The following is a 72,089-nucleotide window of genomic DNA, read 5'->3' as shown; positions in this document are numbered from 1 at the left end:
TTTATAACCGTCAAAAAGTTTTGTCTTATTACTTGATCTCTGAATGTTTGTTTTTTGCAATTTTTGGCGTATGCAATCTTGAAGCATATATAAACAAGTTTGACGGTTGGATCGTTGAAATTAATTTCTAAGATGTGTATCCCATCAAAACAATAGATTCACTAACACTTAAGAGTTTATTTATACTTTCATCAAGTATAACATAAAGATTTTGTGGTATCCACTAGTGTAAATATTTTAAATTGAAGATCGAATTCATTCATTGTATTTATATAAGGTCAAGGAGTGTACCTGTCAAATATCATCAAAATCGGAGTTATAATAACCGTTAAATCGTGATTTTTCGTTTATAACCGTCGAAAAGTTTTGTTCCGTTACTTGATCTCTGAATGTTTTTTTTTTGCAATTTTTGGTGTATGTCATCTCGAATCATGTATAAACAAATTTGACAGTTGGATCATTGAAATTAGTTTCATAGGATGCGTATCCCATCAAAACGATACATTAACTAACACTTAAGAGTTTATTTATACTTTCATTAAGTATAACATAAGATTTGTGGTATACACTAGTGTAAATATTTTAAATTGAAGATCGAATTCATTCATTATATTCATATAAGGTCAAGGAGTGTAGCTGTAAAAAGTCATCAAAATCGGAGTTAAAATAACCGTTAAATCTTGATTTTTCGTTTACAACCATTGAAAAGTTTTGTCTCATTACTTCATCTCTGAATGTTTGTTTTTTGCAATTTTTGGAGTATGCGATCTCGAAGCATGTATAAACAAGTTTGACGGTTGGATTGTTGAAATTAGTTTTGTAGGATACTTATCCTGTCAAAACGATAAATTCACTAACACTTAAGAGTTTATTCATACTTTCATCATTTTGATGGGATACGCATTGATGTTATACTTAATGAAAGTATAAATAAACTTTAAGCGTTAGTGAATCTTATCGTTTTGATGACTTGGAATAAATATATTAATTATTTATATATTTTAAGTGTTAATTAGACTATGTTTCAATTAGTATGTGATGATATTTAATAATAAAATTACATTTATGTTTTTTTATTACGTATTTTATTTTTATTCAAGTTAAAATGTTATAAGAGATTAAAAAAAAAAAAAAGCTGGTTACTTTTTTTCTTTGGGTTAAACATTAGGCGGGAAATGGATGGATATAGGTTGCAAAATTTCTCAAACATTAGGTGGGAAATGGATGAAACTCTTGAAATATTAGGCGGGAAATTAATTATTATAATTTTTTTTTATGTTTTTGGTATTTTTAAATTACTTGATATTTTTATTTTTAATGTGTTTTATGATTTTTAATCTCACTCTTTGCCTATAATATATTATAAAAATAAATAAATAAATAAAACTTAAATTTTAAAATTTATATAAAATAATAATAGAATAATAATTAATAAACAATATATACATATTCATTATATCTATTGCATTTTATAGTAAGTTTTTTTTAGTAGTTTAAAAAATTAAAATCATCAAAATAACATTATTCTTATCATGTCGAAACAGGTTACTCGCGTGTCACTTTCGTGTAAACCTGTTAAGGACCCATTATTAACGGGTTATTATCGTGTGACCCGATAATGACCCGATTAGTTATCGTGTTGACCCGAAACCCGTTATTTTCGTGTCGTTTACGTGTCGTGTTAACGGGTCGTGTAATAAATTGTCAGGTCTAGTGCTACTATTGAGGACTGTGGTGTTGTTTAACATGTACTGGATGTATATTCTCAAGCCTCTGGCCAAATGATTAATTTTCATAAAAGTAGTGTTGCATTATGCCATGCAAAGTTTCTTGCTCCCTAAATCCTTTTGCGAAGAACTTCAACAATTAATGGCAAGGTTTTGGTGGAATAGTGTCGTCAAGTACTAAAAAATCATTGTATGTCTTGCTAGAAAATGTGTCCTCCTAACCACGAGGGCAGGTTGGGCTTTTGAGATCTCTACGCCTTTAACTTAACCCTCCTTGCAAAGCAAGGATAAAGGTTTGTCCATCACACACTGTCTCTAGTGGCTCGAGTGTTGAGGGCAAAATACTTTCATAATGACGTTTTTTGGAATGTCGTTGCACATCCTACTGCTTCCCTATGTATGGAAGAGTATTTTGAAGGCACAATGTGTGTTGGAGTAGGGCTTAAGATGGGCTATTGGCAATGGCGAAGACGTTCAGGCATAGAAGGATAGATGGTTACCGAGACCATTATTTTCAAGATTATTACACAGGCTCCTTTTTCACTTGGAGAGCTAAGGTGAAAGACTTGATCGTATTAGAGGACATGCTTTGGAGATTTGAGCTGTTGCAACAGCTATTTGCAAAGGAAGAAGTTCGTTACATTTGTTTGATTCCACATAGCATTCGAAGGTCACCTGATAAGTTGATGTGGCATTATGAAAAAAAAATGGTTTTTTTTTTTTTTTTGGGATCTTCTGGCAAGAGTGCTTATAAGGTGGCAAGAACAATTTGTGCTTCTTCGACTTTAAAGTCTTCTTCTTCTTCTGACGATGGGGGTGCATATTTTGGTCTATAGCAAGAATTTTTTAAGGCGCGTGTCGCCAAAAGTTGAAGTGTGTGGGTGGAGCATTTGCACTGATGCTTTTTCGACAAGAGCCAACCTTATAACCAAGGGAGTGAGGCTCGAGGTTTCGTGTCCAAGATGTGATGTTGCTCGAGAAACAACGCAACATGTACTGCAGGTTTGTAGTTTATCTCGTGCGGTATGGTTTGTTGCACAATTAGGCTTGGTGATGATGGTGAATTCTAATGAGTCATTAAGGGAATGTGTCCAAGATGTGATGTTGCTCGAGAAACAACGCAACATGTACTGCGGGATTGTAGTTTATCCCGTGCGGTATGGTTCGTTGCACAATTAGGCTTGGTGACGATGGTGAATTCTAATGAGTCATTAAGGGAATGACTGTTCTGAATTTGGGAGGACAAAAGGGTGAATTTTGATGCAGTACTGATGGTGATTTGGGCCATTTAGACGGAACAAAATGGTGTGGTATGGGAGGCGCAATTTTCCGAACCTTTGGAGGTGGTTCAAAGGATGTTTGATGGTGCTGTACAAGTGAATGAGGGAGTTGGAGGTACTGAATGGTAATAGCGGGGAAGGAATAAGTTTCAAGGTGGCGGGGGTGTGGAGGTTTCAAGGTATTGCTTCGGTCAAGCAAGGGGAACTTCTTGCTATTAGGGCAGACTTGCACCTTGCGAAGTCTCTTGGATGAGATCAAATTGTAGTGAAGACTGATTCTATGGAAACTATGGCTGCCTGTAATGGTAGTAGTATGGATCTATCTAGTCTCGACTTTATTGCCACTGATATCTAGGAGTTGATGTTTATGGGTACAATATCGTATATCCTCGAGAAGTTGTAATGGTGTGGCTCGTTGCCTCGCCAAGTCAAGAGGTCACGTTTATATAATCGTGATTCAACAGTTTGGTTTGAGGAACATCTAGACGTCAATAGGGATGTACTCAACCAAGATTTGTACTCTCGATCAGATTTATCAATAAAGCTATCATTTTCCATTCAATAAAAAAAAAAGTATGCCTTTGACAAAATCTCCCACTAAGATTATGAGGGATTTCACTAAAGATTTACATAAAACCTTTGTAAATCAATGACATCAAAATTACGAAAATGACGACAATACATATGGATTTAATGTAATCACCATCAAGATGGTTAGATAATGATTGTATTAAATACATATATTACATAAATTATATATGACCGTTAGACAACGGTTATATTAATCATCTAAACTACATACCCTCTTTGTCAACCAAAAGAGAGTGAAAAGACTATTTAGTATTCTGTCACAAAAAAAAAAAAAAAGTTAAGAGCAGTAATGTAATTTCACAAAACAAATTTTTTTCTATTTTTTGTTTAAGCATTGCATATAAGTGATTTTAACATCTTTAATTGTAAAAAATAAAAAAATAAAAACCTCTTATTCTCTCTTCCTACTCATAGGTTCTCTCGCACTCTCTTCCTCTCTTCCTTTCTTCTTCAATTTTTTTCATTCCTTTTATACAAAAAAATAAAAATAAAACACTTCACATGCACTTTACGTGTGGACATACATTAGTATAATTTTGCTCAAATTTAAAATTGAATACATTCCTTACCATTCTCGTAGCTTGTAAAAGATCCATAAAGATATACCCTCTCTCCTGCTCCCTTCCCTTGTCCCTTCTCTTGTACGATGAGCACAAAATGAAGCACCTTTCTCCAAATCCAAACCTAATTAAGATGAATCTTAATTACAATAAAATAAAACCTAGAGAGAGAGAGAGGGTTGATTCACTTTCTCACATTCTACGTCTCCATCTCTGTCTTTAATGGCGACGAGGACGGCGTTGTTCAATTCCGCAAACGCCATCGAATTCGGGGCGTTGTTCTTCTCTCAAACTCCTCCTCCTCCTTTTATTACGTGCGCAAATCCCGAGGCCTTCTCTAAATCCTCTTCTTCTTCGTCTTCGTTTCTCAGGTTCCCACTTTCAGCTTCCCACTCGCTTTTCGTTTTCCATTGTTTTCCCGGGAAACTGAAGCATTGGAGTTTTTGTTTAATTGGGGTGCTGGCTGCTGCTTTGGATTTGACTTACATTTTCTGTTATCTGTTATGCAGTTTGAAATCCAAATTTTATTTTATCATATTTTGTTTCCCTCTCATTTTTTCGTGGATCTGTTTGGGATTGTAGCAATGGCGGTTCAGATTTGGAAATTGTTTTCTCATTTGTGTTCTGGGTTATATTATTGTATTGAATTCATGGTTCTTTTGTGTAGAAATTCAAATCTGGGATCAATTTGGAAATTTAATTGCTTTTTCTGTGGTTAATTTGAAAATTGCTGATTTTAGTATTCATGGTGTGTAATATGATGCCCTAATACTGCACAGATAACGATTCGGGCGGGCGGATTGATTTATGAAGGCTAAGTAAGCAGTGAAGAATCTGGTGATCAAGTAGGAGCTGTAGGTTAAAAATGGCTTCAGCAGGCAAAGCTGATCGGAAGGCTTCTCTTGATGCCGCGTCATGGTTGTTCAATGTCGTCACATCTGTTGGTATAATCATTGTCAATAAATCGTTGATGGCTACACACGGTTTCAGTTTCGGTAAGTTTCTGTTGTCCTGTTTTGTTCGCTGACTTTCTTCGGTTGCATTCCCCTATAAAATCAGTAATCAGTTTGATGCCTATTTTTTATTAACATCTATCAAATTTCTGAGTGTTTTAGTTCTTAGAATCACATTGAAATGTCGTAAAGGACGCTTCTTTTTTCTTTTATATATTGCTATGTTTTTTGAAGTCGTTATGAAAATGTTTATTCTTGGCTTTCGGGTTTCGGTTTGCCTCTCGTGAGTTGGTAAATTTTCTCACTTTGCTTTTTGGAAAATTACCTTTTTTAGTTTTCAAATTGTTATTGCTCCTCCTTTTCCGCCAATTAAATTTAAAGACGGAGGGAGTGTAACTAACCTCGAAGCCATACTCTACTCGATGAATATAGATCACAGGATTGGGGGAGTTTATTGACATAGCTTATGATTGGTGTGTGGAGAAGGATCTATTTGATCTTGGATATAAACAAAACCTCTATGACTTAAAGATGGTCCTGAAAATCATTGCATAAAGTTGACTAAAGAGGACACATATTTTTCTTTGAAATGTTAATTCTACTTAATGATTTAGGTTCTAATAGTTATAAACTTAATGATTTAGGTTCTAATAGTTATAACTGAAAGGTGGTGCAGAAAAGGAAAACGAAAATGCATAGATTTTCCAATTCACTGTAGAATTGTAGGCTTTAACCCTGTAATGATCTTCCTCAGATTTGTTCTAGTCTCTAGGCCCCTTGTTCTTGTTGGTAGCAAGAGTCGAAACGTGGGGATGATGGTGAAACATTTTGGCATGCTAAACAAGATGGATTGATGGTGGTGATGATAAGATTGGAATTGCTTCTTTTGAATGTACGTTTCTTATTAGATTTAACCATTCTCTAAGAAGTGGGGAGTTATGAGAAGGGAAGAATTATGCAAATAAGTCGGTAGGACCCTAATTGCCATCAAACCAGTTTTATTAAGTTTCGTTCTAGTCTAGTTGCAAGGTAGCCCAAAATTTCTCAAAGAAGAATCACACAACCACGCGGTGGGTGCAGAAAGAACTATTCTCTTCTGCTAAATAATTCTCGATGAGGAGCTTGACTTTTGTGCACCTAAGGTCCAGTCCGCAATTAGAATAAAGTCCTCTAAATTGTATTTTGGCCATATTTCTCTTCCTTAAGGAGAAATTACAAGTCTACAAGCGTGTCCGGATATAAATATATCATAAATATAATATTATTTGAGTGATACTACCTGAGTAGTGTGCATGACATATTCTTAACATGTCATCGACATGGCAACCGTCTAGTAGTGTGGATGGTTCATAATCTTACAATGGTGGAGCCAAGATTGTTCCTAAGGAAACCAACTTTAAATAGTAAACAGTGATACTGAAATTTAAGGTGCCAAAACAATAAACTCATCTATATATGCAATGCAATCATTATAATTACTGCAATTTTGATATCTCATCTGTTACCATTCCAAAATCAGAATCCGAATGAGAATGTGAAATAAAAAGTAATGGCAATTTGACACAATAATGAGATAGGGATAACGAACAGGGAAAGATTTTAAGAAGCTGGCTTAGATAGGAGGATAAATTAAGTAAAAATTGAGGCATTAAGTGGCACACATGGATCAAGTGTAAGAAAAGAGAGTCCAAGGGTGAGGGCTCAGAAGGGTCAGCTCTAATATAAAATCAAATAAATTAAGATACAGTACGAATGAACAAAAAATTGGCAAAATGTGAGAAGGGTCAGGTGACACATTAGGGCCTTGAATGGCTCTGCATATGTAATCTAACACACTGCTGCTTTAAAAGAAATAGAAGATTTTATTTTGGGAAACTGTAGCAGAAGATTTTCATCGATCTTGACATTTTTCTCTACATAATGCAGCAACAACATTAACGGGTCTGCATTTTGCCACAACAACCTTACTGACCGTTGTTCTTAAATGGCTGGGATATATCCAGCCCTCTCAACTACCGTTACCTGATCTATTGAAATTTGTTTTATTTGCGAATTTCTCCATAGTCGGAATGAATGTGAGTTTAATGTGGAACTCTGTGGGATTCTATCAGGTTAGTGTTGGTAAACTAGTGAATACTACATATTTTTCTTTTTCGTGATATAGATTTGAAAAATTAACATGGTTTTGTTTTCAAACATTATTGTCAGATCGCAAAGCTGACTATGATCCCAGTATCATGTTTTCTTGAAGTTGTCTTGGACAATGTGCGTTACTCAAGGGGCACAAAGCTGAGCATAACATTGGTTCTCCTGGGTGTTGCAGTTTGTACTGTTACTGATGTCAGTGTCAATGCCAAGGGCTTTATAGCTGCTTTAGTAGCAGTTTGGAGCACTGCCCTTCAACAGCATGTAAGTACCTCTTAACTGAAACTCGTGATCTTATATAGATACAGTAGGACCACAATGGAATGGGTTATGGTCGTTAAGCGAGTCCTGGTCTCTTGAGGCTCGACATATGAAGTTTCAACTCAATTGATGTTTCCATCTATTATTTTTAAAATGCATCCACTTAAGAAATCTTCAAGTTGTTTAACCGGCTAACCTTAATCAATAGCCATATTATTTCTAAATGGGTTGGGGCTGTGCGATGTTGAGTGTCCAGATCAGTTTGTGTATAGGATGTGTTCTTAGATGTGGATTGACTAATTTTGGTCAACTCCAAGCCCCACTTTAGCCATTTTTATTCTGTTTGTCCCTTGCCTTGCAACATTGTTCACTATCTGAGTTTGTGCAGTATGTACACTCTCTTCAACGGAAGTATTCTCTTGGGTCTTTCAACTTATTGGGACATACTGCACCGGTACAGGCTGCATCTTTGCTGATATTAGGCCCCTTCTTGGACTACTGGTTGACAAATAAAACAGTTTACGCATACGACTATCATTTGATATCCACAGGTAAGTTATATATGATAATCTTATTATTGATAGATACAAATTTATCATAGTGGGGCCCAATTACTTAATGTTTCAGTACCCTTTGTATGAATAATATTCTTCATTATTCATGCTCAGTTGCATGTGCTCTGAATGTTAGGCCCACATCTTCTCTTGTGACTGCATCTCGCAGCATGTTCATTATATTCAATATCATAGTTAACCATTCAAAGTAGTTATTAGATTTATTTCTTTGTATTCCATGACAAGTTTGCACAATATTTATTAGATCCTTGGTTTCTCCAATGTATTATGTTGATTGTTGTTTCAATTGTGGTGTCAGGCTCTAATCGTGTGGTTGTGTTAGTAACGTCATGATATTTTTAAATGTGGGCAGCTCCTAATCTGGTGAGCCTTAAAATTTTTCTTGGCAAATTCCGTAAGAGATTTATGGTGCCAAATCAATTAGTTTTGGAAAATTTATTTATCAGGAAAAGAAACCATATTTCCTCTCTCTGTATTGTATCAACCTGAAAAGGTGCCAATATGAGTGCACAAAACTCTATACTACTTCAAGCCAACAATAGTACACACATAGGACTCCTTTGGATGTGCTTTTATAATGGTAGAAAGTGCTTTTAAAGAAATTGTTTTTGAGTTCCAAAAGTACTGAAGTGCTTTTCCAGGATTCCCTTAAGAGTTTTGCTAAGAATTGGTTGTAAAAACATTTTCACAAAAACGCTTGCAAAGTCATTTTGAAAGAACTTCCAAACAAGTTTCAAAATACGTTTTTCGTGTGCAATAACTGTGCAAGATTTGCGGCATCTCTCATTTCTCTGTTGATCTTATTGATGATTTGTTCTTTTTCTCCCAATGAAATTGAATAAAAAGTTATCACTTCTCAAGTATAGTCAATTAATTTTCATGTTTCATGTACTCCACAGTTTCTTCTTTATGATAATCTTTATAATATACAGGTGACTCTTTTTTCTGGTATTTGTTTTTTTCCCTCAATAGGGCCTGATTGACACAAATAGTCTTGGATTTTAAGCAAACTTTAGTTAGACCATTATATGATAGGTCTTTTCAGACAAATAAAAATGGGTGGAGTTTGAAGCGGTTATTATGACATATGACTACCTGCATTTTGCTTACAGCTGAAATGACTTTGTCACTGCGGTTAATGATTTCAGCAGCTATTTGTTTTGTGCAGTCATTGATTGTCCTGTCTTGCACCATTGCGGTTGGAACCAACCTCAGCCAGTTCATCTGCATTGGTAGATTTACTGCTGTGTCGTTTCAAGTCCTTGGCCATATGAAGACAATCCTGGTCTTGATCTTAGGATTCATATTATTCGGGAAAGAGGGTCTCAATCATCAAGTAGTCATAGGTATGTTCATCGCAATATTGGGAATGATATGGTACGGCAATGCCTCGTCCAAGCCAGGAGGCAAGGAGCGTCTTCCAGGCAGCAAATCCCAAAAGAACGGTGGCTTATTATCAGAATCTTCTGATGTGGATGAGAAGGTCTAGAATTCAGTGACAGGTATGACAACAGTTGGAGGTAAATCGAAAGAAATAGAGAGCGCATTGTGGTCAGATGATTCGAGGAGTTTCTTGACAAGGTTAAGCCAGATCTTTCGTCCCTCCGATTATACAACATTTTTTGTTTTCACCATAGCTCATCATATTCATGTTGTTGAATTTACTCACACTGAAAGTTCCATTGCATTGGATGGGTGTAAAAGTTCCCTCTTGGAAGTTTACCTTGTACCACAGTTATTTTTTTATAGTAATTTATTTGTTAAGTGAGATTCTGACCATGTCATGTTGTGGGTGTAAAAGTACCCTCTTGGAAGTTTACCTTGTACCACACTTATTTTTTTATAGTAATTTATTTGTTAAGTGAAATTCTGACCATCTCATGTTGTGAGGTAAATAATATGGGGAAAAGGATCCTCGTGGGATCTTTTTCCTGGGAATTATAGGAATTCTGTGATTGTGACCGTTCATCGTACATTATACGGTCAGAAATCATTTCAAAATTTAAAATTAAATATAAATAGTACTTAACGATTTTTTACCACACGATATACGATGAATGGTCACGATCATGAAATGCTTAGGATCCCCAAGAAAAGGATTCGGGGAGGATCCTTTACCATAACGTGCATAAGACATTTTTTGAATTATGGCGTGTTACGTGTGACATGCACGTTTTAAATGTATTTATATGCATAAATTGACAAAAGAAGAGTCAAATATTTGACATAAATGAATAATCTTAGATCATGCTAGAAGAAAACCCTTGTAAATTAGTTAAAGCAGCAGAATTCACATAATCAAATCGGTATTTATAGAATTTACATTAAGAATAGAGAAAATAGTATTTAATAAACAATTGATTGAATTACATTATTCCATTGTGAGGCTAAACCTACCCCCTCCCTTTTAGTGTAGATAATATTGTTTGTTAAAAAAAAAATAAATCATTTGACAACTAATTTAATCACATTATTATCCGTGTGCGAATGACATTTTTTTATAACCAGCATTACACGCCTCCTAAGATGTTTTGAACGTGTTTAAAAATAGAGAAAATAATATTTAATAAACAATTAAATGAATAACATTATTGTTAGCTCATTGTGAGGTTAAGCTCACCCCCTCCCCCTTAGTGTAGAAAATATCGTTTGTTAAACAAAAACAATTATTTGACAACTAATTTAATCACATTATTATCTGCGTGCGAAAGACATTTTTTATAAAAGACATTACGCGACTCTTAAGATGTTCTGAACGTGTTTAAAAATAGAGAAAATAATATTTAATAAATAATTGATTAAATCACATTATTGCTAGCCTATTGTGAGGCTAAATCCATCCTCTTTCCCTTAATGTAGATAATATCGTTTGTTAAAAAAAAAAAAAAAACAATCATTTGACAACCAATTTAATGTATTTTAATCACATTATTACCCAGCGAAAAACCTTTTTTATAACAGACTTTACACGCTTTTTAAGATGTTTTGAACGTGTTTAAAAATAGAGAAAATAATATTTAATAAACAACTGATTGAATCACATTATTATTAGCCCATTGTGAGGCTAAGCCCATCCTTCCCCTTAGTGTAGATAATATCGTTTGGTAAAAAAAAGAAATAAAAAAATAAAAAAAATCATTTGACAGCGAATTTAATCACATTAGTATCCGCGTGTGAAAGATTTTTTTTATAGCCGGCATTGCACGACTCTTAAGATGTTTTGAACGTGTTTAAAATGGAGAAAATAATATTTAATAAACAACTGATTGAATCACATTATTGTCGGCCATTGTGAGGCTAAGCCTACCCCTCTTCCTTAGTGTAGATAATATCGTTTGTTAAAAAAAATAATCATTTGACAACTAATTTAATCATATTATTATCTGTGTGTGTATGATCTTTTTTATAATCGGCATTACATGCCTCTTAAGATGTTTTGAACATGTTTAAAATAGATAAATTGAATTACATTATTGCTAGCCTATTGTGAGGTAATAATGACACACCCGGACCCGGGATGTCCACTAGGACTCCAAATCGAGCTATGTTGGCTGACACCCGGAAGGTGACGAAGCCATAAATTGTATGGATGTGGAAGATGTGAATAAATTTAAATCTAAAAGTGCCTAAATACAAGAAGGCGTGATGAGCAAGTATGAACCCATTTCACATGTGATGACAGAACATAAGTACAGTACAATAAAATAAGGTGAGAATTATACCATCAATGATAATCACCTACACAAGATTTGCCAATAATCCTTGTTGGTACAAAAACTCTGCTACTAACACCTGGAGGGGCAAAAAACAAGGGTGAGTGGGCCTAAAAAATAAAGTTTTAATAAAAACCTTTTGAAAGCGTTATAACTCTTTGCCGTAAAACTAGTATGGTTTCCAGAAAATAATACAACGTAGGTATAAAAACCAATGCACAAGAGCAGCGAAAACTAAAGTATGCCATGTCATAATATCTCAGCAATAATAAATGTAAGCAAGGTGTGAAACCAATATAAAATAGTATGCCAGTCAGAGTCACCGAACGTGACCTATACGACTGGACATGTAGCTCATCAATCTAGGCTAGCACATGAGTCGGAGTCACCTAGTGTGACTTGTACGATAGACTGGGTATAAATATGTACGCTCAAGTGCTACGATCACGTGAAAGCTGTGAGATAAATCGTAGGTCAACTACGAGTTGGAACCACCTATTATGGTTTGTACGACAGATTGGCACCAGGCTTGGATCCAAGGTTAGCGTGTGGTGCGGGAGGTGAACAATCACGTGAAGGCTGGCCCTAGCCCTAGACGGGAGCACTAATACCAGGGTGCAGCCATGATAAGCTCTAAATAAACGTGTGCATACCAATGCAATACAACTTATTCAATCACATAATAATCACCTGAAGCATACGTGAGTCTCCGCAACATCACATAATACAATTCACAAGTGTAACAATGCAATATTTAAAATGTAACTTATTTACGACATGGCAAGCAAAGCTGATGTGATAGAAACTAACACACAAATTAAACCCTTTTTAGACAATTGTAGTATACGTAAGTAGGGATTGTTCTAGGCCAGAGATTAGAAGGGATGCTAATCAACACAAACTAGATTTAAAAACACAAAACTAGACTCTAATGACTCAAAACTGACCAAACTAACTCAAAACAGCACAAACAAACAAATTGACTCAAAATAGGAACTAAAGGGTGATTTGGACGAATTCTAGACTTAACTTGACTCAAAATACTAATGGTTTGGATGAAATTTAAAACTAAAACTAAGTAACTTGTAGAAAACAAAGTAATTGATACTAAATTGAGGTGAATGAGAGGGGTGAAAGGCTAGCTAGAGGGTCATTCTCCACACATGACACATATGCATACAAATCAATTTCCAGTTATTCTTCCTATGAACCATGAATGACAATGCCCCAAGTTAACCGTGAACTGCACAAATTAACTCTCCAATTTTCCTAAATTCATTGAATTGGAATCAGCGACGCAACCAAATTATTCTTATCAAGTTCCCTATATGAACTGCATAATAGAGATACATATCAAAGATCATTAAGTTCTGTGAAAATCATAAGCATTGACATGACATTAGCAACTATGAACTGCATGATATTCCTACCAGGAATTTACTTAACACGATCATGACTAGCAACCTCCACTACTTGTAAATATAAGTTCATAACTATTAGGTGAAACTCCCTTATATTTTAGCATCAAATTCATGCATGCAAACTAAGTGGGCCCCCTTAATCAACACACAAGAATAAGTTATCAATCAAACAGTTAAGTAAATTGCATTCACGATTTATGAAACAATAACTGAATATAATCAATTCATATCACATATATGTTCATGGCTTTGAATTCACCTCTAGCTAAAACGAAATTAGTTCCACATGTTCATCATAATTGAAAACCAAATTAAAATAAACATTGAACTAAAACTAAGGATAGAATACACCTAGAAACGCTCCAGCAATCCAAAGGTCTTGCATGGCATGCACGACTCCAAGCTTCTTCTTCTCCTTACTTGCCAAGCTGCGGCATAAGTGTGTTTTTCTGATTTTCAGGCTCTTGTGTGTGGTGATCTGAATGGTGTGGCATTGTGGTGTATTTATAGGTTGAGGGCACATGACACAAGGTAGTTTTGGAGAAGCATTTGGCACTCCAAAGGTTGCGTTGGAAAAGGATTGCACAACATAAACCAACAAGGACAAGGGATAAGGTATGCGGCACCCTTTCAGGAAAAGGTAAGGCCTTCTAGAAATCAGGTTTTTAGATGTCCTAATATAAAAATAACTCCCCCTTACAGCTGGAATTTAGGTACAATAGGATTAGGATAAGATAAGATAAGGTTTTGGATAATATTCCTTCTTTTTAGCTGATTCCTTAGCTTCTATGTCTTGAATTAATTTCTTCAACTCTTTAGCACATTCCTAGCCTCTTTTGACCTTCAACAACATCTATCCACCTCGCTCCATGCATGTGCTATCCATTCCAAGCCCAAACCTGCTCTAAAATGCTCCAAATTGCCTTTTCTTGCCACTTTTGCCATTTGAACCTACAAACACACGAAAAAGCTTAAAACACTCTAATAAATATAAACTAACTAAGTAAATGCAAGGAAATAGGCTGACAAAGTCGCATAAATATGCTCCTATCAAATTCCCCCACACTTAGCTTTTGCTAGTCCCCGAGCAAAACAAAGAAAACAAAACACAACCTAAACCTTCCAACAATTGCCTCAGGGATTTCCAATGAAACATGACATGTTAAAAATCACCATTCCCATAGATTTTAGCTCTCCTTACCCACAAGCTTATATTGAATCGCAGTAACCACTCACTAGCTCGCATTTAATCAATTAAAACAACATTTTGAATGTAGTAACATGCCTTAGAGAATCCACTCAATTCCTCACCGGATATACTCTCTATTTTCACACAGATTTTCTAACTACAGTCCTTATACTAAGTAATGTGAGAAGATTGAAGTAAACATATAGACTAACACTTACATATGTTATAACAAAGAAGACACTTTCTGGAATTATTAATACAACATGTATATGATCTCATGAATGGAATGCTACTACTTACAAATGAGAACCAGGAATACCATATGTTCATACCAATTTCAAACTCCACCTATTGAATCACATAACAATCAAGATAGAAGTCTAAGGGTTGTAACAGGGCTAAGGTATTGGCTAACAAAGAATCGTTAAGGATAAACAAAAGTTCTTAAAGTGATAGTAAGCAAGTAATGAAATCAACACTTAGAATTCAACTTTTGAATGTAGTAGCTAACTTCAAACACAAGGGAAAGATTCTTACACACTTAGGGCCGGATTCAAACTTTTGGACCCTTTCTTCAACAACCAATACTTGTGAGTTCATTCTCACTTATTTCTTAACTCTTTTCCTTTCTTTTCTCAACTTTTTCTTCTTTTTTTTGTTTTTTTTTTCTTTCTTCTTTCTCTTTTTCAAGTTTTTTTTTTTCCGTGCCCTTTTCTTTCTTTGGCCCACTAAACGTACAACCTTATAGATTTCCAATGAAAAACCTTCCCCCACACTTGTTTTTCTGCATAATGTTGATCAAAAGGAATTCCCTCTAAGTCATGCTCCATTATTCTTTAAGAACAAGGGTATGGATAGTCCTATTCTATGCTAGGTATGGATAATGTGGCTAACAAAGAAAATAGGCTAACTAAAGCTCAACGGGGTTAAACCTACAATACATATGCTAAGGGTAAGCTTTTTGGCTCTGGTTTAACTAAACAACTTCATCTTGTTATTTGTTATGCACTCAATTTTATGCTTTGAATGAAATGGGCATGAGTTCTAGTATTTGGAACTAAAATGATGAAAAAGCATTCTAAGTAGCAACCAATCAAAGAAATAATGAGATCATGCAACGACTTTAGAAAACAAAAACATCACAGATTAATAACTTTCCAAATAAAGTTTAAGCTCAAGTCTCTCAGGGTTGTAGCGTTAATTTGAGTTTCTTCCTTCAAGCATGTTACAAAATTTGATTTTTTCTCTTTGTGATTACATGTGAATTTGTAAATGACAACTACATCTAAGCATTAACCAAAGAGCATATCAAACTTCACCCATGTTTGTAACTTTCTTTAGCAGTCATGTAATTAAAAACCAAATCCTCATCATTGTGTTGGAAGGTACCCTAAGACACAAACACTCAACAAAAACGACTCTTTCTGGTATTTTTTTCAAACTTTTTTTGAAATTGTTTTTGTTATTTTTGTTTTATGACATGAAAACACTTTAAAATAGTGAATAACAACATTAATAGCGATAGGTGGTGAATTTTGAAAATAAGTCATGATAAACATCTATTTACCCCCTCATACTCAAACCAAACATTGTCCTCAATGTTTCAAAAGTAGACTCACATGCAAACAATCAAACAACACAACTAACAAACATGACAATTATGGCAAGGTAAAAGCAATAAAAAGTAGGGTTAAGGAACGCAAATTTGGTTTTGGAGCCGGAGATTCCTAGGTCTTCTTTATTTGAAAACCTCCCAAGAAGCACTTACTTTTACGTCTTACAGCGGGACGATATCTCCTTTGAAGCTCCATTAGGGTCCATGGCATGGAGGGGTATTTCCTCCATGACATGCTCCTAAAAATACTCATGCATTGGATCTATGAATGGCAAAGGATAGTGATTCTTCCTGATTTTGGCGTTATGTTTCCAAAAGTCAACATAAACTATCCCACCACCTTGGATTCGATTGGGTACCTGCACCAAAGAAGGTAACAACCTATTAATTGAAATGGGAATTGGAATTGGAATAGGTGGCTCACCAATATACTGCGACGAAGGCTCAAAAGTAGCATCATTGTCAACAAATTCACTAGGGATGCTCTCGGACAGATTGGGTATTTTGTGGGTAGTGGTGTGTTCCTTGTGCTCCTCTCCAATTCCCTCTTCGATAGTGGTTCTAGATACATCATTCTTGATTGATGCTGCTGAATGTTCCTGCCCTAAATTTTTAATCACATCTATGACAAAACAAGAATAAACATCATTAGGATTCTTAACAAATTCAGAAACATTGAATTTAATCATATAGCCACCAAACTCCATCGTTAACGCTCTATTGGCCACATTAATCTTGGTTTGGGCTGTTTTCATGAAAGGTCATCCAAGTAAGATTGGCAATGGTGGAGAGTGGGTTGAATCTTCCATCTCAAGCACATAGAAATCGGCTGGAAAGATCAAATGGTTAACCTGCACCAAAACATCTTCCAAAACTCCTTTCGGATATGCATTAGAACGATCGGCTAGTTGGATAATAAATCCATCATTTTTAAGCTCTCCTAGATTCATAGATGCATAAACAAAATGGCATGACATTAAGGGAAGCACTTAAATCTAGCATAGCATGTTCAAACCTTGTATTACCAATTACACAAGGGATAGTGAAACTACCTGGATCTTTGCATTTAGGTGGCAGCTTCCTTTGCAACATTGCAGAGACATTTTCACTTACATGTACCACCTGTTTCTCCAAAATTCGTTTCTTTGTTGTACAAAGCTTCTTCAAAAACTTAGCATTTGTACAAAGCTTCTTCAAAAACTTAGCATACTTCGGAATTTGCTTTATCGCATCAAGGAGCAGGATACTGACTTGCACCTTCCTGAAGGTCTCTAAAATGTCTTTTTCATTATCTTCGTTCCTAGATTGCATAAACCTGCCAGGAAAAGGCACATTTGGTGGAATAAGGTTAAAAGGAATTGAATTTGGACCTACCTTAGTTGAGTTGGATGGCATAGGGTGCTTAGGGGGCTGCGGCAAGAGGTGTTCTTCCTTGCTGTGGCTATTTCTTCTTGTTGCAGCAACTTTTCATCCTCCTCTTGGGTTGATTTTGACGTTTTTGAACTTGTTCCAATCTCCTTGCCACTTCTTAACGTGATGGTGTTGGCGGTTTCAAAACCTCTATTTGGATTGACAATGGTTGAACTAGGCAGTTTGCCTTGTTCTCTAAACTGTCCTATGAATTTCACCATCTGCCCAATTTGCTTCTTCACTTCGTCCATCTCTTTGGCTTGATTTTGTAAACCCTGAGTCAAAAAAGTTAGTACTTGAAGAATTTTATCATTATCTAATGACGAACCTGAATTTGGTTGGGCAGATTGTGGTGGAGTTGTGGTGGTGCGAATGGCCTTTGATAGAGTCCCGGAGGTGGTTGTCTATATCCACCTTATTGATTAGTTTGTTGAGGTTCACTCCACTTCATATTTGGATGCTCTCTCCAGCTCGGGTTGTATGTGTTAGAAAACGAGTCATACCTTGGTTGATTTTGGCCTTGATTACCCATGGCATTAGCACTTTCCCATCCTCCATTCTCTATTAATTGAGGACATTAATCAGTGGGGTATCCTTGCATAGAGCATACGCTACAAGTACATGTTCCTTGCATTTTGGATCCTTCAACAACCTGTGACACAAGAACAGTGAGATTAGCCAATTGAGATTGAATTTCGGCCATTGAAGCCTCATTAACTTGGTGTTGCCGTGGGGGGTCTCTCTGTCCAACTTCTTCGTATTATTGTGCATTGAAGGCTCAGTTCGCTATTAAGATCTTCGTTGCAATTGGTGTTTTGTCAACCAAGGCACCTTCCGCTGAAACATCAAGCATTTGTCTCTCAAGTGGAAGTAGTCCTTCATAGAAATATTGAATTAAAAGCTCTTTCTTCATTTGATGTTGTGGGCAGGATGCAACTAATGTCTTAAACGCTCATAGTACATTGGAAAGGATTTTCCTGGGCCTTGTTGAATTCCACTAATTTTCTTCCTCAAAAGAATGACTCTTGAAGTTGTGAAGAATTTCTTTAAGAATGCTTTCTTCATGCTTTCCCAAAAAGTAACGATTCCAGGTACTAGTTCATGGAGCCAATCTTTAACCTTGTCCATAAGAGAAAATGGAAAGGCTTTCATCTTCAAAATATTCCCATCCACGTTGATTGGTGTCATGCTCGAGCACACCAATTCAAATTCCTTAAGATGCTTGTTCGGATCTTCCATAGATAGCCCATGGTATTTGAGAATGTGATGCAGCAAACTAGACTTCAATTCAAATTCATCGGTCTTGCCTTGAGCTGTCCTAGGGTGTTGAATGCAAAGAAGGACGGCATTATCCAATCTCGAGGCTGAAAGTTCCTTGATTGTTCGATTGTCCACAGCCATGTCTTGTTCCCCTTCCGAATCTGTCTCAATTTTAGCTTCAATTTCAGATTCGGAACTAGAACTAGGTGGATTGAATTCTAGCTGCTTCCTTTTCCTTCTCAAAGTTTGTTCAAATTCATCGTCAAACTCCAAGATATGCTCACTGAACAGGTTGAGAACTTCAAGTCATAAACTAGTACCTAAAACAAAGAAAACAAAACAAAATCAGAAACATAAAAGAAACAAGAAAACATAAACAAAGGGGAAGATTAGCAATTTTGCTAATCCTCAGCAACGACGCCAAAATTTGATGTGATAGATACTAACACACAAATTAAACCCTTTTTAGACAATTGTAGTATACGTAAGTAGTGATCGTTCTAGGCCGGGGATTAGAAGGGATGCTAATCAACACAAACAAGACTTAAAAACACAAAACTAGACTCTAATGACTCAAAATTGACCAAACTAACTCAAAATAGCACAAAACAAACAAATTGACTCAAAACAGGAACTAAAGGGTGATTTGGACGAATTCTAGACTTAACTTGACTCAAAATACTAATAGGGACAAGTTTGAACGAATTTTAAAACTAAACTAAACTGACACAATGATAGGGGCTTGGTTTGGACGAAATTTAAAACTAAAACTAAGTAACTTGTAGAAAACAAACTAATTGATACTAAATTGAGGTGAATGAAGGGGTGAAAGGCTAGCTAGAGGGTCCTTCTCCACACATGACACATATGCATACAAATCAATTTCTAGTTATTCTTCCTAGAAACCATGAATGACAATGCCCCATGTTAACCATGAACTGCATAAATTAACTCTCAGATTTTCTTAAATTCATTGAATTGGACTTAGCAACACAACCAATTATTCTTATCAAGTTCCCTATATGAATGGCATAATAGAGATACATATTAAAGGTCATTAAGTTATGTGAAAATCATAAGCATTGACATAGCATTCGTAACTATGAACTGCATGATACTCCTGCCAGGAATTTACTTAACGCGATCGTGACTAGGAACCTCCACTACTTGTAAATATAAGTTCATAACTATTAGGTGAAATTCCCTTATATTTTAGCATCAAATTCATGCATGCAAACTAAGTGGGCCCCTTAATCAACACACAAGAATAAGTTATCAATCAAACAGTTAAGTAAATTGCATTCATGATTTATGAAATAATAACTGAATATAATCAATTCATATCACATATATGTTCATGGCTTTGAATTCACCTCTAGCTAAAACGAAATTAGTTCCACATGTTCATCATAATTGAAAACCAAATTAAAATAAACATTGAACTAAAACTAGCAATCTAAAGGTCTTGAATGGCAGGCACGGCTCCAAGCTTCTTCTTCTCTTTCCTTGCAAAGCTAGGCATAAGTGTGTTTTTTCTGATTTTCAAGCTCTTGTGTGTGGTGATCTGAATGGTGTGGCATTGTGGTGTATTTATAGGCTGAGGGCACATGGCACAAGGTAGTTTTGGAGAAGGATTTGGCACTCCAAAGGTTGCGTTGGAAAATGATTGCACATCATAAACTAACAAGGACAAGGGATAAGGTATGCGGCACCCTTTTAGGAAAAGGTAAGGCCTTCTAGAAATCAGGTTTTTAGATGTCCTAATATGAAAATAACTCCCCCTTGCAGCTGGAATTTAGGTACAATAGGATTAGGATAAGGTTAGGATAAGATAAGGTTTTGGATAATGTTCCTTCTCTTTAGCCGATTCCTTATCTTCTATGTCTTGAATTAATTTCTACAACTCTTTAGCACATTCCTAGCCTCTTTTGATCTTCAAAAACGTCCATCAACCTCCCTCCATGCATGTGCTATCCATTCCAAGCCCAAAACTGCTCTAAAATGCTCCAAATTGCCTTTTCTTGCACTTTTGCCATTTGAACTTACACATACACGAAAATAGCTTAAAACACTCTAATAAATATAAACTAACTGAGTAAATGCAAGGAAATAGGCTAACAAAGTCGTATAAATATGCTCCTAACAAAGTCGTATAACACGCGGCGATTTAACGGAAAAACCGATGAAAATCACGTCGGAATAATGTGGAACGGGTCGGGTTAACGGGGAGGAACCGGGTCAAGGGTGATCCGATGCTCCTCCACTATCTCCTTTCCCCTCCTTTCTTCTCTCCCCCATTGGTCACTCTCTTCTCTCCCTTCTTTCTAATTAGGCGTCCCGCCTCTCCTTTCTTTGCTTTATATTTCATCTCCACCAGCCTATCTTTTCTTCCCTTTAATCTAGGCCACACACGTAGCTTTCCAGATTTTGCTCCAAAAATCTGGAGCATTCCAGAAAATAATAAATTTGCAATTTTTCCCTACTTCATTCGTTAATAACTTCAAATTACGTTCCGTTTGGGCCCACGCGTTCGTAGCGACGAGTACTACGAGGATACACCAAGAAAATGGATCTTACATGACTCGACAAGGAGGTTACCAAAAGTCAATGCATTTGCCTTGAAGGGCATTTTTGAAATTTCACATTTTAAAGTTATAAAAACCGTAGTTTTTGGGACGGGTCGTTACAACTAATTCAAAAAAGAAAACAAACAAACATATCACAAAAAAATTAATTATTTGACAAATAATTTAATCACATTATTGCTAGCCTATTATGAGGTACTAATTTAAAAAAAAAAAAAAACAGCACAAAGAACTAATTAAAATGATGAAGGCATTTTTTGAATCACTGCGTGCTACGCGCGATTTACACATTTTAAATATATTTATATGTGTAAATTGACAAAAGGAAAGTCAAATATTTGAAGTAAATGAATAATCTTAGATTGTAACATCCCACATTCACCTAGGGGAGTGATCCTTAAATGTATATTCCCATCCCTACCTAGCACGAGGCCTTTTGGGAGCTCACTGGCTTCGAGTTCCGTAGGAACTCCAAAGTTAAGCGAGAAGGGGGTTAGAGCAATCCCATGATGGGTGACCCACTGGGAAGTTGCTCGTGAGTTCCCAAAAACAAAACCATGAAGGAATGGTAAGCCCAAAGCGGACAATATCGTGCTACAAGTGGTGGAGTGGGCCCGGGAAGTGATCCGTCCCAGGCCAGGATGTGACATAGATCATGCTAGAACAAGCCCCTCATAAACCAATTAAAACAGCTGAATCCGCATAATAAAATCGGTCTCTACGAAATTTACATTAAGAATAAAGAAAATAATATTTAATAAAGAAATGATTGAATCACATTATTGCTATCTCATTGTGAGGTTAAGTCCACATTCTTCGCTCCTAGTGTAGATAATATCGTTTGTTAAAAAAAAAAATCATTTGACAACTAATTTAATCATATTATTATCCGCGTGCGAAAAACCTTTTTTTATAACTAGCATTACACGACTCTTAAGATGTTTTGAACGTGTTTAAAAATAGAGAAAATAATATTTAATAAACAACTGAATGAATCACATTCTTGCTAGCCTATTGTGAGGCTAAGCCTAGGCCCTCCCCCTTACTGTATATAATATCGTTTGTTAAAAAAAAAATATATATATATATATATATCATACAATTTAATCACATTATTTGTAACATCCCACATCACCCAGGGGAGTGGATCCCATAAGCCTTATATGTATATTCCCATCTCTACCTAGCATGAGGCCTTTTGGGAGCTCACTGGCTTTGGGTTCTGTAGGAACTCCGAAGTTAAGCGAGTTCGGGGGAGAGCATTCCTTGGATGGGTAACCCACTGGGAAGTTCTCGTGTGAGTTCCCAGAAACAAAATCGTGAGGGCGTGGTCGGGGCCCAAAGTGGACAGTATCGTGCTAAGGTGGAATTGAGCCGGGGATGTGATGGGGGCCCGAGCTGGGATGTGACATTATTATCCGCGTGTGAAAGATTTTTTTTATAATCGGCATTACATGCCTCTTAAGATGTTTTGAACGTGTTTAAAAATAGAGAAAATAATATTTAATAAAAAACTAATTGAATCATATTATTGCTAGTCCATTGTGAGGAATATTGTTTGTTAAAAAAAAAAAAATCATTTGACAACTAATTTAATCACATTATTATCTGTGTGCGAAAGAATTTTTTTATAACGGGCATTACACGCCTCTTAAGATGTTTTGAATGTGTTTAAAATAGAGAAAATAATACTTAATAAACAACTTATTGAATTACATTATTGTTAGCCCCATTGTGAGGCTAAGCCCACCCCTTTCCCCTTAGTATAGATAATATCGTTTGATAAAAAAAAAAAAATCATTCGACAACTAATTTAATCACATGATTATTCGCGTGTAAATGACCTTTTTTTATAACTGACATTACATAACTATTAAGATGTTTTGAACGTATTTAAAAATAGAGAAATTGAATCACATTATTGATAGCCTATTGTGAGGTACTAATTAATAAAAAAAACACAAAAAAAATATTATTAAAAAAATATTGTTAAAATGATGAAAATGCTTTTGCCTTATTTGATGCAATATTTTGGAATACCTTTGAAGTTTTTTATCTTGAGGGCACTTTTGTCCAAATATTTTTGTTGAAACTTGGTGACACAAAAATCACTATTCACTTTTTCATTGGCTTTATATATAGAAGATACGTGAGATAATAATAATCAGCAATTAAATTTGAAAGAGCTCATTGAAAGCTTCATGTATTTGGTGGGCTTTTACTATGTATACAGTTGATCATTCGAGAATAATTGAAGCTCCCCCACAGCCACAACTGAGCTTTGGTGGTCCTGGACATGGAGGTAGATTGTCTACACTCCTGTTTAGGTGCCCTTCCCATCCCTTCCTATTTGTGCGGTCACGGTTAAGCCACGTCAATATTTTATATTCCTATTGATTTTTGTCTTATTATCTCTGTTAAAAAATCAATATAAAATGTTGATGTGGCTTAACCGTGACCACACAAAATAGAAGAGGATGGGAAGGGCATCCAAACAGGAAGGCAGACAATCTGCCTCCCTTGGACACATCATCTTCAAATATTTGTCTATTTAATTTAATACAAAACACTGAGAAATTTTGCTATATAGGTACGAGTTTATCCTTTTTTTCTTTATCTTTAGGGTAAATTACATTTTACCCCCTTATGTTTGGGGTCAATTTCAATTTCGTATAACATCTTTAAAACATTTCAATTTCATACATTTACTTATCATTTTATTTCAATTTCATACATCCATTAGAAAATTTGTTAAATAAATCATTAAGTGATGACATGGAAAATATGAGATCCACATCAATGCTAACGTGGCCGCCACATTAGTGCCACGTGGCAAATTTAATTTATTATGCATTTAAAATATATTATTATTTACCCTATTAAAAGAAAAACAACAAAACAAAACTAACCCAGAACCCTTCTCCCCCCCCCCCCCAAACCACCCCGCTCGACAACCCATTTCTTCATCTCCTCCCATTTCACCTCCCATCCCTTCTCTCTCCCCAAACCCACTCCTTCCTCTTCACCCCCAACCCCACCCCACCTCCCCCGCAACCCCCCACCCAAAACCCCAAATAGTTGTAGCTGCACACATGGTGGTCGGAGGACTGGTGCTCAGAGTAGAAGAGCTCGCCGCAATGGCACCGAAATCCAGTCAACTCGACCTTTCATAATCTCCGACGTTGTCGTCTTCTGGAAAGTCTCGGCTGGGGTCTCGAAGCTGAAGGTGGGTCAGGGGTGAAGAGGATGGAGTGGGTTTTGGGGGGGGGGGGGGAGAGAGAGAGAGAGAGAGAGGAGGGATGAGAGGTGAAGAGGGAGAAGATGGAGAAGAGGTTGCGAGGGCGTTCTAGGTTAGTTGGCTGTTGGTTTTTTTTTTTTTTTAATGGGGTAAATAATATTACATTTTAAATGCATAAAAAATTAAATTTTTTTGCCTTGTGGCACAATGTGGCAGCCACGTCAGCACAAATGTGGATCCCATATTTGCCACGTCATCACTCAATAGATTTTCTAACGGATGTATGAAATTGAAATAAAATGATAAGTAAATGTATGAAATTGAAATGTTTTAAAGATATTGCAAAGAATTGAAATTTACCCCAAACCTCAGGGGGTAAAATGTAATTTACCCTTATCTTTAATATCGCTTGTTAATATTACTCTAACACAAGAGATTGTCCTAAAATTTGCATTCATATCCCTCAGACTCTGAGATGTACGTATGATTTTTACATTTCAAATCTGCATCTCTCCGCTTAAAAATGATCTAAAAAATAAAGAAAATAAATATACTTCGGTTAAACTCAAAATTTTGCTTGCAAACATAGTTAGATAAGCCACACCAGTAAGTAAATATAAAGTAGAATTTGGATAGTGGTACATTTATGGGTTTGTGATAACTGCATTCCATTGATGCATGTTTTGGGTACATGGTAACACTTAAGAGTCCGTTTGGTGGGCCAAATATGATTGAATTGGTAGGGACATATAAGACAAGACTTTTAACTCATATATAAAGACATGTTAAATAACTTACTTTATTGTGAATACATAATCAATCATGTCTAGTTTTGTCCATCTCACATATGACACAATAAATAATAAACTAAACTCAAATTCATTTGAATTAGTCACAACATACCGAATAGACACTCATAGGCTCACCGCAACAACATTGGAAGTAAAACATAAAAATTTAAAAAGAAAAAAAAAAACACATGGCATTGTGGCATTGATTTGACATTGATGTATTTAATTTGGCGCTTCACCAACTTCACTGTTCGTGTGCAAATTCCAATTAGGCATTTCTGCCATTATTTTTGCACTCCTGTCCTACACTGAAAGAAATACATCTTGAAATTTCTAAATGTAAATCATAGGGGTGTGTTATCTACATACTTTTTTAATTTTTGATCGTCGAATCGAATGAATTATAGGAAATCAAAAGATAAAATTAACAAAGGAATGTAAAAAGTAAAAAATGGTGTGTGGATAGCACATCTCTAAATCATAATGGTATATTGAAGAATGTGAATTTATTTTTCAAATAGTTTGTTTATTCTCTATGTTATAAATCAAGAAAAAGAGTGCGTGTGAAATGAGGAATGAAAAAAAAAAAAAAGAGTAAAAGAAGATTGGTGGAAGAAATGTGAAAGGAATGTGCAAGGAGGAGTAACACACAATATGAAAACAAATAACAAAAAATTAAAAATACTTTAAGTTGTTTTCATTTTTTTTTTTCGTTTTCTTATTATCTAACTTCATTCTCCATCTTCTCTTCTTTCTTCTCAATTCCTCATTTCTCTAATATACTTTCACTCTTTCTCGAGTATACATAATGAAAACTAAAAGGACAATACTTGATCCTTACATGAAAAAGTCATTCTTCCTTCAACATCATTCACCCTACAAATAAGAACCGTTCATTATCTTTGTTAGCATTTAAAGATCATCTCTAGAAAAATTCAAGCAATTGGAGACCGTTTAGCAAATCTATATGTGCCAAACAAATTGCCAATTATGGTACAAGTTACACCTTCATGATGAATCATCAATAATTTGATTCATAGGGATGACTAAATGGTACCCAAGTTGAACACATTTTTTCAGATAATGATCTTTAGACGATGATAAAAAAAAATGAACAGTTTCTAATTATGATTTTTGTACAATTAAATTACGTCACGTCATCATTGAAAAAGTAATTACTTCTAACACTTAAAGAAGCAAGCAATGCCAAACTAAAAATTAGAAAACGACAAGTGAAGTTGTGAGATCCAATCATCCAAGCATATATATCCTTAGGTACTTCGAGAGAAGTGAAGTTGGTAAAGAGCTTTTTTTTTTTTTTTTTTAAATCAAAGGCGATACAAAAGGGGAGCAGTCACTGCTCAAAATTACAATATGCAAATAAAAAACATCTAAAATGAAGTTTGGTGGTTCCTCAGACCACATGAAGGGCTGCTGGATGAAGACAGCAATGGGCAAGTCGATGAGCAACTTCATTTAACGAAGAAGATCAGAGAGATTGGGTGATCTAGAGTGAATCATTCTCAATAACTATATTGTGAAGACCTCTAGAAGACGCCAAGGCAAGACCCGCCTTGACCATTAAAGCCTCAGCAAAGAGACGAGAAAGGAACGTGAGGAAAAGACTTAGCTAAGCCTGCTACAAAATTGCCCGTAGTGTCTCAGAGAACCACACCTACGCCACCAATGAGACAGTTTGCATTCCAAGCTCCGTCCACATTAAGTTTCAAAAAACCAAGCCTAGGATTCACCCACTTCATGGTTGACGAGTCCGAAGAGTGGCTAGCAGTGAAAGTAGGAGTGGAGGCCAGTTGGAAGTTTTGCTACTAGGAGATGGTGCGAGATACCACGATGTTAGGCGGGATCACATTACCTGACCAAAGCATAATATTCCTAGCGCTCCAAATAGCATAGAGCATCATAATTAAATCAAAATTATGCTTATCAAGTTTGGGAAGAAGATACATCATCCAACAATAGGCGAGGAGAATGAGAGGCCACAAGGTAGACGACCCAGAGGAAAGAAACTCCACACACAGGCTGGAAAAAGGTAGTCATAACGAATATGGACTCGTGATTCGTCGACACTGCCATAAAGTATACATAAAGAGTCAGAGGTTATGCGACGCTTTACCAAATTGGACTTCGTTGGGACAATGTCCTTGCAAGGACGCCACGCGTTTATTCAAACTTTCGAAGGGACTTTAGCTCCCCAAATCCTTTTCCAAAGCAAGGAAGGGTCAGATATACTTGAGGAAGAAGCTCGACTGATCCTGCCAGAAACCAAGTCAAGTGCCACACGATAGGTTTGTCGAAGTGCCAAATGAGTCTATCTTCCGGTAGACGATGGCTAATAGGACTGGAGAGAATGAGGTCGGCCTCTAAAGCTAAGAATAATGTCCTTATGACATTAGTTCTCCAACATTTCTCTTCCACATTAATGAGATCATTGACTAGAGAAATGGGGCAGGCATGAGGCTTGGTGGAGAAAATACGAAATGATGACGGCAAAGGAACCGATTTGTTATCCTAAATGTTAATCTTTTATCCAGATCCTACTCGCCATCTTGATCCCCTAGTGAGTACCTCTCTACTAGCACATAAGCTTCTCCAAACAAAAGAGTCACCGAGCTTAACCTTTGCTTGGAAAAAAGGGGAAGAGGGAAAATAATTGGCGCGAAGAATGTGTGTCACCAAAGAGTTAGGTTCAGTTGACAGCTTCCAACCTTGTTTGCCAAGCATCCCGAGATTGAAAGCATGTAGAGTTCTGAAGCCTAGATGCTTATCACATTTGGGAAGACAAAGCTTGTCCCAAGCCAACCAATGGATCTTCCCGCTATCGTCGGATTCATGGTGTAGAAAGGGATTGCTGGATGAATATGCATCGCAAACAAATTATTCCTAACAAGTTCTCTATATGAACAGCATGATAAAGATACAAGTTAGAATCATTACATTCTTTGGAAATTATAAGCATCGACAAGGCATTTGTAACTATGAAAAGCATGATACTCTTGCCAGGAATTCAATTAACGCGATTGTTTGTAAGCAACCTCCACTACTTGTGAATATAAGTTCATAACTATTAGGTGAAACTCACTTATATTCTAGCGTCAAATTCATGCATGAACATTAAGCGTGCACTCTCAATAAACATACACAAACAAGTTATCAATCAAACAGTTAAATGAATTGAATCCAACATTCATGAAATTCCAACCAAAAGTAATCAATTCATATTGCAAGTATAACCATGGTTTCGAATCACCCCCTAGCTAACTAGGGGGATTTAGCCCCTCATGTTCACAAAAAGAGAATTACAAATGAATTTAAACATAAAGCACAAAGGATTGATTACACCTAGAACGCACGATGAATCCACTTGAATTTCCACGCGTCGAAGCTCCTCTTTCCTCTTTTCCTTGCTGCGGCAGATTGGGTTTATGGTGTGTTTTGGATGTTTTTCTGGTTTGGGAATAGGTTTAGGGTGGTAAAGGTGTGCGGCAAGGTGGTGGAGTGATGGAGGAAGGTTTGTAAGGTGGTGGAGAGTGGTGGAGATGGCACGGCAATGGAGAGAATCTGAGATGGTGGCTGCGGCTTTGGAGAGAATGGTGTATGGATGCTACGGCCTAGGGTTGAATATTGGGAGAGAATGGCTGAATGAATTATGTGTGTAGTGGGCTACGGTTTGTGAATGAATAGAAAATATGAATGAATGGGATCAAAAAGGGGTGACGGCTGAATGTGAATTAGGGGAGAATAATTAGAATGAATCACGACTAAGAAGAAAATATAAAAATATGGTGGCTACGGCTTGAAACTTTTTTTGTTTATTAGGTTTTCTTTTGATAAATGGGGGGGGGGGGCCCACGGCTTTTGGGAATAGCTGGAATGGAATGGTGGGATGCACGGCTTAGGAGGAAGATTGAATGGTTGCATGCGGCTACTAGGATTAATGTGTCAAGGCCGAATAGAATGAATGGGAAAATATAGAATAATGTGCGGCTAGGTTGTAAAAATGTGTAGGGTTTTAGAAAATAAACCCTAGCTTATTGAAATTAAATTAAAGTTAATTCAAAGGCTGCTAGAATTAGGGAATTAAATTAGAAATTAAAGGGGATTGCTTAATAGGTGCGGCTAGGGTTTAGGGTTAGGGCTTTTGTGCATAAAATACGGACGTTTAAGTTTAGGAAAGGTTACCAAAACGGGAAACTTAGGGTTAACTTTCCCACTTCAAGTAGGAAACCTTGTTTGAGTAGGATTCCTCGTTTTGGTAAGAATTCATCGTTGGAGTAGGAATTCGTCGTTTCTTCAAGTCTTCAACTCATTCATTCCTCTTTCGCTCCAAAAGACTCCAATTTGCATCTTCTTGCACACTTTGGCCTTATAATCTGAAAATGCAACAAAGTGACTTTAAACACTAAAATAGCTAAGGAAACACAACATAAATGCATGAGAACAAGCTAATTAAGTCGCATGAATATGCTCCTATCAAATTCCCCCACACTTAACTTTTGCTAGTCCTCGAGCAAAACAAAACAACTAAAGTAAACAAGACAAAACAAAACAAACAAAACATAACCTAAACCTTCCAACGTTTGCCTCAGGGATTTCCAATGAAACATGACATGTCAAAAATCATTACGCACATAACTTTTAGTCTTACTTCCCCTTAAGCACATACTTAATCATAGTCACCATTCACTAGTTCGCATTTAATCAATTAAAACACATTTTGAGTGTAGTAACATGCCTTAGAGAATTCCCTCAATTCCTCACTGGTTATGCACTCAATTTTCACTCAGATTTTCTGACTACACACCCTACACTAGTTATATGTGAGAAGATTAATGTAAACATGAAAGACTCGTACTCACATAGGTTATAACAAAGAAAGCAATTTCTGGAGTAATTAAACGTGTATAGATGTGATCTCATGAATGGAATGCTACTACTTAGATGCGAGAACCAGTGACACCATATGCTCATACCAAATTCAAACTCCACAATTGAAATGCACAACACTCAAGATAGAAGTCAAGGGTTGTAACGGGGCTTGGGATATTGGCTCACAAGGAAAGGTAGGGATACACAAAAGTTCTTTAAGCAATAGTAAGTAAAGTAATGAAATTAAGACCTAGAATTCCCTTAGAATGTAGAAATCAACTTTTAGACAAACAGGGGAGATTTAAACAACTCTTAGGGCCTAATTCATTGTTTTGGGCCCTTTCTTCAACAACCAATACTTTTCAACTATTTTCAACTCTTTTTTTCACTTTTTCCTTTTCTTTTCTTTTCTTTTTTTTTTCTACTCGTGCCTATGGCACATAACTCACATCAATAATCCTTCCCCCACACTTATTTCCTGCAACACATTAATCAAAAGGAATTCATTGCTTACTATGCTTCAAGAACAAGGGTAAGGATGGTCCTAATCTAGGCTAGGTGAGGATAATGCGGGTTAACAAAGAAAGTAGGCTAAACAAGGCTCAACGGGGTTAAATCCTACAAAACAAATGAAAAGGGAAATATGGCAATTTGGCTATGGTGTTCACTACACAACTTCATCTTGAATATGTGTTATGCAAATCAATAACATGCTTTGAATGAAATGGGCATGAGTTCTAGCATTTGGAACTAAGTGATAAAACGCCTTCTAAGTAGTAACCAAGCAAAGAATAATGAGATCATACAACGACTTAGAAAACATTAATGCACATATTTTAACTCTCCAAATAACGTTTAGGCTCAAGTCTCACAGGGATGTAGCGTTTGTTTAAGTTCCTTCCTTCAAGCATGTTACAAAAACTGATTTTTTCTTTTGTGATTACATGTGAATTCGTAAACTATCACTACAACCAAGCATAAACAAAGAGTATATCCAACGTCCATCCATGTTTGTAACTTTCTTTAACCATCATGCAATTAAAAACCAAATCCTCATCATTGCGTTGGAAGGTGACCTACGACACAAACAAATACACAAAAACAACTCTTTTTGGGTTTTTCAAAACAAATTTTTTCAAATTTTTATGGTATTTTCGGATTTTTAAGTCAACACACACTAAAACACTCTAAAATAGCTTAAAAACACTTAAAAACAGCAAAGAACAAGTTTAAACATGTTAGGTGGTAATACCCTACGTATTTCATGCACAAAGTCTCAAAACAGAATGTTACCCCCCACACTTAAACTAAACATTGTCCTCAATGTTTTAGACACAATTAAAAACATTACACAAAACATAAAGTAAGCAACAAAGGGAAGGGTTTAGGGACGCAAATCTGAGTGTGGAGCGATTCCCAAGTTCTTCCTTTGTTGATTGCATGGGTTGCCTCCCACGAAGCGCTTGCTTTAACGTCTTCCAGCCGGACGAAACCTTCTTTTACTCTTCACTCTGGCTCACGGACTGGAGGGTTATGTCCTCCACGGTATACTCCTTGAAATTTCTCGTAGTACGGCTCGATGAATGGGAGGGGATAATGATCCTCCCTGATTTTGGTGCTTGGGTTCCGACACTCCATGTACATGCTCCCACCACCTTTAAATTGGTTGTTCACCTGCACCACAGAAGGTAACAACCTATTACTTGAAATGGGAATCGGAATTGGGATTGGAGACTTACTAGGATGTTGTGGCAATGTCCCTAAAGCAGCCACCATCTCGCCAATTTTAGCACAAGGCACGGCCATATTGGATGTTTTTATGGTAATGGCGTGCTCGTTGTGCTCCAATCCAACTCCTTCCTCGATGGTGATTCTAGATGCATCCTTCTTGATTGGTGCGGATCCTTTCGGCTATATGTCCTTATGCACATCTATAACACAACAAGAATGAACATCATTAGTATTCTTAATGGATTCAGAAACTTTAAAGTTAATTGTATCACCACCAAACTCCATAGTTAAGGCTCCTTTGGCCACATCAATCTTGGTGTGAGCTGTTTTCATGAAAGGTCGTCCAAGTAAGAGCGGTGATGGTGGAGAGTAGGTTGAATCATCCATGTCAAGCACATAGAAATCTGCAGGAAAAATCAAATGTTCTACCTGCACCAAAACATCTTCCAAGACTCATCTCGGGTATGCATTAGATCGATCAGCTAATTGTATAACAACACCATCATTTTTAAGCTCTCCTAGATTCATAGATGCATAAACAGAGTATGGCATGACATTAATTGATGCACCTAAATCTAGCATAGCATGTTCGAACTTTGTATTTCCAATTACACACGGGATAGTGAAACTACCTGGATCTTTGCATTTGGGTGGTAGTTTGCGTTGCAAGATGGCAGAGACATTCTCACTTACATGAACCACCTCTTTTTCCCGAATCCGTTTCCTTGTTGTGCAAATCTTCTTCAAAAACTTTGCATACTTCGGAATTTGTTTTATTGCATCAAGGAGCGGGATATTGACATGCACCTTTCTAAACGTCTCCAGGATGTCTTTTTCATCCTCCTCCTTCTTTGTTTGCAAAAATCTGCTAGGAAAAGGAACATTGGGTGGAACAAAGTTAGAATTAATCAATTTTGACCCCAACTTACCTTTTGTGGCCGAATGAGACGAGATGGGTGCATTAATGTCCCTTGGTAGTTGCAGCAAGGGTGTTTGTACCCTTGCCGTGGGCTTGCTTGTATCCTCCTCTTCATTTTGCAGCTTTTCATCCTCTTCTTCGCTTGATTTTGGTGGTTGTGGGGTGGTTCCAACTTCCTTGCCACTTCTCAAGGTAATTGCGTTGGCGGTTTCAAAGCCTCCCTTCGGATTTGGAATGGTTGAGCTAGGGAGCTTGCCTTGGTCTCGGAATTGCCCTACAAACTCCGCAATTTGGCCAATTTGTTTCTCCAATTGGTCCACCCTCTTTTCTTGATTTTGCATTGCTTTAGCCTGATTCTCTTGCCCCTGAGACAAATTCGTTAGTAACTTAAGAAGTGTACCATTGTCTAAAGTGTTACCTGAACTTGTTTGGTCAGGTTGTGGAGGCGCTTGTGTGGGTGCGAATGGCTTGGTGAAGAAGCCTGGAGGTTGTTGCCTAAAGCCTCCTTGTTGTGGTGGTTGTTGGGGCTCTCTCCATTTGAAGTTCGGGTGGTCTCTCCACCCCGGATTGTAAGTGTTCGAGTACGGGTCGTTCCTTGGTTGGTTCTGGCCCTGAAATCCAATGGCGTTGGCGCTTTCCCATCCATCATTTTCTATGAGCTGTGGGCACTTCTCAGAAGCATGTCCTTGGATCGAACACACCCCGCATATAACTGGTCCTTGCATCCTCATGCCTTCGGCCATCTGAGACACAATGGAGGTAAGATTAGCTAACTGGGAATGAATATCAGGTGTGGAACTTACCTCATGAACCTGCTGCCGTGGGGGTCCTCTTTGGCCTACTCCCTCATACTGTTGAGCGTTCAACGCTCGGTTCGCGATCAAGACCTTGGCCATCATGGGCGTCTTGTCCACCAATGCTCCACCCGCCGATGCGTCGAGCATTTGTCGTTCGATTGGTAGGAGCCCCTCGTAGAAGTATTGCAGAAGCAACTCCTCTTTCATCTGATGCTGTGGACAAGAAGCAACAAGAGATTTAAAATGTTCATAGTACGTAGGAAATGACTCACCTTCATCTTGTTGAATGCCACTTATCCTTTTTCGCAAAAGGATGATTCGAGAAGTTGGAAAGAACTTCTCCAGAAAAGCCCTCTTCATGCTCTCCCACGATGTAACGGTTCCGGGAGCTAAGTCGTATAACCAATCCTTGGCTTTGTCCATTAAAGAGAATGGAAAAGCCTTCATCTTCAATATACTTCCGTCAACGTTGACGGGAGTCATACTTGAGCACACCACCTCGAATTCCTTTAGATGCTTGTTCGGATCCTCCATGGACATCCCATGGTACTTCGGAATGTGGTGGAGCAAGCTTGACTTCAACTCAAACTCCTCGGTCTTCCCTTCGGCCGGTGGGGGATATTGGATGCACAAAGGTGCTGCATTAGCCAATCCCGAAGCAGAAAGCTCCTTAAGTGTCCGGTTGTCAACGGCCATGTCTCGGACTTCTTCAAATACTCTTGCCGTGGGTTCCTCAAAGATCCCTGCCGTGGCCTCTTCTTCCTCTTCTAGAACTTGTTCTTCAAGCTCAGGTTCCGGGCTTGGCGGATTTGATTCGTGATGCTTCTTCGTCCGTCTCAAAGTCCTCTCAAAATCGCTGTCAAAGTCTGAGATATGCTCACGAATCGGTTGAGAACTCCGAGTCATACACTAGTACCTACAACAAGAAAAACAAAACAAGGTCAGATTCTTTAACAAAATAACTAAACAAACAGAAAGTAAACAATCCAAGGGATTAGCAAAGTTGCTAATCCCCGGTAACGGCGCCAAAAATTTGATGCGAACTAAGTAAGCACACAAATTAAAACCCTCTTGTGACAATTGTAGTAAAGATGCAAGTAGGGATCGTTCTAGACCGGGGATTAGGAGGGATTACTAAATCACTTGGACACTGACTCAAAAACGTAAAACAAACGTTAAAAACACTAAACTAGACTCAAAGAATGCAAAGCTAAACAATAAAACACTAAAACAAACCAAAAGACTCAAAGAATACAAAACACTTATAAACACAAATTAAGACACTTTCTAACTAAATTAGACACTAAGGTAAAGGGGGATTGAGGTTTTGACGAAAATAAATTAAATGCACAGATTGTAAATTTAAGGCAGAATGTAAATATGAATGTGATGAAAATATGGATGAATGCTAGCTAGAAGGTTCTTCTCCACACATGTCACACTTGCATACACTTTGATTCTCAGTTGGTCATTCGATAAATTATGGAACTCGACACTCTAAGTTAATTAGGTTCGCTTAAATTAACCTTCAAATTTCCCTAGAATCATTGAATTGGATGAATATGCATCGCAAACAAATTATTCCTAACAAGTTCTCTATATGAACAGCATGATAAAGATACAAGTTAGAATCATTACGTTCTTTGGAAATTATAAGCATCGACAAGGCATTTGTAACTATGAAAAGCATGATACTCATGCCAGGAATTCAATTAACGCGATTGTTTGTAAGCAACCTCCACTACTTGTGAATATAAGTTCATAACTATTAGGTGAAACTCACTTATATTCTAGCGTCAAATTCATGCATGAACATTAAGCGTGCACTCTCAATAAACATACACAAACAAGTTATCAATCAAACAGTTAAATGAATTGAATCCAACATTCATGAAATTCCAACCAAAAGTAATCAATTCATATTGCAAGTATAACCATGGTTTCGAATCACCCCCTAGCTAACTAGGGGGATTTAGCCCCTCATGTTCACAAAAAGAGAATTACAAATGAATTTAAACATAAAGCACAAAGGATTGATTACACCTAGAACGCACGATGAATCCACTTGAATTTCCACGCGTCGAAGCTCCTCTTTCCTCTTCTCCTTGCTGCGGCAGATTGGGTTTATGGTGTGTTTTGGACGTTTTTCTGGTTTGGGAATAGGTTTAGGGTGGTAAAGGTGTGCGGCAAGGTGGTGGAGTGATGGAGGAAGGTTTGTAAGGTGGTGGAGAGTGGTGGAGATGGCACGGCAATGGAGAGAATCTGAGATGGTGGCTGCGGCTTTGGAGAGAATGGTGTATGGATGTTACGGCCTAGGGTTGAATATTGGGAGAGAATTGCTGAATGAATTATGTGTGTAGTGGGCTACGGTTTGTGAATGAATAGAAAATATGAATGAATGGGATCAAAAAGGGGTGACGGCTGAATGTGAATTAGGGGAGAATAATTAGAATGAATCACGGCTAAGAAGAAAATATAAAAATATGGTGGCTACGGCTTGAAACTTTTTTTGTTTATTAGGTTTTCTTTTGATAAATGGGGGGGGGGGGGCCACGGCTTTTGGGAATAGCTGGAATGGAATGGTGGGATGCACGGCTTAGGAGGAAGATTGAATGGTTGCATGCGGCTACTAGGATTAATGTGTCAAGGCCGAATAGAATGAATGGGAAAATATAGAATAATGTGCGGCTAGGTTGTAAAAATGTGTAGGGTTTTAGAAAATAAACCCTAGCTTATTGAAATTAAATTAAAGTTAATTCAGAGGCTGCTAGAATTAGGGAATTAAATTAGAAATTAAAGGGGATTGCTTAATAGGTGCGGCTAGGGTTTAGGGTTAGGGCTTTTGTGCATAAAATACGGACGTTTAAGTTTAGGAAAGGTTACCAAAACGGGAAACTTAGGGTTAACTTTCCCACTTCAAGTAGGAAACCTTGTTTGAGTAGGATTCCTCGTTTTGGTAAGAATTCATCGTTGGAGTAGGAATTCGTCGTTTCTTCAAGTCTTCAACTCATTCATTCCTCTTTCGCTCCAAAAGACTCCAATTTGCATCTTCTTGCACACTTTGGCCTTATAATATGAAAATGCAACAAAGTGACTTTAAACACTAAAATAGCTAAGGAAACACAACATTAATGCACGAGAACAAGCTAATTAAGTCGCATGAATATGCTCCTATCAATTGCCTAAGCAACCACCTTGACAAGGATTTCCCGACCCACCAAGCTTAAGAGTTTTCCTTTCCAACTTTGGAGACGCTTCCAGATGCATTCTTTGATAAAATTAAAACATTGGCCCCTATATGCCAACCATGGTGTCTCAAACGTAGCACCTTCATAGCTCTGGCATAGTACATGTAACAAAGGTCATTGGCGTATCCATATGCCAACCATGATGTCTCAAGTCTAGGGATTAATTTGCATAATTGCAATTCGGAGTTGCTTGCTTGAAATGTAAATATGACACAATGCAAGAAGTCAGGGTTCATCGTGTTCAGTGAACTTAATCTCTGTTAAAACCTATATACTTGTCTTAGCAACTCCTTGCTAATGGCGACTCCTTGCTAATGGCCTGAGATTAGCCATCCATCCCTTCCTACAATTGTGGCATCCTTCACCCTGGCCTTGGTCCAAGTGCATATTTGATTTGTTTTACTTTTATGGCATCCTTCACCTTGGCTTTGGGTTAAGGCTGATACCGATGAGCTTGTTAATGTTAATCTTGGGTCGACAACTAGTAGCAGGCTATTTCATAATTTTAATGCAAATTAATTACTTAGATTTTTCGAGACCTAACTTAATTACTTAGATTTTTCGAGACCTATAGATTTTCCTAATCTTATTGTTTTGTTTTGAAAGATTTTATCTTTTAGACTTTATTTTAGAGGCATTCGGTTCTATGACCCTCCTCCTCTTCTTAATGTTTTTTTTTATATTTCTCAAGAGGAGAGGTGTAAATCCCCTCTCTTTTATTTTATTTTTTATTTTTTATTTTTTGGGTGGTTCGAGAATTAAGTTTATATCCACTAATTAGGTGTAACTTTTAATTTTTATTTATAAAAAATCTTGGATGTGAAAGGGAATCACACTCACCCTAAACAATGGATACAGTGATTCAATCCAACCCTTTATATGAGTTTTTTTTTTTTTTTTTCTTTTCATGTTTTTGTAAGTGGTGAATCGACGTGTGGACAATGTCTTATTTTTTAAACAGCTGCGTCTTTCTCAGTTCAAACTTTGTCCCTTTCTTTAATTTTAGCTTGATATAAGAAATAACTAAACAAAATTATTAATTAAAAAAATATAAGACCAGATCCCCTAATTAAAAAGACCCAATAAATCAAGAGATGGAATCTTAATAAATTGACAGTGATGGATAGATATATAGATCGATCTATGGTTTGCTCTCATCTGAATTCTCTCACGTACACAGAAAGCCATAAAGCTAGAGAGACAAAGACAAGGAGAACGTGATAATTATAGTTAATCATTTTAGGAGAGAGAATAATCTATCTTTTTATTAATTAACAAATCTTATTCACTAAACACCCTCACTAAACACACGTACTTTGAGTTTCAAATCTCTTCGTCCCTGTCTCTTACTCAAAACAAACAAAAATAAATTGTCAGAAATAAAATAAACTGAGAGTTTTTATTTTATTTTTTAACAAACTATTTTATCTACATTAAAAAAAAAAATAGAGTATAGATTTAATCTCATAATGAACTAATAATAAAGTGATTTTAATTCATCTTCGATCATAATTAAACGTAAAACCTTTAACGTAAAAAAAACTGTAAGGGGTGTGATATTCACACAACCCATTTTACTTCTCACATACCTTTTTAATTTTCAACAGTCAGATCAGATGAATTGAAGAAAATCAACTGATATAAATTATCAAAAGATGTGTAAAAAATAAAATAAAATATGTGGATAATACATCTCAAACCGTAATACTAAATAGCATAATAAATAGACCGAGAGCTAAAAAGAATGATTGATAACAAAAGCAGTAGTCGGATTAAAAAGTGATTTTGTAAGGAAAAAGTGTTGAGAGAGAAAGTGTAAATTCGGACAAACAGCCAGACAGACGGAGGAGAGAGGAGGAAGAGAGAAGGAAGAGAGAAGTCACATGGCATGTGAGCAACCCCTGCGTGTGTCCACTTGATATATACTCTTCTTACCTTCCTTTGTCCGGCTTTTGACTCTCTGTCTCTCTCTCCTCTTTCTCTCTCTAAACTGGCAGCTGTAGCTTCTGAGCTCTCTCTAATGGCAGACCTCAGAACCTAAAACCAAACCCCTTCCTTCTTTCACCACCACCTCAAAACCCAAAATATGATATCCCACAAGTCCATTTCTCACTTCCCCTTCTCCTTCTGCCTCCTCCTCCTCCTCCTCCTCTTCCTCCTCCCTCTGCCACCCACCTCTGCAACTCCGCCCACCTCCTCCTCTTACAGATACACCCAGCAACTCCTCAGCTTCAAATCCTCCCTTCCAACCCCAACCATCCTCCCCAACTGGCTCCCCAACCAAAACCCATGTTCCTTTTCTGGTATTTCCTGCAAAGCAACCAGGGTTTCGTCCATAGACCTCTCCTCCGTCTCCCTCGCCACAAATCTGACCGTTGTTTCCACGTTCCTCATGACCCTCGACTCCCTTGAATCTCTCTTTCTCAATTCAGCCTCTCTCTCCGGCTCTATCTCCCTCCACTTCCCTCCCAGAACCAAGTGCAGCCCTCACCTCACCTCCTTAGATCTGGCTCACAACTCCCTTTCCGGCCCTCTTTCAGACGTCCCTGACTTCGCCGCCGCTTGCTCCGCCTTGACCTTCCTCAACCTCTCCTCAAACTCTCTCGTTTTACCCACCAAACCGTCCTCCTCCGCCTTTCCCCTCCGCAACCTCCAAGTTCTTGATCTTTCTTACAACAAGATTACAGGCCCCAACGTCGTCCGTTGGATCTTATCCGACGGTTGCGGTGACTTGCAGAGGTTGGTTTTGAAGGGGAACAAAATCTCCGGCGAGATGAGTGTTGTGTCCACCTGCAGCAAGCTGGAGCACTTGGACTTGTCCTCCAACAACTTCTCCATTTCTCTTCCGTCTTTCGGGGATTGCTCGGCTTTGGACCACCTTGACATCTCTGGCAACAAGTTTTCTGGCGACGTTGGTCGCGCTATCTCCTCCTGCAAGCAGCTCAGTTTCTTGAACCTCTCCATGAACCACTTCGACGGTCCGATTCCGGCCATGCCCACCAACAGCTTGAAGTTCCTGTCACTTGGAGGTAATAGGTTTCAGGGTATAATTCCTGTGAGCTTAATGGATTCGTGTGCAGAGCTTGTGGAGCTCGATCTGTCGGCTAATAGCCTTTCGGGTTCGGTTCCTGATGCACTGAGCTCTTGTTCTTCGTTGGAATCGCTGGACATATCCGCCAATAACTTTTCTGGTGAGTTGCCCGTTGAGATTTTGATGAAGCTCACCAACTTAAAGGCTGTGTCGCTTTCTTTCAACAAATTCTTTGGTCCTCTGCCCAATTCTCTGTCTAAGCTCGCGACATTGGAGAGCTTGGATCTCAGCTCCAACAGTTTGTCTGGGTCAATCCCAGCTGGGCTCTGCGGGGATCCTAGCAACAGCTGGAAGGAGCTGTACCTTCAGAACAATCTGTTTACCGGCACGATCCCTCCGTCTTTGAGCAACTGTTCTCAGCTTGTTTCTCTTGATTTGAGCTTCAATTACCTCAAGGGCACCATCCCTTCGAGCTTGGGGTCGTTGTCAAAGCTTCGCGATTTGATCATTTGGTTGAACCAGCTGAGTGGGGAAATCCCACAAGAGCTGATGTACCTTGGGTCGCTTGAGAATCTCATTCTGGACTTCAACGACCTTACGGGGTCGATTCCCATCGGCTTAAGCAACTGCACCAATTTGAATTGGATTTCATTGGCTAACAACAAGTTGAGTGGTGAGGTTCCCGGGTGGATTGGGAAGCTTCCAAATCTAGCAATACTCAAGCTCAGTAACAACTCATTCTCTGGTGATATTCCCCCGGAGCTCGGTGACTGTAAGAGCTTGATATGGTTGGATCTCAATACCAACTTGTTGAATGGCACAATCCCTCCTTCGCTTTTCAAGCAATCCGGAAACATTGCAGTGAATTTTGTTGCTTCCAAAACGTATGTATATATCAAGAATGATGGTAGCAAGGAGTGCCATGGAGCAGGAAATTTGCTCGAGTTTGCGGGTATCAGAGACGAGCAACTGAACAGATTTCGATAAGAAATCCCTGCAACTTCACTAGAGTTTACAGAGGTATTCTCCAACCAACGTTTAACCATAATGGTTCTATGATTTTCCTTGATCTTTCGCATAACTCCTTGTCCGGTAGCATTCCCAAGGAGATTGGGAGCATGTACTATCTCTATGTTTTGAATTTGGGCCATAACAATATATCTGGTTCAATCCCACAAGAGCTTGGAAAAATGACCAGCCTTAACATTCTTGATCTCTCTAGCAATAGCCTTGCGGGGACTATTCCACCGGCTCTGAGTGGCCTTACCTTGCTAACGGAGATTGATCTATCAAACAACCATTTGTCTGGAATGATTCCAGAGTCTGGTCAATTTGAGACGTTCCCTGCCTACAGATTTGCCAACAATTCTGGCCTATGTGGCTATCCTTTGGCTTCATGTGAGGGAGCTTTGGGGCCAAATGCAAATGCACATCAAAAGTCTCATCGAAGAGAACCATCCCTGGTGGGCAGTGTGGCAATGGGGTTACTCATCTCACTTTTCTGCATCATTGGTTTGTTCATTGTTGCCATTGAAACCAAGAAAAGGCGAAAAAAAAAGGAATCGGCCCTTGATGTTTGTATCGACAGTCATAACCAATCAGGAACTGCCAATGGCTGGAAGCTAACAGGTGCCCGGGAAGCATTAAGCATCAACCTTGCGACATTTCAGAAGCCCCTTCAAAAGCTCACTTTTGCAGATCTTCTCGAGGCCACCAATGGTTTCCACGATAACAGCCTTATTGGCAAAGGTGGTTTTGGTGATGTATACAGGGCCCAATTGAAAGATGGCAGTGTCGTAGCCATAAAGAAACTAATACATATCAGCGGACAGGGTGATCGCGAATTCACTGCAGAAATGGAAACAATAGGGAAGATCAAGCACCGGAACCTTGTCCCCCTCCTTGGATACTGCAAAGTAGGAGAAGAACGGCTTTTGGTTTATGAGTACATGAAATATGGAAGCTTAGATGATGTTTTACATGAACCGAAGAAAGCTGGCATCAAGTTGAACTGGGCTGCAAGGAGGAAGATTGCCATTGGGTCCGCGAGGGGACTGGCCTTTCTTCACCACAATTGCATCCCACACATCATTCACAGGGATATGAAATCAAGCAACGTGCTGGTGGATGAAAATTTGGAAGCCAGAGTCTCCGATTTTGGAATGGCAAGGCTTATGAGCGCAATGGACACCCATTTGAGTGTGAGCACTCTAGCAGGCACCCCTGGTTATGTCCCTCCTGAATACTACCAGAGCTTTAGATGTTCCACGAAAGGTGATGTTTATAGTTATGGAGTAGTATTGCTTGAGCTGCTAACGGGAAGACGGCCTACAGATTCAGCAGATTTTGGCGACAATAATCTCGTGGGTTGGGTAAAACAACACGCTAAATTGAAAATAAGTGATGTTTTTGATCCGGAGCTCATGAAAGAGGACGCAAGCCTTGAGATTGAGCTTTTACAGCACTTGAAGGTAGCTTGTGCTTGTTTGGACGACAGGCCATGGCGGCGTCCGACAATGATCCAAGTGATGGCAATGTTCAAGGAAATCCAAGCCGGGTCTGGGATGGACTCCCAATCAACGATAGCCATGGACGACGACGGAGTTTTTGGCGGAGTTGAAATGGTAGAGATGAGCATAAAAGAAGTCCCGGAAAGCAAGCAGTAGGCCGGGATAGGCAGAAGGCCGATTTTTCAAGAGAATTGTACTGGAAGAAAGAAGCTGCCCCAATTTTGTTTCCCTCTTGTTTACAAGTTGAAAATGCGTTGGAATTGGATGTAGCAGCCAATTTAATGTATGTAATTGCAATGTGGTTATTTATACAGTAGAGAGAGAAGAGAGAGAGAGAGAGAGAGAGAGAGAGAGAGAGCTGAGAAGTGAGAAGGGTTCTTCTTGTTGTCTAACTTCCTTCTTGTTATAAATTTGTATATAAACAGCTTCAGTTTTCAATTCATTCAGTTGTCATGCTGCTTTTGCTTTACATTTGCTTCTCTTTCAGGACTTGTATGATGGCGACGACGTCTGTTGCAGGTGATTAATCTAACTTCTAATCTCATAAAATCTATCTTTTGAAAAAAAAAAAAAATCCAAAACAAGCTGTTGCGACTGTGACCTCATTCATCATCACTAACTGGAGAGTTCTGTTTTGGCCCTACCTGATTTGGTTTCACTCACTCTCTCTCTCTCTCTCTCACTCATATGGTAGGCCCCAACCACATGCCTATAATTTTAGGCCACATAAATACATTATTCAAGGAGTTCTTGAATTATTACTTCAGTAATTTATGAATTATTACTCGAGTAAGAATTAAATTTTAAGACTTCAAAAGAAAACAACAGTAAGTTTCCAAAAAACTGAAAAGAAAAAAAAAACAACAACAGCAAGACAAAAAAATCACAAAAAACTGTCAATTTGTCTAACTTAAATTTTTTTGGTTATTATATCTAAAATAACTAATAAATGAGGTATAAAATTTTGATAAAGTGAATCCGTTAGGAGCCTATTCCATCAATCACATCTCTCTGTGTAGAGTGGACCATTCCCCAATTCCCATAATTGCGAGCCGTAACCTCAAAACTGGTGGAAATTGCATTCAACGTTTCCTTCATGACTGCCCCTTTTCCAAAAACCAATTTTAAAACACATTAATACAATTAAAATTTGTCCATTTCTCATCGACAACGTGCGTGCAATGGTGCACCGCACGTGCTCTCGGTCCAGCTGGGAAAATTTGCTTGTCTAATTCAAGCTTTATTCAAAACCCTACTACTACCCCTCCTCCAGACTAACAAATCAAATAATTAATTGGTGCTCCATCAACATTATCAACTTGTTATGTCAGATCTTGACTTGGAATGCCCCCACCCCACCACCCCCATGCCTAACATGTCTTTTTCTTTTCTACATGTTTCTTTCTTTTAAGTTATTTCTAACCCGTGTTCTGAAAGCTTCCGTCTAAAGTCGTCCAGACGTTAGACGATTGTACCTATTTTTCACTCATTTAGAAAATAAAAGAGCGTGTACTGGCATTTTCAAAAGAACCAAGACTGTTTATTGATTTACTTAGCCTACATCTATATTGTAACTCCCCGTTAAACAATCATTTTTCAATAGAATTTTCTTGCTCTTATTTACATGTGTCCAAACCACCCAACAACTATTCCATCCCCGATGAGCGCACTCTTGGGTGTTACTGTAGGGTCTTGAAGCACAAGGAGATTTTACTTGGTGTCAGTTAAGCGGTCTATGGACTTTTGTCGTTCTTCTTTCTCTGACAAATGGTTAGAACTTCATTTGGGTTCGAATCCTACTAAGAGGTCCACTAGAGATCAGAAATTGTTGAAGAAAGAACAAGATGTTTCTTTTGTCACTTCCCCGTAGAAGCGATGGAACCTACTATATCCATTTATATTTACTACTTTTATGTGTTTTTGATACCCCTTTCCTCTCCCCAGCCGTTTCTGGTTAAGAAGATGTGAAGGCGCCTCTCTCTATATAAGAATAGAAAACTCGTCTGGGCGCCCACTTAAACTGTCTAGACGGGCATAATTAAGTTACGAGGGTTGGATGGTTTTGTGACTTGTTTTACTCATTTTTTATTTATTTAAGAAAATGGCTTACTGTTATTGAGTACAAAATGGCTTAGAGTCGTTGTGGAGCCAAAAATAATCAAGAGGCGACATGTGGATTTTTGGGGTAAAACTAACAAAATTACCCTTGAGGAGCACCAGAATTCCTACGCGCAAGCAGTGGACAAACATCCAACAATCAAGTCAAAAGTGCCTAAAATAGGTAATAAATTCAAAGTTATTTCATCCATCCTCATCCTATATTTTCCACAAGGTAATTATTTCATAACCTTCAAAACATTCCATATAAATTGAGTTAATTGGCTAATTAATGGATTTATTCCTAATTAATCCATTAATTACCAATTAAATCACCCATTTCACACAACAATATCCCAAAGGACCGGCCATGCACTATATATTCAACCTCATTTCCTCTAAAAACCTAAGTCCACGCTCTTGCAAAACTCCAAAATTCTAACTTTGGCATCAGAGGTTCTTCGGCCAAAGCCCCCCTCATTCATCGTGGGCGTGTGAGGCTCTTGCCCTTGACCCTAAGGTGTTAATCGTTTTGTAGGTGCAAGTTGTGTAGTGACCACCATCAAACCCAAATAAGCCGTATGCCTTTCATTCACTTTGTGTTTAAGTTTAACCCCATTGAGCCGTGTTAGCCCATGTTATTTGTTAACCCATATTATCCTCACCTAGCCTAGATTAGGACCATCCTTACCCTTGTTCTTGAAGCATAGTAAGCATGACTAAAAATGAATTCCTTTTGATTAATGTGTTGCAGAAAATAAGTGTGGGGGAAGGATGATGGATGTGACTTTATGTGCCATAGGAACGGCTAAAAAAAAAAAAAAAAAAAAAAAAAAAAGTGAAAAAAAAAAAGAGTTGAAAAGTATTGTTGTTGAAGTAAGGGTCCAAAACATTGAATTAGGCCCTAAGAGTTGTTTGAATCTTCCCTTTATGTCTAAAAGTTGATTTCTGCATTCCAAGTGAATTCTAAGTCTTAATTTCATTAATTTGCTTGCTATTGCTTAAAGAACTTTTGTGTATCCCTATCTTTCCTTGTTAGCCAATACCCCAAGCCCCGTTACAACCCTTGACTTCGATCTTGAGTGTTGTGCATTTCAATTGTGGAGTTTGAATTTGGTATGAGCATATGGTGTCACTGGTTCTCGTATCTAAGTAGTAGCATTCCATTCATGAGATCATATCTAAACACGTTTAATTACTCCAGAAATTGCGTTCTTTGTTATACATATGTGAGTACTAGTCTTTCATGTTTACATCAATCTTCTCACATATAACTATTGTAGGGTGTGTAGTCAGAAAATCTGAGTGAAAATTGAGTGCATAACTAGTGAGGAATTGAGGGAATTCTCTAAGGCATGTTACTACATTCAAAATGTGTTTTAATTGATTAAATGCGAGCTAGTGAACAGTGACTATGATTAAGTATGTGCTTGAGGGGAAGGAAGACTAAAAGCTATGTGAGTAATGATCTTTGACTTGTCATGTTTCATTGGAAATCCCTGAGGCAAACGTTGGAAGATTTAGGTTATGTTTTGTTTGTTTTGTTTCGTCTTGTTTTCTTTAGTTGTTTTGTTTTGCTCAAGGACTAGCAAAAGCTAAGTGTGGGGGAATTGATAGGAGCATATTCATGCGACTTAATTAGCTTGTTCTCGTGCATTTACGTTGTGTTTCCTTAGTTATTTTAGTGTTTAAAGTCACTTTTGTGTATTTTCAGATTATAAGGCCAAAGTGTGCAAGAAGATGCAAATTGGAGTCTTTTGGAGCGAAAGAGGAATGAATGAGTTGAAGACTTGAAGAAACAATGAATTCCTACTCCAACGATGAATTCCTACCAAAATGAGGATTCCTACTCAAACAAGGATTCCTACTTGAAGTAGGAAAGTTAACCCTAGGTTTCCCGTTTTAGTAACCTTTCCTAATCTTAAACGTCCATATTTTCTAGCCACTTTGAAGGCCTTGTATGCACTTTAGGACACAAAACAAAGGTCCTAGCTCACTTTAAAGCCCTTGCCGTGCCTTAACCCTTTTTCCCTTCCTTGCCCTGCAAGGGGGGTAGTTTTGTCCTAGGTTTGCACTTAAAACACATGCTCCTAACCCTAGCCGCACCTTGCAGCCAATCCCTCTTTAATTTCTGATTTAATTCCCTAATTCTAGCAGCCTTTAATTTAATTTTAGTTAATAAAAATAAGCTAGGGTTTTATTTTTCTAAACCCTATATAAACTAAAGCTTGCCGCACCCTAGTTCCTCTTTCTCTCATTCATTCTTTTCACTAATTCAGCCACAAAACCTATCAGCCGCATCTCCCATCCCATTCTCTTCCTTTGCCGCAGCCATCATCACCCAAAACCCTTCAATTCGTAGCTTCTTCCACCATTGCAGCCACCATCCATACCTCCATACACCATCCCACCACCTTGACGCAACCCTTCACCTCCCTAAATCCATCCCTAACCCAAAATAACATCCAAAAACCCCCTAAACCATCTCTGCCGCAGCAAGGAGAAGAAGAAAGATGAGCTTAAACGTGCAGAAATTCAAGTGGATTCGTTGGGCGTTTTAGGTGTAATCAATCCTTTGTTCTCTATGTTTAAATTCAATTTTATTTCTCTTTCTGTGAACATGAGAGGCTAAATCCCTAGTTAGCTAGGGGGTGATTCGAAACCATGTTTATGCTTGCAATATGAATTGATTACCTTTTGTTGGAATTTCATGAGTTAATGGATTCAATTCGTTTAACTGTTTGATTGATAACTTATTTGTGTATGTTTATTGAGAGTGCACGCTTAATTTTCATGCATGAATATGATGCTAGAATATAAGTGAGTTTCACCTAATAGTTACAAACTTATATTCACAAGTAGTGGAGGTTGCTTATAAACAATCGTGTTAAATGAATTCTTGGCACTAGTTTCATGCTCATCATAGTAACGAATGCCTCGTCAACACTTATAGTTTTCATGATGCTTAATGATCTTTGATTGTATCTTTATTGTGCTTTTCACGTAAAGGACTTTTGGAGAATGTTTTGAATTGCGTATGCGCTGTCCCATCCAATTCATTAACTTAAGGAGAACTTGAAGGTTAATTTAAGTGGACCTAATTAACCCGGGGTGTTGAGTTTTATAATTCATCGAAAGACCAACTGAAAATCATCTTGTATGCAAGTGTAACATGTGGAGAAGAACCTTCTAGCTAGCATTTCATCCATATTTTCATCAAATTCATCTTTACAATCTGTTTGAATTACATTCTGTGCATTTTATTTAAGTGTCCAAATTAGTTAAGTGTCCAAATTAGTTAGAAAGTGTCTTAGTTTGTGTTTTTAAGTGTTTTGATTCAATTTATTACCCAAATTCGTCCAAATTCACCAAAGTGCTCAAAACTGCCCAGATTGTGTTTTTAAGGCAGTTTTGAGTGTTTTGGTGCTGTTTTGAGTCTTTTGGTTTGTTTTAGTGTTTTAAGTGTTTAGTTTTGCATTCTTTGAGTCTAGTTTAGTGTTTTAACCTTTGTTTTACATTTTTGAGTCAGTTTCCAAGTGATTTAGCAATCCCTCCTAATCCCCGGTTAAGAACGATCCCTACTTATACATATACTACAATTGTCAAAAGAGGGTTTTAATTTGTGTGCTTAGGACTCCTACCCAAGCTACACCTTATTCTCTCGTATATGGCGTTGAAGCTATTATACCACTCGAAAGTCAAATCCCCTCACTAAGGATGGCTATACAAGAAGGCTTGACTGATAAAGAGAATGCAAAGTTGCGCTTTCAAGAGCTGGAAGCGTTGGAATGTTATCAGGCACGACTCTCCAAGGCTTTCAACAAGAAAGTTCGCCTTCATTCTTTTCAAATGGGAGATCTCGTCCTTGCATTGCGTAGGCCTATCATCACAACTCACAAAACAAAAAGCAAGTTTACATCAAAGTGGGATGGACCTTACGTAATACAAGAAGTCTACACCAACGGCGCCTACATAATCATGGCGGAAGACGGCTTAAGGATCAGCTCCATCAATGGTAGATTCTTGAAACGCTACTACCCCTAAAAGCAAACGCGCCACGCTCCTAGCCCGCAAGAGCATAAACTGCGTACGGCACAAAAAAAAAATTATATGCATTTGAACTATGTTACGACTTGATCTTTTCTTTGGAAGAGTACGTAGGCAGCTCGAACATTCAACTTTGAGTTCAATCACATTAAAAAAAAAAAAAAAGGATTTTATTAAAGTCAATTTTTATTACAAAGGCAACAAATATTATTTTGTACAAAAAAAAAAAAAGAGCAAATAAAAGGGAGCCTCCACAAAGGTTGAACAGGTGTCGCCTCATCACTCGGCGGAATGCCAGGAAGAAGAGGTGCCGAAGGTTGATTGTTTGGAGCCTTAACACTCGGTAAAACTCCAGAGCAATAGGCGCCTCTAGAGTAAAGCCACGAACATCTAATGGTCATTTTGAATCCGACCTTTAGATTCCTGCAGCTAGTTAAGCTTTCTCTTCATGCTCGTCGAGTAACTATTGGCAAGCATGTGCAACTCTCTGTTTTCATGCTTAAGCCCTCTAATCTCTTGTTTAAAACTTGCTACCTTAGCCATTAGTGACTCAACTTGACAAGTATGAGCAAGAAGGCGTTGGCCCATGTTCGATACAGAGCTCGCACACTGAATATTGAAAGCCAAATAGTCTTGAATAGCCAGCTCATCATATCGCTTGGAAATGATCCTGTTATCCTTGGGGGTGAGAAAATTTCTAGCAACCACCGTAGCGGTTATGTCATTCTTCATCACAGAATCCCCAACTGTAAGAGACTGTTAGGGGATACGAAGAGTGGGTGCCCTATGTTGTCTTGAGAAGGCATGTCGGCGTCTTCCCCAGCATTCAAATCAAGAAAACGATCAGACAGGCAAGCCATTTACAGAAATAAGGAAGGAAAAAGAGGTCAGGTAAATCAAAATCTCATAAATACAAAGAGGGTAGCTTCAACATGCAGCAACTCTCAAGCGTGCTTTTGAAACACAATTGTTGCTCTATAAAAAAAAGAAGGGGCAACAGGGTTGTTTATTCATAAATTGAAGAGGCGTTTGCTCAGAAATCGAAGAGGCGTTTGTTCAGAAATCAAAGAGGTATCACCCTCCGAACCTTAAAAGCCAGGCTACTTGTTCAAGGATCGAAAAGTCATCACTCTTTGAATTTCAAAAACCGGATTTGCTGGATTAAAACTTGTCAGCACCTTTCACACGTAACCTCGACTTTGCGAACATTACAAGTAACTTTGTCAAAGATTTCTGACAAAGTTGAAAACGCAGTGAATCTTACTGTTCTAATTACCCCACTGTCGCTAATAAGACTAAAGGAACATCACCACTACTTATTGGGAAATCCCTATATATGTCGACCTTCGTCCTCCACGGCAAGACAGACCTGCAAAAATGCCTAACTCTTCCTTACATCTGAGAGTGCACTCCTAACGAAGCCTCTCAAAATACTCAGTTTTCTTCCTCTCTGGGAATACCTCTACAAATAAATCACGCCAAAGCAAGAGTATCACATATCATCAGGGTTGAAAGCATCTCATATCATGCTTTTTCCTTGTCTTTTCCTTTGGCCTTGCTCTTACCTACAAGACAAGGAGAAAGAGAGCAATCAGTCAGAACCTGAAATCAAACTTCCAATCTGGAACTGATTGCCTGACCTTTGCCTGGTTGCTTAGCTTGCATTACTCTCGAGTACTCATCGTCGCTGAGAAGTAATGTTTTGAAAGACCATTTAAATGCAAAGGTTGCATTCCACTCCCTGCATCAGGGACAAATACTACAAGTGATTGAAGTAGAAGGATCAATGATGAGCTGGAACAAATCACTATAGCACGACGCCCTTCCCTGCAGAATGGCATAATCCAGATGGAGGAGTTTAAGTCAAATCCAAGCTCGGCATCGTTACTCTAATCAAAGAGCTCAAAAAGCTTTAACAACCTTTCGCTGGCACCGTCATTGAAGAGTAAAGCCTCGCCGTGCAATGCTATCAAATCACCACCACTTCTTCGAAAGCAAGAGTATCTCATATCATGCTTTTCCCTTGTCCTTTTCTTTGTCCTTGTTCTTACTTGCAGGACAAGGAGAAAGAGAGCAATCAGTCGAAACACTTCTAGTCAAGAACCGACTGCCTGGAACCCTTCCCTGATTACTTACCTAGCATCGCTCTGCTGGGGAAATAGACAAGGCAGCAGAAGATACCACATCTGCCTAGAGAACAAATAAGGTAAGCGAAAATGATACATTGAAGCATGTGGAGATAAACACAAAAAAACATGTGTCAATTCATCCGCTACTTCTTCAAAAAGCAAAAGTATCTTATATCAGGGTTGAAAAGTACTATAGACTTGACGGACTTGTTTGAAGTTGGCTCACTAAGATGTTACCATGTGAGACCTGCTCGTGGTCCAATTTTATTCAAGAACAAGCCTCGATGGCCCTTGAAGAAATCACAAGTCTGATTCAAGATCAAGTGTCCACCACCCTTGAATCAAGTTCAGCTCCAGATAAAAGGAGTAAATTCAGACATTTGGTGCAACTCTAGCAGAAGAAATCCCCCAACCCCGCTCAAGATCAAAGCTATGGAAAGTCAACAAGCGCAAAGATCTACCACGTGAAGCTCCTTGTGGTCTAATTTCATTCAAGATCAAGCCTCGACAGCCCTTGAAGAAATTTCAAACAAAATTCAAGAACAAGCCTAGACGGCCCTTGAAGAAATCACAAGTCCGATTCAAGATCAAGTGTCTACCACCCTTGAATCAAGTTCAGCTCCAGATAAAAGGAGTAAATTTAGACATATGGTGCAACTCTAGCAGAAGAAACCCCTTAACCCTGTTCAAGATCAAAGCTGTGAAAAGTCAACAAGCTGCAAAGATCTACCACGTGAAGCTCCCTATGGTCCAATTTCATTCAAGATCAAGCCTTGACAGCTCTTGAAGAAATTTCAAACAAAATTCAAGAACAAGCCTCAATGGCACTTGAAGAAAACTCTAGCCCAATTCAAGATCAAGCCTTAGTGGCCCTTGAAGAAATTTCCAGTCCATTTCAAGAACAAGCCTTAACGGCCCTTGGATCGACATCTACATTGAGAAACTTTAAAACACATCTTCTACATGTGACAAGCACATGTATACGACGCGCCTTGAAGTGGGGGCATTTGTAGACATCGAAATTTCGGTGAAACAAATGTTCACCAACGCATTAAAGTTTTGACATGTCAGGGTATACATGGCTTACGCCACGTGTCGTACAAATTGTACACATGGAGTGTGACTTAACAAAATAGGAAGAAATACCCTTGGAGGATTAAACAAGTTTTTCTTCTCATTTTGGGCAATGACAAGGCAAGCACATTTCAATCCATTATGGATCAAAGCAAGTTTTTCTCGTTTTGGGTAATGACAAGGCAAGCACATTTCAATCCATTATGGATCAAAACAAGTTTTTCTTCTCATTTTGGGCAATGACAAGGCAAGCACACTTCAGTCCATTACGGATCAAAGCAAGTTTTTCTCATTTGGGCAATAACAAAGCAAGCACACTTCAAGTTTAAAATTGTATCAAGTGGGAATATTAGGCCATAAGTTGGACCATTTCAAGTTTAAAATGGTATTAAGTGGGAAATTAGGCCATAAATTAGACCACTTCAATTTCAATATTGCATTAAATGGGAAATTAGGCCATATGTTAGACCACTTCAATTTCAATATTGCATTAAGTGGGAAAATTAGGTAATGATGTTTGGGTGGGAAAATTTTGTGGTGGTGATTCATTCTCAAGGCCTATAAATAGGCTTCTCCATCAAGGTATCAATCATCAACCAATTCACCAATACATTTCTTTACTCCCGAATTGGAAGAGAATTCTCCAAATCCTTGAAGCTTTGAAATTCCAAAGCTCTCAAGCATCCAAATTCCCAAGAATTCTGAAGGATCAAGAAAGCTCTCTTCGTTCTTCGTAAAATCCTCCTTCAAGATCAAGCCCTGACGGCCCTTGAAGAAAGTGTTTATCGTTCATTGTCCGTTCATCCTAAGATCAAGCCCCAACAACCATTGGGATCAACAACATCAACAAATCCACACATCCATTCTTTAAGATCAAGCCCAAAAGCCCTTGAAGAAACCAACTGTTCATTCAAGATCAAGCCCCGATGGCCCTTGAAGAAACAACTGTTCATCCAAGATCAAGTGTCCACCACCCTTGGATCATCAACAACAACATCAACAAATCTACACAACTGTTCATTCTAAGATCAAGCCTCGACGGCCCTTGGGTCAACAGCACATCCATAAATCTATACCTCACGAAGATCGAATCAAAGGCTAAATTTGTAGAAGAGATCGTAACCCAAAGGAAAAAAATCGAAAAATCATAATATATTATTTTGTACACGTGTTCTTGTTTCAAGAAATTTCTATGTTCGCAGGTTATGTCTTTACCATTAGGGATATCGCAATATCTTGGAGGTCCACGATATGACCTTAGTTGCGAAATCTTCAAATCGTTCCAAGACTCACCCTACTTCACTACGCCACAAGTGAGACATGGTTAAGAGTTCTTGCTAAGCATATTCGAAGTATTGCTGTTTTCATCCATTGTTGAGTCCTAACAATGATCCATGAAGATTATGCTGCATGTATCAACCCGACCAAGCCATGATACATCAATGAAGTCAACACCAAGACATATTGCATCTACATCTACATCAGCAAAGAATAAGGAGATTGAAATCATGCAAGCCGATCCCAGACAACCTTGCCGACCTCTACACTACGTCATTGCTGAAGTTAACCTTCCAGAAGCTTGTCCGAGGAATTGGTATGCCTAACTATTCATATGCAATGCTTGTAGTTCTCCTTCAGAAGTTCTGCCAAACTCAGGGGAAGTATTCAGAAGTATACTCACTTGATCTTAAGTACTCTTTTTCCCTACGATTAGGAGCATTTTTCCCACTGGGTTTTTTCTACCTAACTAGGTTAACAAGGCACCCATCCTAGGCTAGTCATACCCTTGTGAGCTATTCTACTTGCGTTCAAAAGACGTATAGCTTTGACTTAATGCAACTTCTCACTTTTCTCCTTAGCCTATGGGTTTTCTCCTACCTTGGGTTTTACCATAGCAAGGTTTTGTGAGTTTTACCTTTTATGCATTCTTTCATTGATTTGAGACTCGCATTTGCTCATTGTACCGACAACTTCATCAATTGTACTTGCTTCATCACTGAAGACCTGATTCGCCATTCACTTGAGCATTTACACACTCAAAGGGTAGTGTTGTAGTCCTATTAGATTAGAAATGTGATTGTGTAAATCCTAGTGTATCTAGGGATATCTTTGAATATTCCCTTTAGTAGTTAATATCCTATTAGAGTTGTAATCCTAAAAGGGTAAGGAATTAATCTTCCCTACTACTATAAATAAAGGCACAATGAGGTGGAATAGAACACACCTCACAATTACACATTTATCTCTTTCTCTCTTCTATTGCCACACCCCTCTCTCTATGACCTCCATAATTGTTCAGTAAATTATGCCTACAACACCTTTCATTAAATCATAGGAAAAATACAAGTAATGTAAGAAGGGCCTCTATAAAGAAACCCCCTAGCAAAGCTAAAGGAAAAAGAGTATTTTCTCATGGCATTCCCTCTCTAATTTGTAAATAAAATATCTTAAGTTTGACTTTTGGTCGATAATGAGTTTAATATCAATTTGTTATGGCTAGTTCATTGTGTGACTTAGTCTAAATCCTCTTTTAATATAAATGTCTCATTGTCTTAGCCAAGTTTATTGGAATCTTGGCCAAAAAAAAGGGGCTGTTATTTATCATATGATAACCGAGTCTAATATATTAAAACTCTTTGCCAACCTTAAGTTTGTCTCTTGACAATTGAAAATGTTAACTTTTCATTTCGCAGGCAAATGAGGGGATGGAGGCCACTTCGGGATAACATCCAAAGAAGCGCCACCAGACGCTAAACGCCATGAATGAATTCCCGAGGTGTTCTTTTGACCTTGCATCGTGATTTCACTCAGATCAATTAAGATAATGAACACAGTGAAAATGCCATGATCCTGAGGAAGGCAAAGCAAATGAATTGCGCTGCTGGAGAAGGAGAAGGGTGTGTTGTGCTAATGAATCCTAGCTACTAGTTTGAAAATTTTCAATATTTTGAAGTAATTTGTCATACTAATTTGTATTCGTGGTAGGTTTAAGTTAAGATTTTTAAAAAAATATATTTAATAATTGATCTTTATTTTCTAAATAATTAAATTAATAGTACATTCAGTACTCCATTTTTTTTTTTCTTCATTTTTATCATTTTACAAAATCTCAACTCGTTTATCTAAAAAATTATCAAACATTATAACACTGCTTTTTGTTAAAAGTACTTTTATAATTAGTTTATCAAACTTTACTATTTTATTTCAAAATATTTACGCTTACGACAAAAAGCTATAGATATGTGAATGGACGTGTGACGATGAAACACATGATAGTCTCCGGTGGCCCGGGGTGTGGTTATTCAACGTGAACGAGCACATGTTTGATTAATGGATTGTGTTTATTAAATTACGAATCACGAACCAAACTCATGATGTTATTTTGGAAGTATGCGACTAAAACATGAATGAATGGTGAGATAAGTATGATTAACACACTCGGTTGTATATTTTTTCTTAAAGACAAGTAAGGTTAACGTACAAGTTGGTAGGCTTCACGTGCTTATGTTTATTTGTCTTCCTCTTGCTCAATTTTTTTATTTATATGCTTGTTTTGTCATAATTGTCATGCAGAGTAGGAATTGTGATTAACAAAATATCTTGAATAAAAGAATGTAATTAAGAATACGTTAATCTCCTTTTTCAATTTTTTTTTTTAAGAAATGATATTATCTACATTAAAAAAATAGAGAAGTGAGCTAAATCTCACAATAGACTAGCTATAATATGGTTCAAATTCGCCCTTGGCGAAAACCGAACCTCAGATATCTCAGTTACAAGTAAAAAAGAATACTACTATACCGTAGTATTAAGTGACTAATCTCATTTTTCAATTATAAATGAAATATAACTTTGCCACCTAGCTAGTGGTTGACTTATGGTGTTCCATAACCTAATTTATCTTCTTTTAGAGTAGAATAATTGTCATGGAGAGTAGGAATTGTATTATTCTAAAGAAAATATTTTTGAACAAAACAAGTAATTAAGAATTTTTAATTTACTTTTCAACAAACAATGAAAGCAAGCGTAAAGAAACAATAAATATTGGCAAATTATAAAATAGATGATTTCCGCATATTTTTTTTTTATATAGAAAAATGGCAACTCTACCTTGTTATCACAACATAACTTCATTTTACTCGTCAGTTTGAAACTTAAGTCGCACATTATATTTTGGATCTATAGTAACTAACGTACTACCTTAGTCATTTCCTTGCATTTAGCCTTCGCACTGGATATGGTTACCACTTTCTATTATTGGAGAGTAACATCCATTCCACAATTTTTCAACAAAGTGTTTCCCTATTAATAATTTGAGAAATGGTGGTGTTATATATACACTCATTTTTACCTTTTATACATCCTTTGTGAGGCCACAATTTTCAAGGGCTGAAGTAAGTCGGATCGGAATACAATTATCTTCAAAGTCCGGTCATAGACTCAACAGCTTCGAGAAGAGCTTGTTTGATGTAGCAAGCAGTGGTGCAACCATCTCCTATTCCGGGGAGTGGGCGAAGTGTGAACAATTTTCCTAAGAATGACCATGCTTGTTCTGCATGATATGGGAACCTAATCTGCACGAAATCAGCCAGGATTCCTATATATCTTGGAGTTCCTACAATCTAGAAATTGTCATGCATCGTAAGAAATCACACTCCTAACAGCATGCAATATCTACTCCTAAATATCTTCTAGGATTCTCCTGGCTTAATACAGGATTTTATCCTAAAAATGTTTCTTTCTCGACTGGTATAAATACGCCATTCCAAGGTTCGTCTCTAGTAACATAGTCATCGTTCTCTAATTCTCTTGTCTATTGCTTGAGTCCTATACTTCCTTACAAATTTGACCAGAGAGCCTTTGGTTGACACACACCCCTCCCTCATCCCACTATGCTCGCTCACAATTGTTTGTTGTTTTATAGGTTACTCGACTTTGTGCATCTCCACCACCTACAGGTTCCAACAATTGGTGCTTTCATTGATAGCGAACTTATATTCATCTCAACTGATCACTCTACCCCATGAAGGCCCTTCTCAAATGATTATGCTATGACTATGTCATCTTTCTCCACGAGGAGGATGTTTTATTCATGGACCAAGTATAGGAAAACATGTTGCGCATACATGTGTTTTTTAAGGACTTTCAGAGAAGTTAATGAGCCAAGGAACGAGTAATACTCGTCAACCTCGAGATGTGAGCGAAAGCCCTCGAAGATGTCGCCTCCTACTTTAAGGAGCCAATGATCTAGACAACACTTGCTCAGACCCCAACAAGAATCATTGATCTAAGCCCAGACATACAGTCCTAATGACCTACTCCTAAAATGCGATGCTAAAGCGTATGAAGGTTAAGGACTTTCACGCAATCTAATGCCAAGGAAAAAAACTATTCCTCATAATCAACTGCATATATGGAAAACATGAACACTTAGGAAGGACACAAAAGGGAAGGAATGCAGCATGTAGAAAGTCTCAAATGATGGCTTCAATCAGCAAAACCCAAGGTTCTAAAAGACACTAGGCGCAAGTCGGGCAGCGGACTGGAGCCTAGCGCCTAGGCAAACTAGGCGGATTTAAGTAAATCTGTTGTATTTCATGTAAATAAGTGTTTGTTTATTCTTAAAATATATATAATTTCATCATAAACTAGAAAATAGAATGACATATATATTATGAAGTATTGGAACATAATGAAAACATAGGGAGCAAACATATAATGTGTGTTTATTGAAGTGTTCAATAAGTCTCTTACAATTTATTGGAAACAATGAAATGCAAAAAGAAAGTTATCTATTTTCTATCTAAGTGAGTCGTAACCTAGGCATATGTCTAGGCGGGTCTGGGCGGGCTAGGCGCGCACCTCAGCAAGTTTAGGCACCCTTTCTTAATTTTCAAACGCCTAGGCATTAATTGGGGTGGTGGCTAGCTGCCTAGCGCTTAGGCAGCACTAGGCGGAGATTTTTAGAACAATGAGTAAACCAATACATGTCGATCTTAACATCTTGATGTACTTTGACCGAGACTTAAAAGCTATCCATTCTCTTTTACGATGCTCTTGTTGTCAAGGTACAAATTTCTAATGCTATGGTTAGCCGAGTCCTAGTAGATAATGGATTAGGAGTAAATGTCCTCTTTAAAGGTGCACCCAAAATAATGGCATTCTCAACAATATCAACAAGAGCAAGGATACGCTTCATACCTTCAATAGGGGCCCCTATCCAATTTCTAGGAACGATGAAACTAATGGTTCAGGCATAGCCGTACAACCACCTAGTTACCTTTCATCTCCTTAACAACCCCCATAGGCTGTCGTCACACATGATCTCTGATGTAATACTTATGCTATATCATATTTTCTAAACATTATACCAATGATTTGATTCTCCTTCCTAGAGATATGTAGGCAATCTTTTCCGGATTCAATCATGCCCTTTTCTAAACAAACATATTTCCTTTATTAATTAAGAAATTTTGGAATTTGTTTATCTTATGATTAAATATATGTTTCTTCTTTCTTTTTGTTTTCGATGATGTAGAAAATACCTCAATCACTTTAGCAATGCATTACATTGAAACTTCACATGATCGCAAGTCTAAAAATTGAAAGTAATAATGTCAGAGGAGTTTTCTTTAGACTATCCCGTATTGGTTGGTTAGCAGCTTGAGAGACTTGAGCCGTAATCAATGCGGTTACGATTGGTAACGGACACGGGCATATGACACCCTGACCTGGAAGTTAAGTGCATGTGTTGTGGTATCACATTTAAACATGGACTTTACACCATTAAAGGAAATAGTTAAAGGGCAATCTGAAAACTATCTTAAAGTGGCTTTGAACTCCAACCATGAGTATGACAACTTCTATCCCGGACCAACGTACTAGTTCAAGTATGTTCTGCTACACCATGTGTTAACTAGGTCCGAAGGGGGAATCCAAACTAGGCAATCCCAAAGAGAAATTTTATTCCAAAGGAGCTCTTTTATGTGGAAATTCTTTGGCCAAGTTAGCTAAGGTAGTTCGATCATATACGCTTAGATCTGACAAAAAGATTACAAAGGTGTTTCCAACCAGCATGTAGGCGACCAGGTCTTCAAAGAACTTTCACTTAAGACTCTTTAAGGAATTAGAAATTCGAACAAAGGAAGAAATCTTCCCTTAGCCTTACATTGTAGAATCAAGACCCTTAACTTTGAAACAGGGGCAAGAAGAACAGACAAAGGGAAGACAAAAGCTGAAGCTCATTCCAGATACAAGACGACACTTCCCACCCTTAATCCGATCAATCCATTAAGGCAAATGCAGAGCAAAATATTTTTCATGGGTTTAATACCTAGTACTAGATTAAGGTGGTACTCTGACTATCGCGATGGAAATTTTTATAGGCACGAAGTTTGGGAGGTAAAGTTTTTCCGAATCATTATTCCAGATAGGGGCTTCAAGCATTTTCTCAGGCCCACAAGCTTACCCGTGTTCTACTTCGGAAAGATTGTCAAATTAAACTATATTCAACAACGTATGAGTAAAGGATGGAAAGTTTTGAGCACTTAATCAGTTGGGTAAAAACTACTATACTGAAAACACAAACATCATTCGAAAAAATATTATTCATTCACAAAAAGAAATGCAGAGAAAAACACGAAGTCTTGTGACTAGGAACAAAAAGTTATTCAAGTTATGGATGGAACATGCCTCCATCCTAGCAATCAAAGAAACCAATGGGAACATTATTAACAATCCCTCTTGGCAACAACCTTGCCTTTGGCAAAAGTTGAAGGAAGCACTAGCTGTTGGATTATCACTGGAGGTAGATTCATTTTCTTGCTCCGCCTTCAAGTCAGAAATCTTATTCCTTAATTATTCTCTAACGTGGAAGTTAGCTTCTTGGATTTCCTTCAGAATCTTGTAAACATCCCAAACTTTCAAATGGTCTAGTCATGTATAGCCTGAGAGATATCCGAAGTTGTTTCTTTCCGTGTCCTTCTCTTTGGACATCTTTTGGTGAGATGCACAAAGACCTACTATTTCAAACTTATGCTCGTCCTTGAGTGGTTGAAAATTTGCAAAACACACGCTGTCCTTTTGTTCGACCTCATGGTGAAGTCTTTCCACCTCTGATTGGAGATCAATTCACTTCTCTTCCCAAGCCCTCAGTTCTAAAGATAACACCCATTTCAATTCAGCTTTAAGGTGTACCAGAGCTTGCTCCGCCTTAACTTTGACTTTGTGTTCTAGGTCTAATTCTTACCACACCTCAGCAAGAGTTTCCTTGTATTCATTCACTTTAATCTCCTTGAAAGTAGCTTCATCAATGTACTTCTCCACTTCTAGCTCATGAACTTCATGGCTTGTTACTCCACCTATAACCTCTTTAGTTCTACTGATTGAGCCTGCAACTGTTGCTTGAGTTGCAATTTGGCTTTTGATTCATGTAAAAAAGATCGCTCAAGTTAATGAATTCATTCATTTTGGCAAAAGATTGCCACATTCGTCCAGACATAAGCCTGATCAACGCAAGTGAAAAAAAAGAAAGACAAATTATCAAAGTTATTTTGCAAAAATAGAATAAAAGGTTACCTCATGTCGACTTTCATGACATTGCATCATGGCATCCTCAAAAGATGTACAAACTTCATTGTAGTTTGTAAAGGCAATTGTAACGCAAAGTAAAGCTCAGGCGAAATCGGCGTTTCGAAGTCTGCTGGGAAGGCAATATGATTTATTGAAGGCCTAATCATAAATGGAAACTGCACTTGTCCTTCAATTCTGGTAGTTGTCAAAAGGTTGTTAGCTCCAAAAGGCATCTTAATGGGCTCAGGTAGACTCCTTGTCACTAGAGGTATTGAAACTAGGTTAGAAGAGGTTCAAGGACTGAACTTCCTTTTGGCAAAGGGGCAGAGCTATTTGCTATTGCAAAGATGAAGATTCAAGCTCGGACTCAGGTTGTTGCCGTTGCATTGATTCTCAAGATAGAAACGAATAAGGTTGAAACCGTCATATAAAAAGTTATGGTTTAGATGTCTCTGGATTTGCATTTGTCAGAGTGGCAAGATGTCTCATTCTCCTCAATAATGGGATTTCTTCCTCTTTTTTAGGATTTTTGGGTATCACTTCTGTTATTAATAGTAATATTTGAGAAGGTGTAGTTAACGACAACGTTATGGAAGTCATGCTGGATTGCTTTCACTTTTTTTTTGCTGGAGTTTGAGAAATTTTGGGTTTGAGGAAATCAATCCCCTTATAAACTACTTTAGCTTTAATCCAGTTGGGATCTAGAATGGGAAATTTAGAGCAATGATTGATAATTGCATTCTTTTTACGATTTGAGGATCGAACTAGAGAAGTCAGCCAATTCCAACTACAGTGCTCAGTAAGGATTTGCATTGCCCAATTGATTAACTCCAGTCAACACACACCAATATTTTCCAAGTCATTGTTAAGACATAGATTAGGATAAGGGTGTTCCTAACTCTGACCCCTGAGATATCACCCTCCAAATCACCATTGACTACTAAGATATCCTTGAACCAGTCTTTATCCTGCCAAAGAATATCCAAGATGTATGGCACCTGAACAAGGTTGGGTTTAGGCATGAAGTAGTGATGGCCATTAAAGTTTTTTCGCGCTTTGTATATCATCATGAATTCTTGAAGTCCGAGATCAGTCTCATACTAATGATTAAGTAGTTCAAAAGATGTAATGAACTTAAAGGCGGTCAAGGCCATGTCACAGATAACCATGTCGTAGCTAATCAAGATGCCTTTTAAAAGATCAGATAGAGGAAATCTAAGACCTAAGTCCAAAAACCATGGATGGATATTGGTGCAAGGACCTTGATGATCAGATAAGGTAGGGTGATCAGCTTGTACGGTGTGCTTAGGTACCCACTGAACCTTACATTGGTTTAAAGGATCCAGATAGCTTTGAACGAAGGCTAGTCATTCTTCTTAACTACACACCCTTGTCAATGGAAGGTTCTACGAAGAATTTTTGATGATTTTGAAGTTCTGCTCGTAGACGCGGCCATTAGAGAATATTAAAGGGATTAAACTTTTTTTGAATGGATGAGTGAAAAGTTAGAGCTTTTTTCCTCAAGTGATTTGGGGATTTTTGGGAAGATGAAGAGAAGGGTTCGAGGTTATATAAGTGATGCGATGAGGAGTAATCCATTCGTTGGATGCAAACCAACTTCACTTGGGATTCGCAAATTGGATGGTTACAATTGACCGGAATTTCTCGTTTACAAAGACAAACTCCATCATTGCGACCTTTTGTGGTAGGATATTCAAGACAAAACGTTTGAATCCGAAACATATCAGAAATAGATCACCTAATGAAGATTGAAAACTAGACGGTACATATTCCTATTTACTTTGAAAGGCATGGTCTTTGGATAACTATCCATCCTCAAGGGGAATATGTTCCTTTCAGATGCATAGTTAGGGGCAATTGTGGGACCATGATTTTCCAAAGCCGGAGTAAGGCAGATCAGAATACAACTATCTCGGAAATTTGGTCATAGACTCAACAACTTCGAGTATAATTGGATTAATGGAGCATCAGTGCCACCATCATCTTGTTCCGAAGTAGTTGGCGAAGTCCGAGCGACTTTGATGAGAATGATTATGTTTGTTCCGCAAGATACGGGAACCTGATCTAGGATAGAATCAGTTAGGTTTCCTAATATATTGGAGTTCCTATTATCTAGAAATTGGCATGTGCCCAAGTAATCACACTCCTAAGAAGATGTAATATCTACTCCTAGATATCTTTTAGGATTCTCCCAACTTAATACAAGATTATATCATAAAAAGGTCGATTTCCTGACTAGTATAAATACACCATTCTAGGGTTCATCTCTAGTTACGTAATCATTGGACTCTAACTTTCTTGCCCATTGCTTAAGTCTTATACTTGCTTATAAACTTGACCTTCAGAGAGCTTTTGGCTTGCACGCACCCCCAGGCTTATTCACAATTGTTTGCTGTTTTACAGGTACTCGGATTTGTGCATCTCTACCACATGTGGCGATGTGCGAATTTGGTTCCAACACCTCGCTCAATTTTCAGTCGTCGGATCAAATGAATTTATAAAGATCAATGGACAAAATAACAAAAGTGTATGAAAGATAAAATGAGGCGTGTGAATAACTCTACCCTCGATATACACACACACACTAAAAAGAAAAAACAATAAAAGGGATGAAGCTTTCATAATTTCAAAATTGCCCTTCTCCTACTAAGATTTCAAAAGAAAGAAAAAAAAAAAAAAACACACACACACACACACACGCACACACACACAAAACAACTACCCACGTAATGGCACTATAGGTGATTAGTAAGTTTATTATTTTTAAAATATATTCCATGGAAACAATAATAATTAAAAAATAAAAAAATTGAAAAAAAAAGTAAACAACAAATAATATATTTTAAAAATAATTAAATAATAAAATAAAAATAACAAATTTAAACGTGTGGCAAGAGGTTAGATTATAATTAAATGTGTGGGTAATTACTAATTACTAACTAAACGATGGTTGTCAACTTGTCATTAATTAGCATTTCCTTAACAGGGTCGTCTCTGAGATTTCGGAGACCTTGTGCGAATTTATAAAAGGTACCCTTCTTAAGACAATCTTAAAAATAAATAAAAAATTGAACTTTGTGGTTCCTTTTCTTTAACAAAAAACCTATCAATAACTCATTTTTTAGACGAGTCAGTTGTTCAACCTTTTTTTCTTTGGCGTTTCAAGTAGCCACGTGAATATTTTTTAGTAGGTGTCATCTTTTATATCTCAAGCAATAACCCAATTAAATTATACTAAGTATAAACAATAAAACCTGATAGTTCGCAATGCATGTGCACCTAGTGGTTTTTGTTTACTGCTCCCCTTGTGCTATGACAATCACTTGATTAATTTTTATGAGTTTTGCCCTAAAAAGTACAAAATGAAACAAAAATCATTATTAATAAAAATACCTAAATCTTCCATTTCCAACTTAATATACTTGAACTAGTAAATACCTTACTTTAGTCGAAATCTACATCCCTCTGACCACTTCAATTGTCTTTGTGATTTGGAAAATTTTCTTCAATGACATGAAATTCTAAATTTAGGGTTTAATGGTTTGTGTAAAAAAAAGTAGTGAGGTGGGGAGATACAGGAGAAGCAGGAGAGGGGCATCTGGGTGAGAGAGAGAAGTGGACCATGACTCTTGCAGTGAGAATTGAGAAACATTGTGAGGAATATTATTATTTTATAATTTTTATAAAATTTCTTACAATTTAGTGGCTTATGTAGGCATTCATGTAGGAGAGATTTTTCAACGTGACTGGTACACGTGATAGTACACCACGTGTCACTATACAAATGGTGGGATATATGTGCTAAAAAGTTAATAACTTAAAAAATAAAAATTTCCACCATTCCTATTAAAGCACGTGATGTACTACTTATATTCCCGTCACAACTAAAAATTTTTCTTCATGTTGCTTGTGGCTTGTGGGGCCACTATGATTTTTATATCTTTTCCTTAGTTCTGATTAGTGTTTGTATTTAGAAAAATAATATAATATTATTTCATAGAATATCCGATTAGAAAAAGAAAAAAAAACTGTTTGGGGGGCCCTGTGCTATTGAATCGATGGCTCTCCCTCAACGCCAGCTCTAATACTTAATATAAGGCGCACACAATTTAGGGAAATCGTAAAACGTACATCGTAGTATCGTACCATGATATAGACATGTACGTACACATACACAATTCTTTTATTTTTTTAATTTTCTAAATAGAAACTGAGTTTTCCATTGCTACATCAAACAGAGTAGAGAAAATGCTCTCTTGTCATTTATATTTTATTTGTGAATTGTGCTGTTCCAGAGTTTTCGTACATTTAAATAGGGTTTTCTTTCTTCACTGCCAATAACACCTTTATTTTTTGAATTTATACCACAAACAAGAACTACAAGAAGTTTGAGGTCGCGCTTTACTGTAATAATAAAAAGCAATTATGCTTATCCACATTGATGTAAATTTTGATTCTTACCGATTTTTCTCTTCTTAACAACTAATTATTTAACACATTAAATGCTATCGTTCTACCAATCAAAAGAATTCCATTAAGTTATTATCCACCCTTTGTGCTCGTGGACTGAATTCTTATCAATTTACGAGCTGCATATGGCAATAGTATAATAAAAGCATCAATAATTTGAAGAAATAAGTTTTATTGGGTCAAATGCTAATAGTTTAACTCCTACGATCGGTCCAATTCCAATTGTATCAAGGTGGCAAAACCAAGTATTTCTATTTTATTTGTCCCACTTGAATTTATTTTACGTGTGTCCCTCTGTCCTCGGGTGTGTTCATGAATCCTAGCCAAAAACAAAGCAGCCCATTCACGCACTCCCAATCCTATTTTATCAAAATAAATAAATAAGTAAAGACCATAAATTCAAAAGGAAAGTGTTTTGCCATTCAGTACTACGGTTTAGTGATATTCTTCTTCATTTATAAGTGAGAAGTCTTAGGTTCGAATCTCGTAGATGGTAAATTCAATACTAATTAGGTTATCCATTTTGTGGCATAGCTGAACTCTCTATTCTCTTAGTGTACAATATATAGTTGTACTCAAAAAAAAAAAAAGTGGTCTTTGAAAATTTAAAAAGGGTTGCAACATCAAACCTTTCTAATGTCTATTTATATAGTATCTGAAATTTTCGGTTCAAATAAGTCACAGCTAGGCACATAGAATTCAAGAAAAACGGGCCGACCAAACTATTGTTAGGTTGTTCAGTCGTCCAGACTTGTGCACGATTTCAGCTATAACCTCTGACTTATTAGACCGACCTGTTGCCTGACTTCTAAAATAAAATTATTACATGAAATCTTCACAAAAAAATCATATCAAGTGATTAGGTATTTAAGACATATTTCCTGCATGAATTGCCTGCCGCGCCCTAGCTCCCTCACTTTCAAGTCACTTGCGAACTTAAAGCCGTCTTGGAGCTGCCTGCAAGGCTACACAATGTCCAGCCCAAGCCCAAACCCAACCATCAAGCTGGCTGTCACAGTCCAACCCTTTGCACCATGCTGTCCATGTTATATCTTCAGCGCATGCCTGCCTGTTATTATGAGCCCACGCCTAAGTTTTAAGCATCTTCAATCGATTAGGCTATATATAAGTTCGTCAAGAATTATAGCTCTACCAAAAAAAAAAATAGTGAATAATATTAGGTCATATTCGTATACCTTCTTCAACCGAATGGGTTAAATATAGTGATACCTCTTCACTTGTAAGTGAGAGGACTTGAGTTCGGTTTTTGCCAAAGGCGAATTTGAACCACATTATTGTTAGTTCATTATAAGGCTTAGTTCACTCCTCCCCCCTAATGTAGATAATATCGTTTGTTAAAATATACATACATATATATAGCCTCCTCTTAAACTTATTAGTTTTAAGTTTATTATTTAAATTTACTAATAAATCTAATTAAAATACTACTTATACCATTGAAAATGAATAAGAATTCCATAGAAAATGCCACAATAAATGCAAACGGTTCAATGTATAAGGAAATTCCGTCTGAACTTCTATGAGTAGGAGAAAACGTTGTTATTCGTAGTTCAGGATTTGATGTCCATACACTAGGCCTGGCAAACGGGTTGTTGATATGAAAATTATCTTGACATACAAATTAAACCATATTTGTGACAATTGTAGCATATATGCAAGTAGGGATCGTTCTAACCGGAGATTAACTAGGGATACTAATTTACTCTAAACTAACTTAATAACACAAAACTAAACTTAAAAACACTTAACTAGACCTATATGATTCAAAACAAATTAAAAAGACTCAAAACAGTACAAAACACTCAAATAGACTCAAACTAGACTCTAAAGGGTGATTTGGACGAAATTTAACTAACTTAGACTCAAAACACTAATTTGGACAGATTCAAACACTTTTCTAACTAATCTAACACACTTAATAAAAGGGAGAATTGATTTGGACGAAATTAATTAAATTGGATAGATTGTAAACTAACCAGATTAGACACTAAATTAGGTGAATTGAATGGAAAAAAGGCTAATTAGAGGGTCCTTCTCCACACATGCACATATGTAACATAAATTGATTTCCAGATTTTATCCCTTTAAACCATGAATGACAATGCCCCAAATTAACTGTGAAAAGCACAAATTAACTTTCAGATTTTCCTAGTTTCATTGAATTGGATGGAAAACGCATTGACAATCAAATTATTCTTATCAAATTCCCTACATGAACTGGAAAATAGAGATAAAATCAAAGATCATTAAGCTTTTTGAAAACCCTAAGCATTGACTAGGCATTCGTAACTATGAATTGCATGATACTCTTGCCTAGAGTTTACTTAATACAATCATGAATAGTGATTTTCACTACTTGTGAATATAAGTTCATAACAATTAGGTGAAACTCCCTTATATCCTAGCATCAAATTCATGCATGAAAACTAAGTATGCATCCTTAATCAAAACACAAGAACAGGTTCTCAATAAATCAATTAAGTAAATCACATTCACAATTCAAGAAACAAAATCTGGAGGAAATCAATTCATATAAAACATATGTCCATGGCTTTGAATTCACCTCTAACTAAGAAAAACTTAGTTACACATGTTCATAACAATTGAAAAGCAAATTAAAATAAACATGGAAACGAAACGAGGGAAGAAATAACTCCCAAAGTCTCCAATGGATGCAGATTCTTGTGGCACAAGGGTCTCCTTCTCTTATGGAAGCCACGACACTCCTTCTTCTCCCTAGGATTTGCGGCACAAGATTGTATTTTCTGAATGGATGGTGTATGTGTGAATGAATGAATGAATTGAATGATGAATGGCTGCCTAGGGTGTGTAAGGGGGTGCAGCAACTTAAGGTCCCTTTATATAGTACTCGACCAAAACCCTAGCAATCAGAATTTAGGGTTAAACCTAGCAGAAATAAGGGATTAGGGCCCCTAGGGTTTGCGGCAAAGGTTGGGAACTTAAGTCCTAGCCCAATTGGTTTCAGATATGGACTTATACAATCCAAATCCAAGAGGAAAAGGGCCAAATTAAATCAGAATCCAATCAAAAAAAGGTTTAGGAAATTCGTCCAAAATTGGGCCTTCTAGAAACCAAGTGTTTTGTGGCTGATTTTGGGTGTTCTAGAAGGCATAAAAGGGGGAAAGGTGCGGCACCCTTTTAGGGTCAGATAAGGCTTCTAGAAATTAGGTTTTTAGGTCCACTTGCAGCTAGGATTAAGATGGAACAAGATCAGGTTAGGATAAGATAGGATAAGGTTTGGATAAGATAAGGTTGTTAGGATATGTTTCCATATTTCTTGCTCTTTCCTTATCTTCTTTGTCTTGAACTTTCCTTTTCTGATTTGTAGCATGTTCCTAGCCTCATTTGAATCCAAATTCGTCCATCCACCTTGCTCCATATACAAGCTATCCATAATAAGCCCAAAACTGCTCTAAAAGGCTCAAAATTGCCTTTTCTTGCCAACTTTGTCATTAGGACCTACAAACAAACGAAAATAGCTCAAAACACTATAATAAGTAGTCATTAGCTCACTAAATGCACGGAAACAACATAACTAAGTAGCATAAATATGCTCCTATCGAATTCCCCCACACTTAGCTTTTGCTAGTCCTCGAGCAAAACGAAATAAACAAAACAAACAAAACACAACCTAGACCTTCCAACATTACCTCAGGGATTTCCAATGCAACATGACATATTAAAGATCACCACTCCCATAGATTTTAGTTATGCCTACCCTCGAACACATACTTAATCATAGTTCCACTCACTCTCTTGCATTTCATCAATTAAAACATGATTTTGAATGTAGTAACATGCCTTAGAGAATCCCTCAATTCCTCATAGGATATACTCTCTATTTTCACACAGATTTTCTAACTACACTCCCTACACTAGGTATATGTGAGAAGATTGATGTAAACATGTAGACTAGCACTCACATATGTATAATGAAAGAAGGCACTTTCTGGAATTATTTACATGTATATGTGTATGATCTCATGAATGGAATGCCACTACTTAGATGCAAGAACCAAGGATACCATATGCTCAAACCAATTTTAAACTCCATATATTGAAACAAATAACAATCAAGATAAAAGTCTAAGGGTTGTAACTGGGCTAAGGTGTTGGCTAGCAAAGAAAGGTAAGGATAACAAAAGTTCTTAGAGCAATAGTAAGCAAAGTAATGAATTGAACACTTAGAATTCACTTTTGAATGCAAAAATCAACTTTTAACGCCAAAGGAAGATTCACACAAAACTTAGGGCCGGATTCAAACTTTTGGACCCTTTCTTCAACAACCAATACTTGTGAGTTCATTCTCACTTATTTTCAACTTTTTTTTTTTTTTTTTTTTCATATAAACCCTTCCCCCACACTTGTTTTTCTGCAACCTTTAGAACAACAGGAATCCCGTCTAAGTCATGCTTCACTATCCTTTAAGAACAAGGGTATGGGTTTCCTATTCTAGGCTAGGTAAGGATAATGTGGTTAACAAAGAAAATAGGCTAAATAAGGCTCAAAGGGGTTAATCCTACAATACATATGCAAAGGGTTAAGGCTTTTTGGCTCTAGGCTTAAACTAAACAACTTCATCTTGTTATTTGTTATGCTAATCAATTTCATGCTTTGAATGAAACGGGTATGAGTTCTAGTATTTGGAACTATAGTGATAAAACGCATTCTAAGTAGCAACCAAGCAAGAATAATGAGATCATGCAACGACTTTAGAAAACAAGAAATCAAGATTAATAACTCTCCAAAGAACGTTTAGGCTCAAGTCTCTCAGGGTTGTAGCGTTAGTTTGAGTTTCTTCCTTCAAGCATGTTACAAAACTGATTTTTTTTCTTTGTGATTACATGTGAATTCGTAAATGTCAACTACAACTAAGCATAAACCAAAGAGCATATCAAACTTCCATCCATGTTTGTACTTTCTTTAATAGTCATGTAATTAAAAACCAAATCCTCATCATTGTGTTGGAAGGTATTCTAAAACACAAACAAACATAAAAACAAAAACAACTCTAAAAACAACTCTTTTTGGGTTTTTCAACACCTTTTTCGATATTTTTTTTTCAAAATTTTCGTATTTTTTGATCAAAATAGATTAAAACACTTCAAAACACACTAAAAACACTTAAAAACAGTGAGAAACAACATTAGAAGTGATAGGTGATAAAATCCCACGAAAATCATGCAAAAACAACTTGTTTACCCCCCCCTCCCCCACACTTAAACCAAACATTGTCCTCAATGTTTTAAGCATAGTCAATGTTTTAAGCATAAACTCACAAGCAAACAAACAAATAACACAACTAACGACATGACAAGCATGGCAAAGTAGAAGCAATAAAAAGTAGGGTTTAAGAACATAAATCTGGTTGTGGAGCTAGAGTTCCATCGTCTCCTCGTTTGAACACACGGGTTGCCTCCCAAGAAGCGCTTGCTTTAACGTCTTCCAGCCGAACGATACCTCCTTTTAATCTTCACTAGGGCTCACGGCATGGAGGGGTATGTCCTCCATGGTATGCTCCTTGAAATTCTCGTAGTAGGGCTTCAAACGGTGTGCATTCACTTTAAATTCATGTCCCGTCTTCAAACTTTGAATTTCGACTGCACCATGAGGAAAGACATTAGTAATAACAAAAGGACCTATCCATTTAGAACGTAACTTACCTGGAAACAAGTGAAGGCGAGAATTGAAAAGTAACACTTTCTGCCCTATTGAGAATGTCTTGCTACGAATCATCTTGTCATGGTAAGCCTTTGTTTTCTCTTTGTAAATGCGCGCGTTCTCATAAGCCTCATTCCTTATCTCCTCAAGCTCATTCAATTGAAGCTTCTTATGAATTCCAGCGGCATCTATGTCCATATTGAATGTCTTGACGGCCCAATGTGCTTTGTGCTCCAATTCAACGGGAAGATGGCATGGTTTCCCATAGATCAGTTGAAATGGGGACATTCTAATTAGTGTTTTGTAGGTGGTACGATATGCCCACAATGCATCATTCAAATGCAAGCTCCAATCCTTCCGAGTTGGCCCAATGGTCTTCTCCAAAATTTGCTTGATTTCCCGATTAGAAACTTTGGCTTGCCCACTTGTTTGAGGATGATAAGGTGTTGCCACCTTATGTGTGACGTTATATTTCTTAAGCAACGCCGCTATGGTCCGATTACAAAAGTGAGAACCTCCATCACTTATAAGAACCCTTGGCATTCCAAATCTTGCAAATATATTAGTTTTCACAAATTCTGCAACCACTTTGGAATCATTAGTACGGGTGGCTTTTACTTCCACCCATTTCGAAACATAATCAATCGCAAGTAAAATATAAACACAACCATAAGATGAAGGAAAAGGACCCATAAAATCAATGCCCCAAACATCAAAGATTTTGACAGATAAGATGGGATGTTGAGGCATTTGGTCTTTGGCACCTATATTGCCCGTTCTTTGGCAACGATCACAAGTCACACAAAAAGTTCTAGCATCCTTAAATATAGTAGGCCAATAAAATTCACATTCTAGGACTTTATGTGCTGTTCTTTGAGTGCCAAAATGACCCCCACATGCATAAGTGTGACAGAAAGTTAAAATTGAATTAAACTCCGTTTCATGCACACACCTACGTAGAATCTGATCAGGGCAATATTTCCACAAAATATGGGTCATCCAACACATAAAAACGTGCATCCTTTTTAAGTTTATCACTTTGGTGCTTGTTTAGGGTGCTTGGAACTTGTTTAGACACTAAATAGTTCAGTAAATCAGCATACCATGGTGCACTTACCTCGATGGACAACAACTGCTCATCTGGGAATGTCTCTGGGATAGGCACGGCATCCTCCTTATGCACCATACGGCTCAAGTGGTCAGCCACCACGTTTTCACTTCATTTCTTGTCCCGGATTTCGATATCGAACTCTTGAAGGAGAAGTATCCAACGAATAAGCCGTGGTTTGGCCTCCTTCTTCGTAAGTAAGTACTTCAACGCTGCATGATCAGAGTAGATTATAACTTTAGTTCCAAGTAAATAAGAACGAAACTTATCTAAAGCAAAAACAACAGCAAGAAGTTCTTTTTTCATTGTGGAGTAGTTCAATTGAGCATCATTTAGGGTCCGGGATGCATAGTATATGACATGCGGCTGCTTGTTCTTCCTTTGGCCTAAGACATCTCCTAATGCAAAATCTGAGGCATCACACATAAGCTC

The 72,089-nt window shown here is 37.4% G+C and overlaps 2 protein-coding genes across 3 annotated transcripts; both read left to right on the top strand.

The window, feature by feature from the left end:
- The first annotated feature begins 4,307 nt into the window (after nt 1-4,307).
- On the top strand, nt 4,308-9,869 carry LOC103945248 (UDP-rhamnose/UDP-galactose transporter 4). Of its 2 annotated transcripts, none has more exons than XM_009355787.3 (6): nt 4,308-4,529; nt 4,938-5,153; nt 7,038-7,222; nt 7,320-7,520; nt 7,906-8,067; nt 9,261-9,869. In XM_009355787.3, the coding sequence occupies exons 2-6, from the start codon at nt 5,024-5,026 to the stop codon at nt 9,579-9,581; spliced, it is 999 nt and encodes a 332-aa protein (XP_009354062.1). In that variant the 5' UTR covers nt 4,308-4,529; nt 4,938-5,023; the 3' UTR covers nt 9,582-9,869. The 2 variants fall into 2 exon arrangements, with proteins under 2 accessions (XP_009354062.1, XP_048437846.1); XM_048581889.1 differs by having other exon boundaries at nt 9,244-9,402.
- Nucleotides 9,870-38,796: 28,927 nt separating this feature from the next.
- On the top strand, nt 38,797-42,906 carry LOC103945240 (brassinosteroid LRR receptor kinase). The gene is given in 2 exon segments (XM_009355780.3): nt 38,797-40,903; nt 40,906-42,906. Coding segments are annotated over 2 exon segments (3,609 nt in total). The 5' UTR covers nt 38,797-38,982; the 3' UTR covers nt 42,594-42,906.
- Nucleotides 42,907-72,089: the final 29,183 nt, after the last annotated feature.

This window comes from the organism of the source record quoted next, unplaced genomic scaffold (genome assembly GCF_019419815.1).
Source record: "Pyrus x bretschneideri cultivar Hongxiangsu unplaced genomic scaffold, Pyrus_bretschneideri_v1 Contig18, whole genome shotgun sequence".
Classification (NCBI taxonomy): domain Eukaryota; kingdom Viridiplantae; phylum Streptophyta; class Magnoliopsida; order Rosales; family Rosaceae; genus Pyrus; species Pyrus x bretschneideri.
Note: the sequence above shows the minus strand (reverse complement) of the source record. Positions and strands in the feature narration are given on the sequence as shown.

Coding starts and splice junctions, on each gene's coding strand:
- LOC103945248 (XM_009355787.3), top strand. CDS start 5,024: ATGGCTTCAGCAGGCAAAGCTGATCGGAAGGCTTCTCTTGATGCCGCG. Junction 7,223..7,319: donor ACTCTGTGGGATTCTATCAG/GTTAGTGTTGGT, acceptor CATTATTGTCAG/ATCGCAAAGCTGACTATGAT. Junction 8,068..9,260: donor ACTATCATTTGATATCCACA/GGTAAGTTATAT, acceptor TGTTTTGTGCAG/TCATTGATTGTCCTGTCTTG.